We start from the raw sequence: 71,630 nt of genomic DNA, 5'->3' as shown, positions 1-71,630 counted from the left end.
CATGAGAACCGCCAACTTTCGTGGTCTCAAACCGCCACATACCGTGGTTAATCAAGGTGGTTCTTGGGTGGGTTTTGTAGAGGGGAATGAGAGCTTCAAGATGGTGGTGGTGGCGTCGAAAAAATCCATCGAAGTTGGCCGGAATAGGCCTTGGAAAATGGGTGGTCGCGAGGGGAAAAATGCATAGGAAAGCTGGGAGCTCTCTCTTTTTGTTTTTTTTTTTTTTTTCTCTTCCTTTCTAATTGGCTGAAGGCTTTCCCCTCTCTTCTAATTGGTTCTTGTCCCTTTAATTTAATTGGTCCACTATTCCCACAAGGTGGAAATTCAAATAATTTATAACTAAACTTTAAATAACCATTTTCAAACGTCCATAACTATACCGTTATAATTCGGACTCGCAAACGGCTTTCGCCTATGCGTTCACACCAACGAGTACTACGAGAATATGTTAAAAGAATAAGTCATACGTCTCTCTAGACGATGGTCAACATACGTCAAAGTCTTTGCCTCTATGGCATTTTCATTAATTCACGCTTTTAAAATAAAATAAAAAAGTAAAATTTGGAACGGGTTGTCACAGTTTTTAATTAGAAAACGGGTAGATAAAGGTATTTGAAGCTTCAAATTTTTAAAATTTTAAATTCAAACATAAAAAATTTAAATATTTTTTATTTTCAAGGGGCAAAATAGGTGTAATAAAAAATCAAATAAAATTGGACCCAATCTGAAAACTGGTGAATTCTTTGGACCTGGATCAAACTGCCCCTTTTATCAATAGCCTCTCAACTCATTCTCTATCTCTTTCCTAACTGCTAACCCCCATTTTTGTTTTTTTCTTATGTCTGCCAACCTATTAAAAACAAATAACTCCTCTCATAAAAAAAATAAAAAATAAATACTTAAAAATTATATTTCTTAACGCACAGAGTGTGTGACCTTTGTTAGTGATAATAATAATAACTCAAACATAGACAAACGAAAAGAATAATAATAGTAACTCAAACATAGACAAACGAAAAGAACATAAACTTTGTTGTAGCCCTATTGGATTAGAAATATGATTGTGTAAATCCTAGTGTATCTAGGGGTATCTTTGTATATTCCTTTTAGTAGTTTAATTCCTATTAGAGTTGTAATCCTAATACGGTAAGGATTTAATCCTACTAATATAAATAAAGGCACAATGGGATGATACAACACACACCTCAGAATTACATCTCTCTCTTCTCTCTCTGTTGCCGCCGGCCCCTCTCTCTCTCTGTTCTAAATACAGTTCAGTCAAATAGGCCTACAACAAACTTAACATTATTACTTTTAATATTTTAGTTAATCAGATTTTATCGGAGCTTTTGAATTAATCAAAAGGAAGTTCTGGCTTTATATATAGAGATGATAAGTAGGCACATTCAAGTGGCATTAAGTATCACAATACAAATATAGACGGTCCAATGGCCCTGCAGCCGGAAGAAGAGGAAAACTTCTGCTATGCCATGCAGATCGCGTTTTCTTCAGTGCTGTCCATGTCTATGCAATCAGCAATCGAGTTAGGCGTTTTCGACATCATAGCAAAAGCCGGTCCTGGTGCCAAGCTCTCTTCATCAGAGATTGTAGCCCATATCGGCAGCGGCACCAGGAATTCTGAGGCACCGATGATGTTGGACCGTATTCTAAGGCTCCTAGCCAGTCACTCTATTCTCATCTGCTCTTTTGTTGCTAATGAAGAAGATGGGTCTGATTCTCAAAGGCTCTACAGCCTTGGCCCTGTGTCCAAGTACTTTGTGACTAATGAAGATGGTGTTTCTTTAGGTCCCTTGATGGCATTCATTCAAGACAAGATCTTACTAGGCAACTGGTCTGTTTAGTACTGCTCTCTTGACCCTGCTATGTAACCTTTGTCTTAACCCTTTTCTCTTGGCCCTATTAATTGGAGGCTTGGAGCAATGATCCTGAATTTTGACTGGAATCACTTACCACTTATTTATTCACATCAAATTAGAAATTTCCACATCAGTCATTGATGAAATAAATTGGTGTCATGCTTGGTTTTTTTTTTTTTTTTCCCTAATTAGCCTAATTAATAGTAATTTTTTCTTTTTAACTCTAACTTGGGTGGTACACTTTGACATTGATAGGCCCCAGCTAAAAGAAGCAGTTACTGAAGGAGGAATTCCATTTAACAGGGTCCATGGTATCCATTCTTTTGAGTACCTAGATTTAGACCCCAGGTTTAATCACGTTTTCAGCACAGGAATGTTTAACCACACCACTATTGTCATGAAGAAGATTGTTCATCTCTACAAGGGTTTTGAGAAACTTACTCAACTTGTTGACGTTGGCGGTAATGAGGGAGTGAATCTTAGTGTAATCACTTCTAAATATCCTCATATTAAGGGTATCAATTTCGACTTGCCTCATGTTGTAAAAAGTGCCCCTTCATATCCTGGTAGCGATCGTTTTCCTTCTTAGTTTTATTTATCATGCACAAGCATGCAGCTTAAAATAGGAGTCAATTTATTTTTGCAGGAGTCGAACATGTTGGAGGAGACATGTTTGCAAGTGTTCCATCTGGGGATGCCATTTTTATGAAGGTAATTTGTCAATTTCTCGAGCATTATTTTTTTATTCTTTTGTAGTTTGAGGTCATAAAAACAATGGTTACAATGTATCTTTTGATAAATTTGTAGTATATACTTCACGATTGGAATGACCAAGACTGCATAAAGTTGTTGAAAAATTGTTACAACGCTATTCCAGACGATGGAAAAGTGATTATCGTGGAAGCACTTCTTCCGGCGATGCCAGAGACTAGCACCGCCGTGAAGAGCACCTCCCAGATTGATGTGCTTATGCTGACTCTTAACTGGGGAGGAAAGGAGCGGAGCCGAGAAGAGTTCATGGCTTTGGCAACTGGTGCTGGATTTAGTGGCATTAAATATGAATGTTTTGTCTGTAATTGTTGGGTGATGGAGATCTTTAAGTAAACTCCTGCTTAGAAAAAGTTAAACCACTTCATGGAAGTGTACTCATCATGGCCTCCTGCCCCATCAATAACTCTGGCTCATAATTCATGTCTCAGAAACACCTATGTCTGTGAGCATGATCAAGAAAGTATTTTTCTTAAAACCACAGGGAGATATGTCATGGCAACATGTGTACGTATATATCTGATGCACTAATAATTAGGTGCTTATAGATGCATCTTAGTGGAGGAATAAAGTCTGGAAAATGTGGTTGTTTTAACATGTAGTGGTCTTGGTAATTTGTAGTCTCCTTTGTTTTGATCAATGTAATAAGAATTATAGTTTGGAATCTGTTTTTCTTCTTTCCTCGTCCTTAAAAAGAAGTACTCATACAACTCTGAGGGTGCGTTTGTTGCACCGGACTGTCTCGGACTGGACTAGCTGTAGGGACTAAGTTGGACTGGCTTAGACTAGACTAAGCTGGACTAGCTTAGTGAAGTGTTTGGTGCAGTGTCGGACTAAGAACCAGGATAATGAAAACAGTACTGTTCACCAATTTGGTGTTTGCCCAGACTAGGACTACATTATTGTTCTATTTTAATTGCTTTTTTTTTTTATTAAAGATATTATTAAAATTAATAATATTGGATGAGAGTGAGACTCAATAAAAATACAAAAACCAAATTTTCTTGCCAACAAAAGAAACATACATGATTCAAGAGTAGCATTGTTCCAAACATCAATATAATATAGTGTTCTCCCAACAATCGACATGGTTCAGGATGTTTTTCTTAATTATTCATCTTTGGTTTAAAGTTGCAGATTAAGGTTAAAGGTTTGTTTGCTTTCTTTGGTGTTTTTTTGAACTGTGTTATATTAAGTTGTACCGAAAAGAAAAAAACCATTAGTTCATCCCATACTGCAGCAAACATTAAAAAATACAGTGAACAATTTGTTGAATCCAAATCACAGAAATTCTAATGTATCATCTAATCAAATTGAATTCCTCTCCAATCGAGTCACCGCTGATATCAGAGCAAAGCATATGTAAAGCAAGAAAATGTATAAGTAGGATTACTCAATAAATATCTGATTGACTTCACTCACTTCAATAGACATCAGTGTGGACATCGAAATTTCGGTGAAATGAATGTTGACCAATAATTAAAATTTCAACGCTCACGTGTCACATAAATTTTACATGTAGCGTGTGACTCAACGAAAAATCGAAATAAATTGGAAAAGTCATCAAATAGGACACGTGTCATTACCTGGCAGAAATGATTTATTTCATCTGATTATTTAAATCCAAAAATCAAGTTTTGGAATTCTATAAATAGGAAGCCAAGGCATTCATTTTGGGAGGAAGGAAGAAGAAGAAAGAAAGAAAGAAATTTACATTACACCAAAACCTTGAAGCCTTGAAACTCTAAAGCTCTCAAGCAAATCTCGAAGGACCAAGAAAGCTATCTTCGTTCTTCGTCAAATCTGAAGAGAAGTGTTCATCATTCATCATCCGTTCATTCTAAGATCAAGCCCCAACGGCCCTTTGGATCAACAACCTCAACAAATCTACACATCCAATCGTTCTTCAAGATTAAGCCCAAAAGCCCTTGAAGATCCGCTCATCCATCAACCTTCAAGATCAAGCCCAAAAGCCCCTTGAAGAAATCCATACACCCAGTCTTCAAGATCAAGCCCAACGCCCCTTGAAGATCCGTTCATCAACTATTCATCCCTAGACCAAGCCCCGACGGCCCTTTGGATCAACAGCTCATCCACAAACCTACACCCTACGAAGATAGAATCAGAGGATCAAATTACAAAGAGATTGTAACCCCAAAATCATTAATACAAAATATATTTTGTACACGGTATTCTTGTTTCTTGTTGCAGGAATTTTTCGTGTTTACAAATTTGGCACGCCCGGTGGGATTTCTCTACCTCTCATCTCTATCCTCAAATCATCGAAAAACGCAAATGGCATCAAGAAAGGATCAAGCTGTTCCTGCAATCAAAGCAAAGAACAAGAACATCATCGCCGCAAGTGGTGATATTTCGGGCATCAAAACCCGAAGTAAGGCAAGAGCTCTTTTTGCTGCGGCTTCCGCCCCTGCATTAACTCTGTCAAAGGAACAAGAGCACTTGAGGTACGAGCCTGTGATCACCTTAGCCTCGCTAAGGGCATCAAAGGGGGAAAGCCCGAGGAAATACTCAGAGTCCCTACTCTCCGACGCTGATTCGAGCGGCAGTACAACCATGCAAGCTATGACCACTGGAGCAACTTCAATCGAGGAGCAGCTAGCTCAGATGAATGAAGCAATCGCAAAGCTCACACGGACTGTGGAAGAGAAGGACTTGCAGATTGCCGCACTTGTCAACCAACTAGATGCGCTGCCCGACGTGAAAGTCGACCCAAATATTGGCCTATTAAAGAAAGAAGACGACGAAGAAGAGGAGCCACCAGTGGAGAAAGTTGAAGAGAAGCCGAAGCTAGACCAAGCAACGGCATTCATGGGATCTCTCTCTATCCAGCAGCTATAGGAGATGATCGCAAGCACTGTCAAGACACAGTACGAAGGAAGCTCGCATGACTCCGTACTGTACTCAAAGCCTTACTCCAAGAAGATTGATGCTTTGAAGATGCCAAGGGGTTATCAGCCCCCAAAATTCATGCAGTTCGATGGAAAAGGCAACCCGAAGCAACATGTCGCCCATTTCATTGAAACTTGCAACAATGCTGGGACAGAGGGAGACTACCTCGTCAAACAGTTCGTGCGTTCGCTGAAAAGTAACGCTTTTGACTGGTACACTGACCTCGAACTTGAGTCTATCAACAGTTGGGACCAGCTAGAAAGGGAATTCCTCAACCGTTTCTACAGCACTCGTCGTACTGTAAGCATGCTAGAGCTGACCAGTACGAAACAGTGGAGAGATGAACCTGTCGTCGACTACATAAATAAATGGCGCTCCTTAAGTCTGGATTGCAAAGATCGGCTTTCTGAAACCTCTGCCATTGAGATGTGCGTTCAAGGCATGCACTGGGGTTACATTACATCCTCCAAGGCATAAAACCAAGAACATTCGAAGAGCTAGCAACTCGTTCCCACGACATGGAGCTGAGTATCGCTAATCACGGGAAAAAGGAGCCGATTACTAACTTCAATAAGGATAAAGTATTCGCCCCAAATGTAGACAAGACCGGGAAGAAGCCCGCTAAGGAAGCTTTCACCGTCAACACTACCCCCATCAAGACCTCTTCAGCGCCCATCAAGACCTCTTCAGCGCCCATCAAGACCTCCTCAGCGCCCATCAAGATCTCCTCCAAGAAGAAAGCGAAGGAGATAAAGACAAGTGAGCCTTCTCGCACCCAAGACAGATACAAGAGCACCTTGAGAGAGTTGGAACAGAAAACGTACCCTTTTCCTGACTCTGACATGGCTGCCATGTTAGATGACTTGCTGGAAAAAAAGGTGATTGAGCTACCCGAATGCAAGCGTCCTGAAGAAATGAATCGCACAAACGATCCTAGGTACTGCAAGTACCATCGTATTGTGAGCCATCCTGTTGGCAAGTGCTTCGTTCTCAAAGAACTCATCATGAAGCTAGCACAACAAGGGCAAATTGAGCTTGACCTTGAGGACACGGCCGCAACGCATACCACTACAATTGCGTTTGGATCGTTTAATCCTATGCCTCTCCAAACGACACCTGACCGTTCCCGTGAATGCTTAAGTTGCACGGCACCTCCTACACAACCATCACTGGAGAGAAGCGACCAAGATGCACATGCTGATGATGAAGAAGGATGGATATTGGTAACCTACAAAAAGACAAGGAAACCAAGACCACAGGTCATACAGCCAAAGGTGGAACAAAGAAGAAATCGCCACGGCCGCAACAATGCGAAGCCTAAAAGAAACATAAAGCATAATGAAACAACATATGCTAGGGAACCTATGGAGCAGGAGCCACGCATTCCCGTTTCCTTGCGTGAGTACTTCCCGAATGACTTTTTCCAACAGTGCACTACAGTGGCCTGTCACATGGTTGAAGTAGAAATAGAAGAGCCCTCAAAAGGCAAAGCTATCGCCACTGAGGTAGAAAAGACCCTTACACCTGGAGAAGGTCTGCCAACACACTTTAGCATCGAGGAAGCGCTACCATTGCCAAAAAAGATGCGAAGAGCACTAGCAGCAGTCTTGGCAGGTCCCAACGACCACGAAGTGCAAGAAAGTAACGACGAAGGCTCGAAGCTTCAGCCACATGAATGTGCCACATGTTGTGCCACCCATGACGTAATTAACTTCACTGACGAAGACCTACTGTTGGGATCAAAGCCTCACAACCGTCCTCTCTTCGTCTCCGGGTACATAAGGGAATACAAAGTCAACCGCATGCTTGTGGATGGTGGGTCGGCCATAAACATCATGCCAAAATCAACAATGACCATAATCGGCATCAAGGTGAATGAACTATCCCTGAGCCGTTTGCTGATCCAGGGTTTTAACCAAGGAGGACAAAGGGCGATGGGCATGATCCTAGTAGAGATGACCATGGGTGAGCTCAAATCAAGCACGATATTCCACGTGATTGATGCAAGAACTTCCTATAGCTTGCTCTTAGGAAGACCTTGGATCCACGCAAATGGGGTAGTGCCGTCCACCCTTCACCAATGCCTAAAATTTTACCGAGAAGGAGTGAAGGTGATCCAAGGTGATACCAAGCCATTCACCGAAGCCGAATCACACTTTGCAGATGCCAAGTTCTACATGGATGAAGAGACGGTACCCGAAGCCCTTCCAGAAGAGATCAAATCCACGGGCAGAGCAGCACCTAAAAAGCAGGAGTGGCAAGCCATGCCTAAAAAGCAAAAAGAGCAGGCCGTGCCATCTTCAAGCAAAGATGATGACGAGTTTGCTAAACCTGCAACAACCAAAGGGAGTAGGATGCCGTCAGAAGGACCGAACACACCCATATTCCGGTATATCCCGATGTCAAGAAGAAAGAATAGTCAATCTCCATTCGAAACTAGAAAAGCCGACACACAGTGGCACACGGATAACGTGAAGTTGCTCAAGACGAATGCAGTTTTGCCTCTGACACAGCTAGGGGGTGCTAAGGCCGCAAGACTACCACAAGGCTTCATAAAAGCTCTACCAAAGAAGGTGGAATCAAGCTTTCTTCCAACCAAGAGGACCGAGGAAGGTTTCGACCCTAACGCCTACAAACTCATGTCAAAGGCCGGGTACGACTTCGCTTCTTCTGCGGTGGCTGGAAAGAAGGTTTCAAACACTGTCAATGACGAAGAACGTAACCTTACCAAAACTCAAAAGAAGTTGAAGGAGCATGGTTACGGAGTTGACAACAACAAAGCCGGACTTGGTTTCACACCAAATGCACTTGTGATGATTTCAAGCCAAGCGAAAAACACTAGCACTCAATATGTCAGCATGAGCATTGAACAAGACCAAGAAGAGCCTAAACCCTCCCATCGGACGTCGGTCTTCGATAGGATGAGCCAGTCAAGCTCCAGAACTTCAGTGCTTAATCGCATTGGTGGTCAAGACCGAACCTCTATCTTCAAGAGGCTTAACGCGCCGACATCCCCAAAGCTCTGTTTTTGAAAGGTTGTTAAAGCTTAAGAAACAAAGCAACACAGTTATCTCTCCTCTGCGACGATCAGCTTCAGAAAGATTTAAAGATAATGAGAAGCCTTTTGGAAAGAGGAAGACAACACCAAAGGGAGAAAAGCTCGATGGGTTAGGAGAAAAAGACGACGTTCGAAGCTTGATTCCTTCAAGGATGAAGCGCCAAGCAATCCTAGAGGTTGACACAAAAGGACCACTGAAGGTAAGGAGGCGCATCATCGTCCACACTGGCAAATCTTCATGCCAACAAACCCAAGATAACGGCACTGAAGATGAAATCCCTAAGAAAGATGTCACTTCTGGCTCTTTCGACTCAAAGTCTTCACCTCAACCGCTGGGGGCATGCTCCAAAACCATGTCAGTCAAGTCAAGTGAAGATGAAGGATGGATTCATGTCACTCCGAAGAAGCTGCACGAGAAACATATGTCTTGTCCACAAGTTCACCAATCGAAAAGGGGGCAAAGCAGCTACCGTCAACCTTCAAAGCTATATGAAAATGTTGAGGATGATGAAATTACAACACAAAGATCGTTCATGCGGGATCTTTTCTTCCTCGAAGACGTCTTCAATTCCTCGATCAAGGCTCCTTGTTATGAAAATTGTGAGGAATGCATTTCGAAGATCGCTTCGAAGAAATTGGACAAGCAGCAACCATCTTGTCCACAAGTTTATCAGTCGAAAAGGGGGCAAAACAGCTCTTGTCAACCTCCAGAACAATGTGAAAGTGTTGGAGATAATGAAATTTCGACACAAAGATCGTCCATCCCCATCACAATGTGCGACCTCTTCCCAGAAGACTTCTTCAATTACTCGGTCAAGGCTCCTTCCTATGAAGATTGCGAGGAACGCCTCTCCCAGAACACCAGACAATCCTTATGCCAACAAGCTCGAGAAGACAGCACTGAAGAGGAGATCCAAGATGTTTTCCACATCACGATTCAAGAAGGTAAAGAAGACGAAATCCCCGAGGAAGATGTCACTGCTGCACCACCACAGCTCGAAGATGGGGGGCAAGCCACGATCGATGATCTCAAGGAACTCAACTTAGGTACAAGCAAGGAACCAAAGCCTATCTTCGTAAGTGCATTATTAAGTACAGATGAGATAGAGGAGTATTATCAGCTGTTGTTAGAGTACAAAGACGTCTTTGCCTGGACCTACAAAGAAATGCCCGGCCTGGACCCTATCATCGCTGTTCATCATCTTGCGGTCAGGCCTGGAACACGACCGATAAAGCAAACTCAAAGACGCTATCGATCTGAGCTTATCCCACAAATCGAGGTCGAGATCAACAAGCTAATACCCCAAGTGGATCTCCAACATCGTCATTGTCCTTAAGAAATCAGGACAAATACGTGTTTGCGTAGACTTCCGGGACCTCAACGATGCTTGCCCAAAGGATGACTTCCCCTTGCCAATCATTGAAATCATGGTGGATGCAACCACTGACCATGAGGCATTATCATTCATGGATGGCTCTTCTGGGTACAATCAAATTCGCATGGCCCTCGAAGATGAGGAACTAACAGCCTTTCGTACTCCAAAAGCTATCTACTGCTACAAGGTGATGCCCTTTGGTCTAAAGAACGCTGGAGCTACGTATCAACGCGCAATGCAGAAAATCTTCAATGACATGCTACACAAAAACGTAGAATGTTACGTAGATGATGTGGTGGTCAAGACAAAGAAAAGATCAGACCACTTGAAGGATCTGCGAATAGTGTTCGAAAGGCTGCGAAAATACAACCTCAAGATGAACCCGTTAAAGTGTGCGTTTGGCATCACCTCTGGAAAATTCCTCGGCTTCATCGTCAAGCACCGTGGTATTGAAGTAGACCAATCAAAGATCAAGGCCATTCAAAGCATGCCCGAGCCAAGAAACCTGCACGAGCTGAAAAGTCTACAAGGACGGCTAGCCTTCATCAGACGCTTCATCTCCAACCTCGCAGGGCGTTGTCAACCGTTTAGTCGCCTTATGAAGAAAGATGTTCCATTCGTGTGGGACAAAGCATGCCATAATGCTTTTGAAAGCATAAAGAAATATTTGTCAAGTCCACCTGTCCTGGGGGCACCTGTGCCCGGGAAACCACTCATATTGTATATTGCTGCTCAGGAAAGTTCAATCGGAGCACTCTTGGCGCAAGAGAATGAATCCCAAAGAGAAGGAGCACTTTACTACCTCAGTCGAACTCTCACCGGCGCTGAGTTGAACTATTCCCCAATAGAAAAGATGTGCCTCGCTTTGGTGTTTGCCATTCAGAAACTCAGACATTACATGCATGCTTACACCATCCACTTGGTTGCCAAAGCCGACCCTGTCAAATACGTTATGACTAAGCCAGTCTTGATAGGGCGACTCGCTAAATGGGCTTTGCTTTTTAATCAATATGAGATCATCTACGTCCCAGCTAAAGCCGTCAAGGGACAAGCGCTAGCAGACTTCCTTGCCGATCATCCAATCCCGGCTGATTGGAAAATCTCAGACGACTTGCCTGACGAGGAGGTGTTCTACATCGACATCTTCCCGACATGGACGATGTTCTTCGACGGATCCGCACGAGCAGACGGAACGGGGGGCAGGAGTAGTATTTATGTCACCACAAAGGCACATACTACCTTACTCCTTCCAACTGAATGAGCTATGCTCCAACAATGTTGCTGAGTACCAAGCATTGATCATCGGGCTCCAAATGGCGATCAACATGGAAATCACAGCTCTTGAGGTATATGGCGATTCCAAGCTCATAATCAATCAACTCTTAACTGAGTATGAGGTGAGGAAAGATGATCTCGTCCCATACTTCCGGCTAGCAACCCAACTGCTACAAAAGTTCGAAGCTGTGACACTAGAACATGTGCCAAGAAAGGAAAATCAAATGGCAGACGCTCTCGCCAATCTAGCCTCGAGTATGACACTAGGAAAAGATGAAGTTGCAGGCGTGCCAGTTTGCCAAAGATGGGTGATTCCGCTCGTTAATGAAATGTCACTAGATGATACAAATGTCATCTCAGTACTTCCAGTCGATGCTGAAGAGTGGAGATAGCCGCTGATCGACTACTTAGAGCACGGAAAGCTTCCAGATGATCTTAGACACCATTCTGAAATACGTCGACGAGCACCTCGCTTCCTTTACTACAAAGGAACACTCTACCGACGCTCTTTTGAAGGACTGCTCCTGAGATGCCTAGGTGAGGAGGAAGTTAATCAAGCCATGGAAGAAGCACATTCAGGTGTGTGTGGGGCACATCAGTCTGGACCAAAGCTACATTTCCAGCTTAAAAGAATGGGTTACTACTGGCCGAGCATGGTGAAGGACTGCCTGGAACACGCCAAAAGGTGCCAAGCCTGCCAATTCCATGCCAACTTCATACATCAACCGCCCGAACCATTACACCCTACAGTTGCTTCATGGCCGTTCGACGCATGGGGATTGGACGTTGTAGGACCAATTACGCCAAAGTCATCTGCAGGGGAAGCTTATATCCTAGCTGCAACAGATTACTTCTCCAAGTGGGCTGAAGCCATACCTTTAAGGGAAGTAAAAAAGGAAACTGTTGTTCGTTTCATCAAGGAGCATATCATCCACCGATATGGGGTGCCTCGCTACATTATCACTGACAACGGAAAGCAGTTCTCCAACCGACTCGTGGACGAGCTTTGCGACAAATACAAGTTCAAGCAGCACAAGTCTTCCATGTATCATGCTCCGACCAACGGCCTTGCGGAAGCATTCAACAAGACGCTGTGCAACCTCCTGAAAAAGGTAATCGGCCGAACAAAGAGAGACTGGCATGAAAGAATAAGTGAAGCACTTTGGGCATATAGGACTACACATAGGACTCCTACCCAAGCTACACCTTATTCTCTCGTATATGGCGTAGAAGTTGTTCTACCGCTTGAAAGTCAAATCCCCTCACTAAGGATGGCTATACAAGAAGGCTTGAGTGATGAAGAAAATGCAAAGTTGCGCCTTCAGGAGTTGGAAGCGCTGGATGAGAGAAGGCTCGAAGCTCAACAACACTTGGAATGCTACCAAGCACGGTTAGCCAAGGCATTCAACAAGAAAGTCCGCCCAAGGTCTTTCCAAGTCGGAGATCTCGTACTAGCATTGCGTAGGCCTATCATTACAACTCATAAGACAAAAAGCAAGTTCACATCAAAGTGGGATGGACCCTACGTAATACAAGAGATTTACACCAATGGCGCCTACTTAATCACGGCAGAAGACGGGTTGAAGATCGGCCCCATCAACGGCAGATTTTTGAAGCGCTACTACCCCTAAAGCAAACGCACCACGCTCCTGGCCCGCAAGAGCATAAACTGTGTACGGCAAAATCATCATCAAAACCATCACTCATTTGAACTACGTTATGACTTGATCTCTTCTTTGGAAGAGTACGTAGGCAACTTGAAACTTCAAAACTTCAAGTACAGTCACATCAAAAAAAAAAAAAAAAAAAAAAAACACTTTGAAGAATAAAGAGCAAATTCAAGAATGCAAACATTTTATTGCTTTAAAGGAAAAAGTCTGATTACAAAAGAAAAAAGGGCTGAAGACACTACTCGAAAACTATGTCCCTAACACTAAGGAGGCGGTCTTCAAGCAAGCCTTCCAAAGCCTTCAAAGTCTCTACCTCGGTGAGAGACAGGATGGGCAACTCCATAGCCATGTCTTTCTCTTGTTCTAGGCGTGAAATCTCCTCTTGGCATTGAGAAAGTGTAGCTCCCTGCTCCCCGAGAACACTTTCAAGTTTTGATGCCTCGGTGCCCAGCTGTTCTTGTTCTCGCATCAACGTATCTAGACGTATCCGGACGGAAGCTAAAGAAGCCTCTATAGATTGATAATCTCCCGAAGCAGCTTGCTGAGAAGACCGGGCTTGGGTTAATGACAAGTCTATTGCAGCAAGTTGGTGAGCTCTAACATCTGGACTCAACTTCTTCGAGGAAATAACATGCAGGGAAGAATACTCAGTTGAGGCGGCCATAATTTCGGCAATCCTGATCTTCAAGGATGAAGAATCAATGTTAAGATTGTCAATTGCAGAAATAAGCTTCGACAAGTCCTCCTTAAGCAACGCAAGGTCCTCCGACGGGCATTTCGAAATCCTCCCCTCAATATGGCTCTTGATATCCATTGCCGCACGAAGATTGATGCGATGAATAAGCTGCTCAGTACCACTAAGGTTTGGCCCTCTCAGAGAGATCTCAGAGCTAGCTGGCAAAGGTGTAGAATGCATGACGGGATCTTGCATGCCTCCACCTACACACGGCAAAGTTGGGAAACTTGACGAACTTGGGATAAGCTCTGTAACAGGTGGATCCCCAATCTCCTTGCCTGTAGGTAGGTCGCCTCCAAATAGCATCTCCGTATAAGAATAAATACCTGTGGTCGCCAAGTCAAAAGAACAAGAAGGCCCAACCTAAAGAAAACAAAGAAAGCTGTTAGAAGCAAAAGCTAGAACAATGAAAGCAGAAGAAGTCATAAGAGAGAAGAAGATGCATACGTCTTTCTCAAACGACACACTGCCATCAAGTTGAGGGAGCCTAAACACTTCTTTCTTCTTATGACGAAAATTGACATCGCTATCGGCCTGAGCGCCTTCAAGACGTCGCTTGTTTAAAACTTGTTGACCCTACCGCAAAACAAGTCCATCTTCGTGCGAATCAACTTCATCACCAGCCTCTTCAGATACATCCAGATGTTGAGAAGACAAGCGTGGGCATTGAGGGACTAAAACCACTGGTCTATCTTGCAAAGTAGCAGCACTCGCGCAATCAAAAGATATCAGTTGTGTAGGAACCACAGAACACCCCTCCTTCAATACATTAAGGTGTGAATGAGAAGAATTGGTACCACTTGCCATCCCCAAATTCTCATAATATACCTTTGACCACCAACTTACGTAAGCACGGGTTACTGGACTACTCTTGAACTCGTCTTTGGCCGGCAGGGTGACAGAAGCATTTGTACATGCACGGGTACAAGACTCCCAATGCATATACACGGCTTGCAAGGAGTCTAATTGTTTTTTTTCCTTCAGCTTGCCTGGCACATGTTGGACAAAACCAAATTGCCTGCTGAAACGGTGGGGACTATACGGCTGAACAATGCATCGATCTTCTTGCCGCAAAGAAACATACCCTGAGCGAAGACTTATAAGGTAAGATAAGTCTGAGAAGCGAAGATGCGAATCGTCCATGATGCCTCGCCGCACCGAGCCAACTCTCGCCAGATAGTCCATCCTCAAGCCTTCGCAGTTTCTAAACAGTGCTTGCGCCTGGGAATCATCGAGGCTCTTCGAAGAAAGCACGCCAGAATACTTCGTCATCAAAGGCCCTGACTTGTTTAGAGTTGAAGAAAAAAAATGAGTACCGAAGTACTCACCCAACCAACCATACACATAGTGGTAGGGAAGAACCGCAGCACGATCTTCAGTGTTTGCCGAGTTCGAAACAACACTCAAGCCGTTATAAATATTGGCCAAAACCGGGATAGCAAGACTGAAAGATTCACCTGCAGCCATCTTGCTAGCAACTTTGAAAACCCCAGGACGAAAAAAGTTGACGTCGCCGATTGGAAAAACAAACTTACAAAGCCAACAAGCTAAGAAAGCAGCTAGGTAAGATTCTTCCACATGCTCTGATGCTATGCTAAGGTCCTCAAACGCTCTCAACTCGGCAGGGGAACGGCGCCTAGCTGAACCAATGACACCGGACGGATATGAGTCTCCCTTTGGCTTAGTGGTTTTGTTGCAACTTCTTCTCTTCGAGGACTTCTTGTACCTTGTGTCCTCCCAATACCAGAAGCGGATCCATGAAGAAATTTTCACGCCTGATTTGCCTCGAGCATCTTGGGAAAGCTTGTGGTATGCCCAAAATAAACAGCGACAACTCGCAGGCAATCCTCGGTTATTGCAGAGAGAAAGTTCCTCCGCACTAGGAACGACCTCGTCATAAAACTTACCTTGGATTGGTAATCCCCCTATCTTGTGGAGATCCCAAAGTGAAATTGACATCTCTCCTTGAGCTGTATGAAGCATGTTAGTCGCTGTACACCAATGCTCGCAGAACGCATGAAGGACAGAATGATGGAGATCATAACTAAACAAAGATGCGTACACGGCATGATAAAGGCCCATGCTAGTAAGCACATGTTTAGATCGGCCCAAGACATCTTCAAGACACTCCCAATAAGACTCATCAAAAACAGCTTCTCCGGTAGTCGACAAGGCATCATTCCAAGCCATAGCTCCGCTGCGGATGTGATCTCCGAGAAGCTTAAACGAAGCCGGATGATTGTCACGAGCATGGTGCGAAGGGTTCAAGATAAGAATCCTCGGTGTTCACGCCTCCTTCTCCGTATTTGATCGAACAAAGTCTGCCACCTTCCAAGATACTTCAGAAGACCACGACTTAATATGCATGGAGTTGTCTTTTGTAGGAAGAGCAAGCGCCTTAAGGCCAGTCAGTGGGGCGTAAATCTTCAGCGTTGTTCCCCTATCTTGCGAATCATTTTCCTTCGCGAGAATGGTGATGGTGTTGCTCTTAAAACATTTGAAAAATACCATGACCGCAAAAAAAAAAAAAGAAAAAAAAAAAAAAAAAAAAAACAGCCACAAAACTTGAACAGCAGGACAACAGACAGTGCAATGGTGTGCAGCGAACAGTGCAGCGATGACGGTGCAACAAGCAGCAGCAAGAGGCACAACAACGTCACCACCGAGGAAAATTATGATCAAAAGGCACTACACAGCATAAACTCGCTGCAGTCTTTTGCATAACCCCACACGGTAAAAGTGACACACTGCAACAAGCTCCAAGCAGCGGCAAGAGGCACGGCAACGTCACTACCAAGGGAAGACTGTGACCAAAAGGCATTACACAGCAAAATCCCTTTGCAATCTTTGCACAACACCACTCTTTCTACACCACCAATTTACGCGTTCCTGGGTTCTTCGTCGGTTTGGCAGCCTCAGCCTTGCAGATCACCATATAAAAAAAATAAATAAATAAAAAAAAAATTAAAAAAAAAAAAATGCAAGAACAAAATATGAAAGAACAAAATATAAAAGACACAAAGATTTTAACGAGGTTCCTCCACAGTCAGTGTAACTGGAGTACGTCCTCGGAGCAGTAGGAGCTCACCCAATAATCCACTATTAACCAAATGGGAGGTTACAAAGTGTTGGCAATCTCACAGCCCAAATAACCCAATACACCCAAAAGCTCTCACACACCAAAGAAACAAATAGAGGAAGAAATATAATGAATAATTTCTTCTCTATACATATAGCTCAAAGCTATTACAACAACAACTACTTTGGTAGATGATTACTAACCAAATGAAGCAGCAGCTTCTCTTCTCTATTTGTAGCTTCTTTCTTTTTCTCAGCAGAGTATTGAGCTCTCTCTTTTTCTCTATTTTCTCCAAAACCGATGAGCTATCTTCACTTTTCCCTTTGCTTCAAAGGCTATTTAACTTCAACCAACTCACGGGTGTTGAAGAAAAAACAAAAACATTTTCTTGTTTTTCCTCCCCAAAACAAGGAAAGATGTTTCTCCCTTTCTCCCTTTATAATTGTTTATATCCAAAAGCATTTGCAAGTTGTGGTCTAACCTAAAGCATAGCCAAGTTGGCCACTATCCAACATAAAAAAAAATAAAAATAAAAAATAAAAAAAAAACAAAAACATTTTCCTGTTTTTCCTCCCCAAAACAAGGAAATATGTTTCTCCCTTTCTTCCTTTATAATTTTTTATAGCCAAAAGCATTTGCAAGTTGTTGTCTAGCCGAAAGCATAGCCAAGTTGGCCACTATCCAAAAAAAAAAAAAAAAAAAAAAAAATCTTTGGTGGATCAGCGCCACCGAAGGAAGAAGAAAAAAAAAAAAATCTTAGTGATGTATATGTTTTATCTGTATTTAGCATAATACACTGAATAAAATAAAGCATGTCCATTGATCTCCGAGAAATTACAAGTGCGTAAAAAAAAAAAAAAAAAAAAAAAGATGGAGATTTCACAAAGGATGTTCACGTGAAGCCCCATTATTTGACAAAACTCTCGGAGCGGAAGGCATCGAAGCGGGAGGCATCGGAGCTAGATCATTCGAGGCCACAATACTTGGTGGAACGCTAGATGACCCAGGAAAAATGTGCCTCTGGAGGAAAGCCGCAAACCTTTGATGGTCACTTTGGATTCGACCTTCAGATTCTTGCAGCTCATCAAGTTTCCTCTTTATGCCCGTCGAATAGTTGTTTGCAAGCACGTGCAAACTTCTATTCTCATACTTAAGCAGTTTGATCTCCTGCTTAAGATTTTCCACCTCTGCCATCAACGATTTAACCTGACGGGAGCGAGCAAGTAGGCGTTGGCCCATGTTGGACACAGAGCCCGCACACTGAACACTGAGAGCCAGAGACTCTTGAACGGCCAACTCATCGGACCGTCCTGAAAGCAGCCTACTATCTTTAGGAGTGAGGAGGTTCCTAGCTACTATCGTAGCTGTTGTTGCATCCGTCATCATGGAGTCTTCACCTGTAAGAGGACCATTAGAAGATAAGAAAGACGGGCACCATACCTTAGCCTGACGCGGCGTAACCGGATCACTGCTGAGACTCAAATCTAAGCAAAGGTTCGATGGGTTAGTCATTTTTCAAAGGTGTTCAAAGAGAAGGGTGGATGGAGTTAATTCTCAAAGGGCCGGAGACGATTTTCACAAATGAGAAATCTTCAGAGTGTGCATGTTAGAGGTGATCGATACCTCTATAAAAAGCCAAGGCGACACGACCACCGATTAAAAAAAAAAAAAAAAAAAAAAAAAACCGGATTTTCCTGCGTAAAGTTCGGCGACGCTTTCGCGGCTTTTCAGATAACGCGTTCAACTTTGTCAAAAGATCTCTGAAAAAGTTGAAAGCACGTGAAGGTTATCATCCCAACTACGCGCCTTTGCCAACAAGCGTGGTGACAGAGCCGCACCCGTGACTACTGATAGGAGCATATTCACGCGACTTAAATGGCTTGTTCTCGTGCATTTACGTTATGTTTCTCTCGTTATTTTAGTCTTTTATGCTTCTTTTGTGTGTTTTCAGGTTCTAAGGGCCTAGGGAGCAAGAAAGTGCATTTTGAGGCCATTTGGAGCATTTTTGGGCATGGATTGGATGGCTTATCCATGGAGCCAAGAGGATGGACGAATTTGAAGGCCTTGTATTCACTTTGGACATAAAACAAAGGGCCTAGCCCATTCTCTCTTATTCTCTCCCTTATAGCCATGCAAAGAACCATCCATTCCATCAAAAACAATCCATCAATTCACATGCAAAACCACCATTAACACACATGCACCCAAACAAAGCCAACCTAGCTAACCCTACATGCATTCTTTATTCACTCTTCATCATTGCATTCATTCTCCAAACACTTTCATTAATTAAAACACATTTGCACATCCACTCATTCTTTCCCCAAAACCGTGCATTCCCAATCCCTTTCCAACATTTCACATGCATTTCCACCTTGGTCATGCTTTCCCATTTCATTATTCATTCACTTTGCATTCATTCAATCAACCCACATGCACTTTAATCATTCAAACATGTAGCCACATAATCATTCACCCTATCCATTCTTTGTCACAAAACAATGTCACATACACTCATCATCACACAACCTAGCTAACCCTACATGCATTATTTATTAACTCTTCATCATGCATCAACATTTTAAATCATCAAAAACCAACCCATTGCCGTGCATAATCTCTCATCATTTCAGCCACATTTCTAACTCACATGCATCACATTCATTTCCAAACAACAATCACTTCAAATGCCATGCATTCACATGCATTTACACCACCAAAAACCCCTTTGTCGTGGGCTTTCAATGCCTTTCCAGCTTTTCCTTTTATTTTCCAGCTTTCATTCTTCATCATTGCAGCCATTCCACATGAAATTCTCCATCATTCCTCCACACAAACACCTTAAACAAACAGCCATTTACATCTCCACTCCTCCTATAAATACCCTTGCATTCCCATCATTCAAAATCATCTCATTTTCCATTGTACATACCACAACACAAACACACACCATCTTCACATCCTGAAATTCTCTTCCTTGCCGTGGGTTTCTTTCCATTTTCTACCATTCCTCATCCATTTCCATAATTCCCCAATCCATTCAACACACCAACAACATCCCTTAGACCTTGTGCTACAATAAAGAGGAAGAGAAGAGGGCCTAAACGTTCATACAATTCAAGTTTGAGTTGTAGGAATGTTTAGGTGTTTCTTTGATTTCAATGTTTAAATTCAATTCTCTTTGTTTTGTATGTTTGAGGAATGGAAGAAAAGAGTGCTTAAACGTTCATACAATTCAAGTTTGAGTTGTTGGAATGTTTAGGTGTTTCTTTGATTTCAATGTTATGAAGAACTAAACCCCCTTTAGCTAGGGGGTGATTCGAAATATATGTTTATGCTTGCAATATGATTTGAGTACTTCTAATTACGTTTCATAAGTTGTGAATTCAATTTGTTTAACTATTTGATTGATAACCTATTTATGTATGTTTATTGAGAGTTCACGCTTAATTTTCATGCATGAATATGACGCTAGAATATAAGTGAGTTTCACGTAATAGTTATGAACTTATATTCACAAGTAGTGGAGGTTGCTTATAAACAATCGCGTTAAACAAATTCTTGGCATAAGTTTCATGCAATCATAGTAACGAATGCCTCGTCAACACTTATAGTTTTCATGATGCTTAATGATTCTTGCTTGTATCTCTATTATGCAATTCATGTAGGGAACTTGTGAGGAATGCTTTGGGTTGTCGTATGCAATCATCCAATTCATTAACTTAAGGAAAACTTGACGGTTAATTTAAGCGGACCTAATTAACCCGGGGTGATGAGTTTCATGGTTTATTGAAAAGCAATTAGAAATCGTTTTGTATGCAAGTATAACATGTATGGAGATAAACCCCTTAGCTAGCTTCCCATCCATTCATTTCCGTCAAATCCGTATTTACAATTTGTTTTCTTTGCAATCTATCCATTTTAGTTTAATCTCGTCCAAACCTAAATCCACCCTCCATATTTTGTTTAAGTCTTAGTCTTAATCTTTCTTATTTTTAGTTTTGCATTCTTCGCATTAAATAATGTTTTAAACTTGTTTTTACGTTTTTGAAGTCAAATCCAAGTGATTAACAATCCCTCCTAATCCCCGGTCCAGAACGATCCCTACTTATACTTATACTACAATTGACAAAAAGAGGGTTTAATTTGTGTGCGTATAAATCTCGCATCAAATTTTGGCGCCGTTGCCGGGGGTTAGAAAATTTGCTAATCCCTTGGATTGTTTGTTTCTGTATTGTCTTTTAGATTTAGTTTTTTTTTTTATTATTTTTTTTTATTTGTGTTTTGTTTGTTAAGAACAAGATGGCACTTGATAATGTTTCTCTTTTGTCACAACTCATGGAAAGGTCCCAAATGCAAAGAGTTGATATATTTAATCTTCAATCAAGGAATAACGTGTTTTCCAATACTTACAATTCGGATTGGAGTGATCATTCAAACTCTATGCGGTGGGAACCTCAAAATGCTCAACAAGGAGGATATTGGCAGCCACCACAACCTCATATTCAATATGCCCAACCAAACTCAAGTTCGTCAATAGATTATAATCAAAAGCTTAATGAATTAATTTGTTTGGTGCAGGGCTCACAAATTCAAGACAATGAGGCTCAACAAGAAGGATATTGGCAGCCATATGAGGAGTTCTATTCTACGCCTATGCAGCCACCACAAAGGTTGGACCACTTGGATAAGCAAATTGGGCAGATCGCGGAGTTCGTAGGACAGTTTCGAGACCAAGGCGAACTCCCTAGTTCAACCATTGCAAATCCGAAGGGAGAATTTGAAACTGCCAAGGAAATCATGTTGAGAAGTGACAAGGAGGTTGGAACGGACCCTCAACCATCAAAATCAAATCACAAGGAAGAGGAATACACCCAACCCACAGCAAGGGTGGAAACACCTTTACTGGAGGCACCTATTGCTCCTATGCCATCTAATACAGGTATGGTTGTTCCAAATTTCATTATTTTTAACCCTGTTCCAAGATTCATGACTTCCAAGGAAGAAGAAGGTGAAAAAGACATCTTGGAAGCCCTTCCAAAGGTGACAAGTAGGGAATGTCATGAATTCATCAAAGAGGACGTTCTTGAAACCACAAAATCCAAAGAAGTTAAATTTGATGACATTGGACAAGTAATAACCATCACTTGCAATCTGGCCAAGTCCAATATCCCTGAAACTTTCAAAGGAGTGGTATTTGTCATTGAGTTCTTGTCGGACAAAACAAGTAAGTATTTTTTTCCAAATTCCATTAGATTTTATACTAACTTGCTATTTTTTTTGAATCAGGCACCTACACTAGAATTCAAACCAATGCCGGTTCACTTCAAGTATCACCTTCCATTCAAGGACCAATTCCATGCCGTTTGATTTTATTTATGTTAATAATAAAAAAAAAATAAAAAAAAATAAAAAAAAAGAAAGATACTAAACATGGAGAAAGGTGGAGCTTCACAAAGGTTGTTTGCGTGAAGCCCCACTACGAGGCGCAGAAGCGGAAGGCGCAGAAGCGGGAGGCATAGAAGCGGGAGGCATCGGAGCGGAAGCCATCGGAGCGGGAGGCATCGGAGCTAGAGCATTCCAGGCCTCAATACTTGGCCAAGCGCTGGATGACCCAGGAAAAAGGTGCCTCTGGAGATAAGACGCAAGCCTTTGACGGTCATTGTGAATTCGACCCTCAGATTCTTGCAGCTCATCAAGCTTCCTCTTCATGCCCGCCGAATAGTTATTTGCAAGCACATGCAAACTTCTATTCTCGTACTTAAGCTGTTTGATTTCCTGCTTAAGACTTTCCACCTCTGCCATCAATGATTCCACTTGGCGGGACCGAGCAAGCAGGCGTAGGCCCATGTTGGACACAGAGCTCGCACACTGAACACTAAGTGCGAGGGACTCTTGAACGGCCAACTCATCGGACCGTCCTGACAGCAGCCTACTATCTTTTGGAGTGAAGAGGTTCCTAGCTACTATTGTAGCTGTTGTGGCGTCCTGCATCACAGAGTCTTCACCTGAAAGAGGACCGTTAGAAGATAAAAAAGAAGGGCGCCATACATTACCTTGACGGGGCGCAACCGGATCGCTGCTGAGACTCAAATCTAAGCTAAGGTTCGATGAGTTTGCCATTTTCTTTCAAAAGTGTTCAAAGAGAAGGGGTGGATGGAGTTAAATTTCGAAGGGCCGGAGTCGATTTTCAAGAATAGGAAATCTTCAGAGTGTGTGTGTTGGGGTGATTGATAGCTCTATAAAAAGCCAAGGCAACGCGTCCACCGATTCAAAGAGCCGGATTTTCCGGCGTAATTTAGGCGACGTTTTCTCGGCTTTTCAGAAGACGCACGTGGAGGCCATCATCGCAACTACACCTCTTTAGCCGACAAGCGCAAAGTTCGGCGACGCTTTCTCTGCTTTTCAGAAAACGCGTGCAGCTTTGTCAAAAGGAGCCGCATCTGCACTACCACGTGTCATTCAGAAAGCGAAGGGGCGTCGTTCAGAAATCGAAGGGGCGCCTGCTCAGAAATCGAAGAGGCGTATTCAAAGATCGAAGAGGCGCCACGATTTTAAAAAGACGGATTTGCGGGATCAAAACGTTTGTCGACAAGGGTAAAAAGTACCACCACTTGCTATTATCTCTATATATGTCGACCTTCATTTTGTTTTTGGCAAGGTAAAACCTGAAGAAAATGCCCAACTCTTCCTCACCTCTGAGGGAGCACTCCCAGCAAAGCCTTTCGAAATACTCAATTCTTTCTTCTTCCCCAAAGATGATACCAGATGCCTGGAGTACAGATGACCCAGGAGGAAACGGCGGATTGAAATACGCTGATTCATTCACCGCTTCTTCAAAAGCAAAGGTATCTCATATCATCAAGGTCAAAAGCAAAAGTATCTCATATCATGCTTTTTCCCTGTCTTTTTCTTTGTCCTTGTTCTTACTCGCATGGCAAAGTAAAAGAAGCAATCAGCCGGCACTTGGAGTCAGTCTTCCGATCTGGAGCCAACTGCCTGGAACCTATTCCTGATTGCTTACCTAGCGTTGCTCTCGAGTAGTCATCTTCAACGGTTGATACACTTCCAGAGAAGGGATCACTCATGCACAGATTGAACAAAGAAACAGATAAAAGGGATAAGCTCAGACCTTCGGGGGAGACCAAAAGAACCATCCTGCTGCCCAGTTCAAGAAGTAGCACAAAGGAAAATCAACGATGGGCAGAAACCAGTTCAAGAGTAAGCCTGTGGAATCACCAAGATAAAGCCTCAATGCAATTACCAAGGAGAAGATGGAATTTACACTCTATAACCAGATTTGCGTCTCTAAACTCTTCTCTTTGTTAATTACATTCTGCCATGTTTAGTATGTTTAAGTGCTTTTTGTGTATTTACTTATGCTTTGTGTGAATCTATGCTTAAAACATTGAGGACAATGTTTGATTTAAGTGTGGGGGGGTAACTAAGTATGTTGATGCAAATTCGTTGAATTTTATCACCCATAACTTCAAGTATTGTTCCTTGCTGTTTTAAATGTTTTTAAGGTGTTTTTAAACTGTTTTAGCGTGTTTTGTTTTATAACTCCGAAAATCACATAAAAATTTGAAAAACATTTTTTTGAAAAGCCTAAAAAGAGTGTTTTGAGTTGTTTTTGTGTCTTAGGGTACCTTCCAACACAATGATAAGGATTTGGTTTGTAATTGCATGACTATTAAAGAGAGTTATTAACATGGAGAAAAGTTTGATTTACTCTTGGTATATGCTTGGTTATGGTTATAATGTATGACTTCACATGCAATCATAAAAGAAAAATTCGTTTTTGTAACATGCTTGAAGGAAGGAACTCAAACAAACGCTACAACCCTGTGAGACTCGAGCCATTACCTTCTTTGGAGAGTTATTTTCTGTGATTCTTTGTTTTCTAAAGTTGTTGCATGATCTCATTATTCCTTGCTTGGTTGCTACTTAGAATGCAATTGTATCATGATAGAACTAAATGCTAGAACTTATATCCGTTTCATTCAAAGCATGACATTGAATTGCATAACATATATCAAGATGAAGTTGTGTAGTTGCCACCATAGCCAAATAGCCTTACTTCCCATATTTCGTATATATTAGTTTTAACCCCGTTGAGCCTCGTTTAGCCTATTTTCTTTGCTAACCACATCACCCCTTACCTAGCCTAGAGTAGGACTTTCCTATACCCTTGTTCTTAAAGTATAGTGAGCATGACTTAAATGAATTCCTTTTGAGTTACATTATGCAAGGAAATAAGTGTGGGGGAGTAAAAGTTTGTTCTTACGTTTATATGTATGTTTTGAGATTCAAAAAAAAAAAAAAAAAAAAAAAAAAAAAAAAAAAGAAGAAAAGAAAAAGAAAAAAAAAAAAAGGGAGTGAAAATAAGTAAGAATGAACTCACGAGCGTTGATGGTTGAAGAAAGGGTCCAAAAAAAAAAAAGTTGAATATGGCCCTAAGTTTTGTGTAATTCCCCCTTGGGTGATCAAAGTTGAGTTTTCATTCAAAAGTGAATTCTACGTTAATTCAAATGCTTTGCTCGCTATTTCTTTAAGAACCTTTGTTTTCCATATCCCTTCTTTGTTAGCCAAACACCTTTAGCTCCGTTTCAACCCTTATGCTTCTATCTTGAGTGTTATGTGTTTCAATTTGTGGAGTTTTGAATTGATATGAGCTTATGGAATCACTGGTTCTCATTCTAAGTAGTAGCATTCCATTCATGAGATCATATCTAAACATGCTTATTAACTCCAGAAATTGCTTCCTTTGAAATACATATATGTGAGTGTTCGTTTTTATGTTTACATCAATCTTCTCACATATAACTAGTTTAGGGTGTGTAGTCAGAAAATCTGAGTGAAAACTGAGTGCATATCTTGTAAGGAATTGAGCAAATTCTCTAAGGCATGTTACTACATTCAAAACCTGGTTTTAAATACTTAATTGTGAAATAGTATGTGGTGACTGTGATTAAGAATGTAATTAAGTGTGAAGATGACTAAAATCTGTGGGAATGATGATTTTTAACATGTCATGTGCATTGGAAATCCCTAAGACGATTGTTGGAAGGTTTAGGTTTTGTTTTGTTTTTTTTTTGTTTTGCTCGAGGACTAGCAAAAGATAAGTGTGGGGGAGTTTGATAGGAGCATATTCATGCGACTTAAATGGCTTGTTCTCGTGCATTTACGTTATGTTTCTCTCGTTATTTTAGTCCTTTATGCTTCTTTTGTGTGTTTTCAGGTTCTAAGGGCCTAGGGAGCAAGAAAGTGCATTTTGAGGCCATTTGGAGCATTTTTGGGCATGGATTGGATGGCTTATCCATGGAGCCAAGAGGATGGACGAATTTGAAGGCCTTGTATTCACTTTGGACATAAAACAAAGGGCCTAGCCCATTCTCTCTTATTCTCTCCCTTGTAGCCATGCAAAGAACCATCCATTCCATCAAAAACAATCCATCAATTCACATGCAAAACCACCATTAACACACATGCACCCAAACAAAGCCAACCTAGCTAACCCTACATGCATTCTTTATTCACTCTTCATCATTGCATTTATTCTCCAAACACTTTCATTAATTAAAACACATTTGCACATCCACTCATTCTTTCCCCAAAACCGTGCATTCCCAATCCCTTTCCAACATTTCACATGCATTTCCACCTTGGTCATGCTTTCCCATTTCATTATTCATTCACTTTGCATTCATTCAATCAACCCACATGCACTTTAATCATTCAAACATGTAGCCACATAATCATTCACCCTATCCATTCTTTGTCACAAAACAATGTCACATACACTCATCATCACACAACCTAGCTAACCCTACATGCATTATTTATTAACTCTTCATCATGCATCAACATTTTAAATCATCAAAAACCAACCCATTGCCGTGCATAATCTCTCATCATTTCAGCCACATTTCTAACTCACATGCATCACATTCATTTCCAAACAACAATCACTTCAAATGCCATGCATTCACATGCATTTACACCACCAAAAACCCCTTTGCCGTGGGCTTTCAATGCCTTTCCAGCTTTTCCTTTTATTTTCCAGCTTTCATTCTTCATCATTGCAGCCATTCCACATGAAATTCTCCATCATTCCTCCACACAAACACCTTAAACAAACAGTCATTTACATCTCCACTCCTCCTATAAATACCCTTGCATTCCCATCATTCAAAATCATCTCATTTTCCATTGTACATACCACAACACAAACACACACCATCTTCACATCCTGAAATTCCCTTCCTTGCCGTGGGTTTCTTTCCATTTTCTACCATTCCTCATCCATTTCCATAATTCCCCAATCCATTCAACACACCAACAACATCCCTTAGACCTTGTGCTACAATAAAGAGGAAGAGAAGAGGGCCTAAACGTTCATACAATTCAAGTTTGAGTTGTAGGAATGTTTAGGTGTTTCTTTGATTTCAATGTTTAAATTCAATTCTCTTTGTTTTGTATGTTTGAGGAATGGAAGAAAAGAGTGCTTAAACGTTCATACAATTCAAGTTTGAGTTGTTGGAATGTTTAGGTGTTTCTTTGATTTCAATGTTATGAAGAACTAAACCCCCTTTAGCTAGGGGGTGATTCGAAATATATGTTTATGCTTGCAATATGATTTGAGTACTTCTAATTACGTTTCATAAGTTGTGAATTCAATTTGTTTAACTATTTGATTGATAACCTATTTATGTATGTTTATTGAGAGTTCACGCTTAATTTTCATGCATGAATATGACGCTAGAATATAAGTGAGTTTCACGTAATAGTTATGAACTTATATTCACAAGTAGTGGAGGTTGCTTATAAACAATCGCGTTAAACAAATTCTTGGCATAAGTTTCATGCAATCATAGTAACGAATGCCTCGTCAACACTTATAGTTTTCATGATGCTTAATGATTCTTGCTTGTATCTCTATTATGCAATTCATGTAGGGAACTTGTGAGGAATGCTTTGGGTTGTCGTATGCAATCATCCAATTCATTAACTTAAGGAAAACTTGACGGTTAATTTAAGCGGACCTAATTAACCCGGGGTGATGAGTTTCATGGTTTATTGAAAAGCAATTAGAAATCGTTTTGTATGCAAGTATAACATGTATGGAGATAAACCCCTTAGCTAGCTTCCCATCCATTCATTTCCGTCAAATCCGTATTTACAATTTGTTTTCTTTGCAATCTATCCATTTTAGTTTAATCTCGTCCAAACCTAAATCCACCCTCCATATTTTGTTTAAGTCTTAGTCTTAATCTTTCTTATTTTTAGTTTTGCATTCTTCGCATTAAATAATGTTTTAAACTTGTTTTTACGTTTTTGAAGTCAAATCCAAGTGATTAACAATCCCTCCTAATCCCCGGTCCAGAACGATCCCTACTTATACTTATACTACAATTGACAAAAAGAGGGTTTAATTTGTGTGCGTATAAATCTCGCATCAACTACTTTTTCGAAGAGGCGCTCGCTCAGAAATCGAAGTGGCGCTCGTTCAGAAATCGAAGAGGCGTCGTTCAGAAATCGAAGAGGCGTCGTTCAGAAATCAAAGAGGCGTCGTTCAGATATCGAAAAGACGTTTGTCGACAAGGGTAAAAGAACAGTACCACCACTTGCTATTGAGAAATCCTTATATATGTCGACCTTCATCTTTTATGGCAAGGCAGACCTGCAAAAAAAAAAAAAATGCCCAATTCTTCCTCACCTCTGAGGGCGTACTCCCAGCAAAGCTTCTCGAAATACTCAATTTTTTCTTCTTCCCCAAAGAAGATACCAGATACCTGGAGTACAGATGAGCCAGGAGGAAACGGTAGATCGAAGCATGTGGAGACAAGCACAACAAATACATGTGCTGATTCATTCGCCGCTTCTTCCAAAGCAAAGGTATCTCATATCATCAAGGGCGAAAGCAAAGGTATCTCATATCATGCTTTTTCCCTATCTTTTCCTTTGCCCTTGTTCTCACCTGCCAGGACAAGGACAGAGAAAGCAATATGTCGGAACCTCCACTCAAACTTGCGCTGCCACCAAGAAGTGATGGTCCATTCAAATGCAAGGTTTGCATTCAACTCCTGCATCAGAGGACAAATACTACAAGAGAAGATGCCAAACCTGCATAAGGAAATACCACTTCTGCAAAGGGAGCAAGTAAGGCAAGTGAAAATGATACATCGAAGTATGTGGAGACAAGCACAACAAATATATGAGCTGATTCATTCGCTGCTTCTTTGAAAGCAAATGTATCTCATATCATGCTTTTTCCCTGTCTTTTCCTTTGTCCTTGTTCTTACTCGCATGGCAAAGTGAAAGAAGCAATCAGCCGGCACTTGGAGTCAGTCTTCCGATCTGGAACCGACTGCCTGGAATCTATTCCCTGGTTGCTTACCTAGCGTTGCTCTCGAGTAGTCATCTTCAACGGTTGATACACTTCCAGAGAAGGGACCACTTCTGCAAAGGGGAGCAAGTAAGGCAAGTGAAAATGATACATTGAGGCATGTGGAGACAAGCAACAACTGCATATGCTGAGCTATCCTCTAACCCTCTTCAATACGAATTGGAGAGATTGAACAAAGAAACAGATAAAAGGAGTAAGCTCAGACCTTCGGGGGAGACCAAAAGAATCCTGCTGCCCAGTTCAAGAGTAGCACAAAGGAAAATCAACGATTGGAGGAAACCAGAAAATCTTCCAGTCGAACTCAAGATCAAGCCTCGATGGCCCTTGAAGAAATCTCCAGCCCAGTTCAAGGTTAAGCCTGTGGAAAATCAACGATTGGGGAAAACCAGAAAATCTTCCAGTCGAACTCAAGATCAAGCCTCGATGGCCCTTGAAGAAATTTCCAGCCCAATTCAAGATCAAGCCCCGACGGCCCTTGGGTTGACATCTACATTAAGGGACTTCAAAACGCATCTTCTACACGTGACAAGCACATGTCTACGACGCGCCTTGAAGTGGGGGCATTTGTGGACATCGAAATTTCGGTGAAATGAATGTTGACCAATAATTAAAATTTCAACGCTCACGTGTCACATAAATTTTACATGTAGCGTGTGACTCAACGAAAAATCGAAATAAATTGGAAAAGTCATCAAATAGGACACGTGTCATTACCTGGCAGAAATGATTTATTTCATCTGATTATTTAAATCCAAAAATCAAGTTTTGGAATTCTATAAATAGGAAGCCAAGGCATTTATTTTGGGAGGAAGGAAGAAGAAGAAAGAAAGAAAGAAATTTACATTACACCAAAACCTTGAAGCCTTGAAACTCTAAAGCTCTCAAGCAAATCTTGAAGGACCAAGAAAGCTATCTTCGTTCTTCGTCAAATCTGAAGAGAAGTGTTCATCATTCATCATCCGTTCATCCTAAGATCAAGCCCCAACGGCCCTTTGGATCAACAACCTCAACAAATCCACACATCCAATCGTTCTTCAAGATTAAGCCCAAAAGCCCTTGAAGATCCGCTCATCCATCAACCTTCAAGATCAAGCCCAAAAGCCCCTTGAAGAAATCCATACACCCAGTCTTCAAGATCAAGCCCAACGCCCCTTGAAGATCCGTTCATCAACTATTCATCCCTAGACCAAGCCCCGACGGCCCTTTCGATCAAGAGCTCATCCACAAACCTACATCCTACGAAGATAGAATCAGAGGATCAAATTACAAAGAGATTGTAACCCCAAAATCATTAATACAAAATATATTTTGTACACGGTATTCTTGTTTCTTGTTGCAGGAATTTTTCGTGTTTACAATCAAATCAAGTTATGATGAAATAAACAGCAACATGAAATATCAACTATCGAGCCTTGAGTAGGGTAAAAGTGTCTTCGTCAGATGAAAAAGCTGTAACCTTGTTTGCACAAGGATCGACTTTGTTGTCATCTAGATCCCTTTCACTGTAAAAACCAGGTTTTTCAGGTTCAGGCAATCCACACCACTCAAGATCAGAACTGCAGCTGGCATGCTTGGCCTATCTGCCAGATTTCGCTGCACACATAAAAAACCCACATGGATTGACCGCAAAACTTCATGTGGATTACTGGAGTCTCCTACTGATGTATCGAGCATTTCAATGGACTTGCCTTCTGTGTATAAATTCCATGCCTAAAAGATCACAACCACCAATCGTACTGAATAAATAGAAGTACAAAGAATCTAGTAAAATTCGATAGACATGGTGAAAATAACTACATAATTACATTCAATGTGTATAAAAATATCAATCTTTCAATTGAGCATTATAATTTGACACCAAAATCAAAGGAACGAACTGTGTGAAGGGTCAAATTGAACACACTCTGAAAAAACTCAACTTAGATTCTGAAATTCACAGTCAAATCAACACAAATCCCCACCCAAGATTCTTCACCAACCGACATTTCTTTCAAACTTCACAGTCAAATCAACACAAATCAACTTACTAATCGACGTGGGAATGACACCGGTAAGATTATTACTGTAAATGAAAAGCTCTTCAAGTGAAGCTAAATTCCCTATCTCCTCAGACATTTCACCAAACACATAATTCTCACAGAGGTAAAGCTTTCTAAGGTTGGTCATTTTGCAGAAAGTGGTCAACATTTCTCCATGAAACCTATTTGTGCACAAGTCTAGAATCTTGAGATAATGACAATTTGCCAAACCCTTACTTAACTGAATTTTAGGTAACTTCATTACTTGATTTATATAAGTTACCAAGTGCTAGAAACAAGCTTATTAAGCATTACAAATGCTTGAATTTTAGGTAACTTCATTACTTTACAAATCCTTTTTGTGCTCAGTTTTGATTACTTACTTCTATAAGTTTTGATACTAAAAACCCAACAAGCTTGCAAGAGGAACTAAATGGAAACAAGGATTAGAGATCAAACAAGAATACTCGTATGCTCAATTTGAATTAAGGATTATAGTTTTTTTTTTCTTTGGTCTTTTTAATCTGTTGAATCAAGAAGTAGAGGTTGAACAAAGATATTTTAAACATAATCAAACAATAAAGGCATTCAAATATGTAGCTATCACAAGTCGGAAAAGAAACAAGTCACTCATTCTATTTTCTATTTGTACAGGATATCTAACTAATTAACAAAAAAATTAGCCTTTGAGCAATCAATTTACAGCTTTTGAGGTTGCTCTTTTTGTATTCATTTTTGCCATGGAGCTCCAATCAATTTACAGCTTTTGAGGTTGCTCTATTTGTATTCATTTTTTCCATGGAGCTCCTTCTTTTATATATACAAACTCCAATGATCATAGTAGACAAATACTCAAACAAAGAAAGATAAGGATGCATCTCCCAAACGAAAATCTGAACCCAGATCAAAACAGGATATGGAGGCAATGGTAAGATTATTGCTTGCAATTAAGCCCCAGAATTCATTGACTTCACATATATATTGCAATATGATTCATCAATCAAGAAGACAAACAACCCATGAACATGAGCCATTAGATGCAGGAAATTGAAGCAGGACCATTAGTTCCAACTTAGAGTAGATAAACAAGATATTTTTCAGGGCATGATTCATTTTAGTTAAACCCACCTTCTTCGCTCACTACTGAAAGGACCAGAGAAGAAGTTCTTGGACACATTGAATTCAGTTAAGTAAGGAAGATTACAAATGCTCGGAGACAAAGTGCCAGACAAATTAAGTCCACTGAGATTTAGAGAAGTTACCTTGAAATCAGAACAACGAACTCCGGTCCAATTGCAAGGATTTGAATATGCTGAATTCCAAGACACACACACACCCAAAATCAGCATACCCATATAGAATGAGACACCCACACACACAGAGTACGTACATACATACAGACACATACAATCATAGACTATATACATATCAATTATTAGATGAAATTCAACGATGGCAGAACAAATATTAGATGAAATTCATATATATATATATATATATATATCAAATCCACTCCAGTAAAAGCCAAACTTTAATATCAATTTGAACCTAAAAATCAAAACCCTAATTTATTTTCAACTGCTCAGATCAGTTATTGAAAAGTTTTCAAACCAAAACAACTAAGTTGTTCATAACCCAATAATAATTTACCAGACAAAATCGAAGTCGTTCAACGAGGTCGTTCACGATCAGCAAAAGAAAATCGAAGAAGAAAATCGTCAGATTCGAAATTTACCTGACGAGGAGCAGAGGACGGCAAGCAGAACGCAGAGGACGGTGAGGATGACGAGTGCGAAGGAGTAGGACGTCTTCTCTCGCAAACAAGCGACGAATTTCTCTTTCTCTGGGCTTAGTAGTACCGTGAAAATTGGGGGTCCTCGAGAAGAACTCTTAGCGAAGGGCTTTGTCTGAGCGAGTCCGGGTTTATCCCATTCAACTCAGTCCCTCTACCTACCAAACATGGGATTACACTAAATACTTAATCCAGTCTAGTCCAGTCCCACTTAGTGAGGTCAAACAAACACCCCCTGAAGTGTTTAGAGGTTCGCAAGCAGCAAGCATTTGGTCATATATTCATTGACTCTAAAATCCTCTAAAGTCATTCAAGGTTACATAAATTTATGGCTACTAAAAATCAACTGCACAAGTGTTTTTTCCTAAAAACAATTACTTGTACAATTTTGCAGTGTTTGAAGTTCAACAATAACATGCAGTTGGTCATATTTTAATTGACTCTAAAGATCTCTAAAGTCTTTGAAGGCCACGACAATTTATTGCTACTAAAAAAACCAAATATGCGGGTGTTTTTTTTTTTTTTTTAATAAACAATATTATTTACACTAAGGGTGAGGGGGTGAATCAGCCTCATAATGAGCTTGTAATAATGTGATTCAAATTTTCTTGTGACAAGTATCAAACCTAAGCCCTCTTATTTACAAGTGAAGAGGAATACCATTAAACCGTAAGTGGCAACTATGCAGGTGTTTACTTCCTAAAACTAGGTACTTGTACCAGACTGAAGTGTTTTGAGGTTTTCAAACAACACGCAATTGGTTATAAAACTGTGTGGGTTTTGTCTTCCTAATGCAATTCTAAAGTGTTTGGAGGTCCACAAATAGCACAGTTGTTATATATGTGGAGCCAAAAATAATCAAGGAGAATATGGAGGCGACACGTGGATTTTAGGGTAAAAGAACAAAATTACTCTCGAGGAACACCAGAACTCCTACACTCGAGCAATGGACAATCATTCCTCAATCAAAGTCAAAAGTGTCCAAAATAGGTATTTATTCAAAGCTTATTTCATCTATTCTCATCAAATCTTCTCCACAAGGTAACCCCCAAATCATTCATTTTTAATTATATTAATTAGCTAATAAATGGATTTATTATTCAATTAATTTACTAATTAGCTACAAATCATGAATCTCTCCCACAAAACCATCCAAGTGGCCGCCGGTCCATCTCCTTCCAAAGGGGCCATCCACACCCCTATATAAACACCCTCATTCTCTCCAAAACTCAATTCCAATACTCTTGCTAAATTATCTAAATTCTCCAAAAACTTTTCCCTCAAAATTCTAACTTTGGCATCGGAGGTTCTTCGGCCAAAGCCGCCCCCCCCCCCCCCCCCCAAATTCATCGTTTGCATCCACAATGTATATATTGACACTAAAACCCTTTAAAGTCTTTCGAGGTTATGTCAATTTATGGTTACTAAAAAATCAACTGCGTATATTTAGGGCTCAGATTTCAACTTCTTTTTGTTCAAATAGGGTTCAATATTTTCATTTTGCAAAAATAATTTAGTCTTTATTGCTGAAATAGTTTACTTTTACAGAAATATAAAAGTCCTTATTGAGACCTAACCACCTATGTGAAAATATAAAAGTCCTTATTGTTGAAATAGTCCTTTTTGCAGACTGAGTTTGCTTTAAAGTAAATAGTTAACATATTCCACATAGAGACCTAACCACCTATGTGAAAATTTCTCCTTTTGAAAAATTCACTCATTTGACTATAAAAATATTGAATAAAAGAATCAAGCATTGCAAAATGGTCCCAAAAAGAATGAGAAAAAGGCTCTTCCCGGGCTAGGACCAACGCTTGCTGCCCGACTATTGTAACAATTGTTGCAGCTCAATTGTCTTCACTAAAGCAGCACTAAAATGAAGCACTATTGCACCCCCCCCCCTCATACATTTAAACACTTTTTTAGTAGTTGAAGTAGGCCCCTTGCAGTAGCAAAGTTTTAGCCAATAGAGTTCATTTAGTTGAGCCTTTAAGAGCCATGCCAAAGCAATATCATGAACGTACGAGAGGAAGATGAACATGCTCCAAGTAGGCTTTTTTCAACTTATTATATCTTATAGTTATAGTAGCTCTATGGATCCGCCCTTCGGGCAATGGTCCAAGCCCGGTTTAGCATATGAATAGAAGAATAGTTTTTTTAGTAACTGTATTAAAAAACAAATTATAACAACTTAGTTGTTCAAATCCTAGAATGCTTTATTTTATTTTATTTTATTTTTTATTATTCCGGTTCATTAGATAAAGTGATTGAACTATCTTACTTGGGCGGATGGGTAGAAAGAGGCGTCTTACGACACCCCTGTTAAGGGAGAAACTTTCCTACGTAGAATGTTGCACATCAGAAGAATCCGAGCGCTTGCTAGTAGTTTAATTGGCATGTTTTAAATATCAGAACAAGAAATCTTGTGACTAATGGTTGGTTTCTCTCGATAAAAGGCAATGCATAGACTGTGGTACTAGTTAAGCATGAAAAATGCAATCGTTATAAAGTGGCTCTGAACAATTCATATTATGTTGATCGTATAAGGAAAAATAAAGTCAAGAAAGAAGACTAAGCTAGTCCGCTTGTGCATGTTTATGCCAGTCCCTTGATCTATCATGAATTATGAGAGACAATTCGGTATTTGAATCAGTTGAATGAGAGTGAAGAGGCTTCTTCAAGAAAGCTTTACCTATTCACTCAGACAATGCTCTGCATACTTGATGAATACCATGGAACTATTCCACTGTTGAATGACAAAAAGCTTTGATTCCCTACTTTCCTAAAACCAAAGCTTTATTCAAGCCAAGCTGACTAAAGCTAAAAGAATCATTGTCCCTCACAGCCTGAATGCTTTCCTTAGTGCAAGCACTAAGTAAGCAAGCTACCTCTTCATATGGTCGAGCAAGTAAACTACCTTACTCTAACAAGTAGTAAACTATCCCCTTCATGATTCAAAGGGAGTTTTCTTCATTAACCCCGGCCACGACCATCCTTAAATGACTGAAATACATTCTTTCTTAGGGGACCATGCCCTTAGGAGAAACTAGCGATGATTGCCTCTCTATAGAATTAATCTTCGGGGGATATTTCTTTAAGAACAATGCAATTTCAATTTTAGCCAGATTCAGAATCAACATTAGAGAACTAGACCTTATAGATCATCCCCCTTACTCTTTCCGTTTTCTCTAATAATATGGTAAGCTTGTTGAACCCTCCTTATCCTTGGAACTAAAAAAAAGAGCTTGAACTCTCTTCGTCTTCTTCTTTGTCTCCATTTCCCGCTTCCTCTCCTTCACCTTCTTCTTTCCCCCTACTTTTTGAAGGATGGTCAATTTCCATCCCCTTTATTTTACTTTCCTTCTCATCAGAAATTACTTTCATTGGTGTCGTGGAGGGGGGGGGATCAAATTTCTTAAATCAAAAGAGAAAGGGAAAGATAGGAAAGATGCCAAGTCAAGCCATGTACTACTATTGGCCATACAATGATGGCATTGTGGATCTTTTTCGTATTCCAGTTTTGTGGACAACAAAACCTATACTTATGTGTGTTCGACCCTATAACTATAGGCGAGACCAATTGTAGGATGAGTGCCCAGTGGCGTTCTACTTGGTTAGGCGAATGCTAGTGCTATGCATACACACAAGACTACCCCTTTTCCCAAAAGCTTCACGGGACTACTTTATGACGACGGACAACCGCTCGTAGGGGGTTTACTGCACAAGGCCCCCGCAAAGGAAAAGCTTTATCCTAGCAAATAGAATATGCTTAGCTCCACACAACATATGGATTAACACACTTTCGGGAAGAACAGAGAATAGTAAAAGATCTAGCGTGCGGAACAAGTGAAATGTATCTCGAGGTTTCATCGCTTTGAAACGAAAAGTTTCAAAATATCGAAAAAATTCAACGTGTTTCTTTAACAGAAGGTTCCGTAGTGCGGGATTTAATGGTTTCGTCTTTGGAAGGAACTCACCCAAACAAAAATCCTTCAATTCTCAAATCAAAAGAGAATAGAATAACCCATACTTTCATAGTCATAGGCTTTGGCAAGATCTTTCTTCCAAGCCATGAATCCTCTTCGACCTTTGGTTCTTCTGAAAATGCAAAAAACTTCCTGGGCAATGACAATATTGTAAGTGATTTGCCTTCCAGGAATAAAGCTTGCTTGGCAGGGGCTAACTAGTTTACCCATCGGATGCCTCAGTTTGTTGATAATGACTTAGGTCATACATTTGTAGATGATGTTACACAAGGAAATTGGTCTGCATTGGGCCATAGAGAGGGGGTTCTGCACTTTAGGCACCAAGGTAATCAGTGTGCCCATAACCATCAAGAATGTGCCTATGATCAAAACATTTTGCCATTAGTTTGAAAACATCTTCATCACAGAGATTCCTAGCTAGAACATTTATTAACCTCACTGAACTAGTAGGAAGTCGCGCCAGAAATGGTTAAATCTCTACTCATATCATCAGAAAGCCGATATCCTGCAAAAGCACTGTGTTGTTGATAATTACTTTCTAAAGTAATTTATATGTTGTCCAACATTTTGGGATTATGATTTCATTTTGTTTTAAAAGGAGATTCAAATTCCTTTTAATTGAAAGCTGTAAAAAAGAAACAGTTTCTCCCTTATGAATAGAGTCAAGTGGTGTTTTGGTTACCTGTGAACGCTTCCAAAGGCGGCTCTCTCGAGTTTCCAGAAGTTTCCTAGATTGAAGTAGCCTTTCGTCGCCCTACCAAACGAAAGAAGTCACTATCAAACAGACCCCCCCCCCCCCCCCCCAAAAAAAAAAAAATTGGGCATATATGGGGTTCTTCTATGTTGAAAAAGGTTGGGTTTCTCACTTTCTTCACCTTGCAAGTGTTAAATCGAAAAAGATTTTTATGACTTTTGCAATATCTATGTGCCTAAGCCCAATGAATGCAAAAGAGTATTCCTTTGTATTAAAATTCATGAAAGCAAGTCATTTATTTATTTTACAACTGTTTTGGCTTTTGGAGGAGTACGAACTATAAATTTAAAAGATTGGATTCTTTTGTGACCTATATTTAACTGACAAGGAAAGGGGGCAGCGACACAGAGAAAATATAGAGAAAGATATGTGTTTGTAGGGTTGTGTAGAGGATGTGTTATTCCCTCTACGCAGTGCCATTATTTATAGTAATAAGGAAGGGAAGAAATTCTTTTCCTCCTTGGAATACAAGTCCTAATAGGGAAGAATAACTAGTATCAAATCTAATTTAGGATTTACATAATCATACTTAAATAAGAAGTTTATAACACCCCCCCTTGAGTGTGTAAATACTCAAGTAGATTCGGCATCATGTAGAGTTGAGGTAGTCAACTCGTCGGCACTGATTCTGGGAACATGCTAGTCTTAAATAAGGTAGGAACTTGCATAAGGAAGTAAGTCTCACAAAAGACCCTATGACTAAGGTAAAAAATCGAGTAGGGACAAAATCCGTAGTCTAAGGAAAAATGCACGAGAAATGCAAAGTCAAATGAAATGTCTATGAGACGTCATCAGGGATATGATCAACCCAGGGTGGGTGCCTCGTCAAAACCTGGTTAGTGGGAAAAATGCTCCTAATCGTAGGAAAAAAGAGTACATTAAGATCAAGCAAGTATACTTCAGAATATTCCCCCTGAGTTTGACATAATTCCAAAGAGAACTAGCAATGTTACAACTCAGAAAGTTTACACATACTAATTCCTTGAACAAGCTTCTGAAACGTCGCCTTCGGTAATGATTTGGTGAAGAGGTCGGTCAGATTGTCTTGTGAATGGATTTGTGTGACTTCAATCTTCTGATGCTCTTGTTGTTGAAGTGAGAAGAAGAACTTTGATGCAATGTGCTTGATGTTGTCTCATTTGATGTAACCCTTCTTGAGTTGTTCAATGCATGCTGTGTTGTCTTCGTAGATCGTCGTCGGGACGTCAACGATGAGGTAAAGATCGCAAGAGCTTCGAATATGGCCCACAATTGCTCTCAGCCAGAAGCATTCTTGAGTTGCTTCGTGTAGGGCAAGAATTTCAGCATGGTTAGATAAAGTGGCAACTAAGGTCTGTTTAGCTGACCTCCAAGAGAGTGCGGTGCCTCTAACGGTAAAGATAGAACCTATTTGAGAGCACGCCTTGTACGGATCAGATAAGTATCATGTGTCGGCATAACCAACAAGGTGAGAATCGACTCGAGATAAGGGGGTGCGGCATTACTCAAGTATCCGTAGGGATAGAACAAGCCTAAATCCATAGTACCCTTAAGGTAATGGAATATGTCTTTAACACCAGTCCAATGTCTGCGTGTTGGTGCATTATTGTATCTTGCCAAAAGATTAACAGCGAAGGAGATGTCGGGTCTAGTGCATTGAGCTAAGTACAATAAAGCGTCTATCGCATTTAGATAAGGAACTTCAGGCTCTAAAATCTCTTCATCATCCTCCTTTGAATAGAAGGGATCTCATTTTGCATCTAGCGATCAAACGGTCATAGGATTACTCGAAGGCTTCACTTTATCCTCGTTAAAGCAGCACAACAATTTTTGGGTGTAGATAGATTGATGTACTAAGATTCCATCCAAACAGTGCTCTATCTCGAGACTGAGACAGTATCGAGTCTTTCCTAGATCTTTCATCTCAAATTCTGACTTAAGGTGCATGGCAGTTCTCTCGAGCTCTTCAAGAGTTCCGATGAGGTTCATGTCATCGATATAAACTACAACAATCGCAAAACCAAAATGTGACTTCTTAATGAACACAAACATAGTTTGTTGTTCACTTGTCCTTGACTAGTCAAATACTCACTCAGATGATTATACACATTCTTCCAGATTGTTTCAAATCGTAGAGTGAACGCCTTAGCTGAATTGAAAGTGTCTTCCGGGGTTTGGAAATATTTGATCTAGTCAATGTAAGTCCTTCGAGAACTTTCATATAAATTTCTGTATTAAGATCCCTATAAAGATACGCAGTTACTACGTCTATCAGCTGCATACTTAGTATTTCGAAAACTACCAAACTGATAAGGTAGTGAAAAGTAATCACATTCATAATGGGTGAATAAGTTTCGTTATAGTCAATCCCAGGACATTGTGAGAAGCCTTACGCAGTAAGACGAGCTTTGTAACGCACTATTTTGTTCTTCTCATTACGCTTCCAAATGAAAACCCACTTGTAGCCAACTAGCTTCACATGTGAAGGAGTAGGAGCTACAAGTCTAAACACCCTATGTTTCACAAACGAATCAAGTTCAACTTGGATTGCTTGTTTCCAGTTTAACCAATCAGTTTTACATCAACATTCATTAACGGAACAGGGTTCAATGTCATTGCTCAACATGATCTCAGTAGCTACTGCATATGCTAATGCATCGTCGACGATCATCTCATTTCTACACCAAACATCATCCAAGTTAGCATAATGGACCGAAATCTCACAATTCTCGGGAGGTGGATTAGTCTCTTCAAGGACGCTTCCATAATCTAGAATTTCCTCATAAGTTAAATTAAATGAGTAGACTATAGTCGGATTCACGGTTGGCTCCAGATGAGCCTGTGCTGCAGGCTTCCTCTTTCGAGGGTGTGAATCCTTTGAACCTATTGGTCCGCCACGCTTCTATGTAGAGGCATATGATTGACTAGCCACTAATGTACATGGATAAGCCAAAGTGGCTTCTCAGGTCTCCAGGAAGGAAGTCCGTCGTACATTTGGTACATTCATCTTTGCAGGCACATTCGCAGCTGGAATATGTGATCTTGTCATTCGCACTAGATCGGTGAAAGCATCTGGCATACTCTGAGCTATGTTCTAGGTATCTAATATGCGTTGCACTTCAGTTTCAGACTGAGCGATGCGGGGATTTAAATGAGACAAGGTGGGAGCCATCCATGATAATTCACATCGTTCTACATGGACGTTGACATTCTTATCTCCCCCTAATGATGGAAACGCTATCTCATAGAAGTGACAATTCGCAAAACAGGCAGTAAACAGATCGCCTATCAAAGGTTTTACGTAACGAATAATTGAAAAAGAATCATATTCGACATAGATTCCCATTCTTCATTCAGGCCCTATTTTTGTACGTAAGGGCGGCGAAATCAGCACATAGACCGCACAATCAAAAACACGCAAATGAGATATGTCAGGTTCGTATCCAATAACCAACTGAAGGGCGTTATATGGTTGGATCGCAACAGGCCTTAGGCAAACCAACATGGATGTGTGCAATATTGCATGGCCCCAAGCAGGGATCGGGAGCTTGGTACGTATGACCAACAATCAAGCAATCATTTGTAAGCGCTTAATGAATGCCTCTGCCAGGCCATTCTGGGTGTTAAAATGGGGTACTGGATGTTCAACTTCAACCCCAACCGACATGCAATAGTCATCAAAAGTTTTAGATGTGAATTCTTCAACATTATCCAATTGAATAGAATTGATCAGATAATCAGGGTGGTAAGCCCTGAGCTTGATAACCTGAGCCAACAGTTTGGAAAATGCAGTGTTCCTTGCGAACAACAAGCACACATGTAACCAACGTGTGGAGGCATTGATTTAACCCGTCTTTATTGCTTAAATAATAGTTAAGGGTCAAATTTGACTCAGTATGCATTGGAGATGTTATAAGTTATAACTTACACCACTACATTTGAATTTTTGCTTATTCCATAACTTTTAATTTTTGCCTACTGCATAAGAGACAAACTTAGTATAATCTTCAAATTTTAGGATTATTATGCATGTAAGGTTACATTGATGTAAACTTATTTGAGCACAGAAGGTAATTTTGAACGGTAAGCTTTGACGATCATAGCGTAAGTTTACTTTATTTGTAATTTAATAAACGGTACTTTACTTGAATTTTGAGATTGGATGTGTAACATTATGTTGTAACACCCGTTAAAAGTAAAGGTAAAGAATCCAAAATAAATAATGATGATACACAATTTCATAATGTCCGTTAATAATTTTATTACAACAAAGAGCATCATCACCCTTTTCTTAAAGAGTACCATAAAATTTCCCTTTCATAGGTCATATCCTGCAAAAGAAAAAAAATTACACCTGATCATTTACTGTCATGAAGAAACACAAGATCAAATAAGTGTAGAATATTCTTTAATATATAATATTCTTGTGCATGTCTAATTAGCACATTTACATATTAAAAACCAGTACAAACCAATACAAATAATGAAAGGAAAAACTCTATGTTGCCATTATTTTCTCAAGGGTACGTATTGTTACCCTTTTTTTTTATTATTATTTTTTAACAAGAGATACTGTATACACTAAGAGGGAGGGGTGGGCTTAACCACACAATGGGCTCGCATTAATGTGATTCAAATTCGTCTTTGGCGAGAATCGAACCTAAGACCTCTCACTTACAAGTGAAGAGGACGTACTGTTACCCCTTGAGGTTACATAATAACATTATTACCCATTAACCAGAGGGTAGGCGCAATCAAACAATAGGGGGATCTAATCATAATTCTCATTTTATCAAATGTGCATATGACAAAATTTCCAAAGTCTTGCCCTCTCTAGAAAGACACACCCTAATACAAGTAAAATTCAACTAAACACTAACCACAAATTGGAAAGTACACACAAAGCAACCAAACTAAATGACCTTCCATCCTCAAAGTTTCAAGAAAATCAAAGGGTCCCCTCCAAATGGAAAAATTTGCAATCGATCGATAACTTTCCCGAAGAAATTCAAATCCAAAGTCCCACTTCTTCTCTCCGCCTTCTCCTCCATGGCAGCGGACCATAAATATAAGAAGAAATTAGGTTCTCAATCCTATTTTCTCTATTCCATTGATAGGTTATTATCATTATTTTCTCTATTTCATTAATTAAACCTTGTTTCTTAGCAAATTTTGATCAAAGTCCTTGGGTTTTAATAAAGGTCATTTATTTCAATAATAAAATATTTATATATCAACATAATTAAATTTTATATTTAAAATATATTCATTTAGTGTTAGAAACGTTACATTTAGTATCTTTATATTTATGGCTAAACTTTCTATCATATATTTCTATTTTAATTAGTTTGTCTCCAATTTTAATTTGCAACCATTTTTTAAGTTTGTACTTCTTTTTAGTTTTAATTTGTACCTATATATTAATTTTCTTTTGTGCCCATATTTTTTAAAATTTCTATTTGTACTCAGAATTTTTTTTATCTTTTACTTGTACCCATAATTTATTTAAAATGTACCCATTCTTCTTTATAAATGTGCCATTTTTGTTATATGTAAATGTACCAAATTTTTTTTGAAAAAAAAATATATATTAAAAATGTCCCAATTTTTAACACTATGGATACTCTTTTGCCGTTTATTATCATGTATTGTTACATTGTTTTTATCCATTTAATATCCATTTATTAAATCAAAAATTTTGAATTATTATTATTGTAGCCATTTCTAATTGTAATATAGTGAGGGATATTAAATTTGAGATTTATATGCCATATATATACACAACACTTAATCTCATTACGAGAATTAAATCACGTCCCAACTCGGCTTGAGGCCAAGACTCTTTACAACTCGCACCAATAGCAGCACTAAGCAGCTGGAGATTGATCGAAAGGGCAGCCCAGCCCCTTTCCTCTAATTTAATGATTGTGACCAGATTATAGTAAAAAATTTAATGTCAAACATAGAATATAAATTTTGATAGTAATATAACAAGGTGTACAAAATCAAGGGAATATGATAAAAAATTGAATACCATTAAGGTTTTAGTCAAAGAGTCGGTGACTAGGGACCAAATTCAAAGTCTCTCTAAATATATATAATTCTCATTTTGTTAGTTTTGTGACTCGATCTATCAATTTGACTGCAATTTGAATAGGGTTAATAACTCCGGATTTGTTAATTAACCCAAATTTATTCATGAAATGTCATGACAAACGTACTTAATTGACTCAAATTTGCCTCGGCTTTGAACTTTATTGATTACTAACAATTAGATATTAGCATGTACATTGACTTAGAACTTGGTGCCTCTATATATTACTGGACCAAACTATATATGTTGTGCAAAACATAATACACATCATGCATGCATTATTAGAACTGATCTTTGAATTCTTGTGCCTTCTACAACAATTAAGGTCCTCAACAGACCACCGGCTAGTTTCCCTACTAATCCCCTGTCTAATTACCATAATTACGTGTTCATAAACATGCTCATATCCCCAAACGAAAGTCATAAAGTTAATGTCAATGGTGTTGAGTTTTAAGTGTTTTGTTTGTATTATCTTTTCATAGAGAAACAACAACACAAGAATACAAGATATATAGGGCAAGGTGTGATCAACGCACTGATCATCCTTGAATCACTCCTACACAACAGCTCCATAAAATAGGGAGTAGAAAGAAGGTAAGGCAAAAAACTTCTAACCACCTTAGAAGTATGGGAAAGAAGATACAAGATCTAACTATAAGTAAGGTGACAACTGCACCCATATCGTCTACCTAACCAATAGCTCCGGATACCCACTCTTGACTTTTATTAGACGATATGGGGTGACTAATGCTGCATTTGATACTGCATATGAGTAATGCTGCATATGGAATACCCACTCTTGACTTTCAATACTCCCCCTCAAGCTAGGTCCAGAATGTTGATGGAACCGAGTTTGGATAGAAGACGCTTAAACTAATTTGGAGGTAATGGTTTGGTGAAAATGTCATCTAACTGATCAGCACTTCTTGTGTAAAGAGTTTGAATCACTTGAGTTTGCACTTGAGCACGGACACAGTGACATGTTTTGTTCTTTCGTGGAACACTGGATTGGAAGCTATGTGCATTGCAACTTGATTATCACAATACACTGACATAGGTTGCTTTGTTTGAAACCCCAAATCACTCAAAAAACCCTTAAGGTTTGCAATTTCATCAGCATTGTCCCCAGTGATTATTAAGTCATCAACATAGATCTGTTGGGTTTTTTCCAGCCCATGATAAGTTGTCCTAAATCTATAAGGAATTATAGTCTTAAAGGATTAAATTGTTTTCCCAATTGGAGTTGTTTACCCAATTGGAGTTAGTTTCTCAATTGGAGTAGGTTTTATAACTAGTTTCCAATTAGGATTAATAATCCTTATTGAAGAAGACCTTTATTATGTCTATATAAAGGGGCTACTATACTAGTTTTGATTTAGAAGGGCAAAGTGTGTGCGAGAGAAAAGAAAAGAGATAGTATATTTCTTGTTCTTGTTCTTTCAGGTTTTTCGTCAAGTCCTAGTTCTAGAGATTTGGCAAGATTATTGGTTGTACTCATTATTGATATAGTGAAAGATTGTTGTTCCCATGGACGTAGGCACATATTGCCAAACCACGTAAATTCTTGGTGTTATTTATCTTGGTTATTTGTTTTTTGATTTCCAAAGCTTGTTCTTGTTTTTCCCATTCTTAAATGCGATATTCTCAACAAGTAGTATCAGAGCCAGGTTTGGTTGATATACATTTAGAATGGAGGGTGCAATTATGATGAAACTCACCCGCGCCAACTGGGTTATGTGGAAATCAAGAATGGAGGACATGGTTTATTGTAAAAATCTCCATGAGCCAATTGAAGGTATTAATAGCAAGCCAACAAATATGTCTGATGCCAATTGGACCAAGATGAATCGTAAAACTATTGGTACGATTAGACAATGGGTGGATGAGAGCATCTATCACCATGTGTCTAAAGAAATTGATGCGCAAGCTTTTTAGAAGAAGTTAGAATCCCTCTTTGAGAAGAAAACCGATGCCCATAAAGTATTCCTTATCAAAGAGCTTGTCAACGTGAAGTATGCGGATGATGTTAGTGTAACCGAGCACTTGAACAACTTTCAGAATGTGATCAATCAGGTAGCCACTATGGGTTTGAATATTAAAGAAGAACTGCTAGCACTTTTATTGATGGGATCTTTGCCAGATATTTGGGAAACCTTCGTCGTAATTGTAAACAATTCAGCTTCTAATGGTGTACTGTCTATGGATGCTGTTAAGGATATCATGTTTAATGAAGAAACAAGGAGAAAAGCTTCAGGTGCAGTTGCTGGACAACTCTTTGTCACAAAGAAAAGTGGCAAAAATTCTTGTGAGATGAGATTCAATGGCAACTGCCACTATTATGGGGAAAAAGGTCACATGAAGAAGCATTATTGTAAATGGAAAAAGGAACAAAAGGATGGGAACAATACTGCAGGTGTTGTGACCTATGATGAAGAGCTTCTTTAATGCAGATGATTGATGGTTTTCTGGCAAAGAAGTCTATAATTACCTTTGCCAATGACGATGGGTATTGCAATCAGGGGGAGCCTGGTCAAAGAGAAATCTAATTAAGAGGGTCTTGGTTAATGATTAGTTTGATCAAGAGGAGCTTGGTTATGGGTAGTTTGATCAGGGGAGGTTTGGTCATGAAAAGTTCGATCAATGGGAGTTAGGCCAAGAAAATCAATCCTATTTTGGTATACCTTCCTCATGATCTGGATGGGGAGATTGTTGGGTTTTTTCCAGCCCATGATAAGTTGTCCTCAGTCTATAAGGAATTATAGTCTTAGATGATTAAATTGTTTTCCCAATTGGAGTCGTTTTCCCAATTGGAGTTAGCTTCTCAATTGGAGTAGGTCTTATAACTAGTTTCCAATTAGGATTAATAATCCTTATTGAAGAAGAACTTTATTATGTCTACATAAAGGGGCTATTGTACTAGTTTTGATTTAGAAAGGCAAAGTGTGTGCAAGAGAAAAGAAAAGAGATAGTATATTTCTTGTTCTTGTTCTTTCAGGTTTTTTGTCAAGTCCTAGTTCTAGAGATTTGGCAAGATTATTGGTTGTACTCATTATTGATATAGTCAAAGATTGTTGTTGCTGTCCTGTGGACGTAGGCACATATTGCCGAACCACGTAAATTCTTGGTGTTATTTATCTTGGTTATTTGTTTTTCAATTTCTAGAGTTTGTTCTTGTTTTTCCTATTCTTAAATGCGATATTCTCAACAAGATCAACACAATAAGTTTGCCAACCACTCATGTTCGAACAAACATGGATGAGTCTGCATGACTTCTTTGAAAACCAACTTCTTCAAGAACCGAGCTGAGCTTGGCGTACTAGGCTCTTAGGGATTGTTTTAATCCATAAATGGATTTGTGCAACCTACACACCATGCCAGGCTCATTGTATTGAGGATGTCCCGGTGGAAGTTTCATGTAAACCTCCTCTTCAAGGTCACCATGTAAGAATGCATTCTTCACACCCATTTGGTATAAAGCCCATCCTTTATTCACAGCAACAGACAATAACACCCTCACAGTGTTCATATTGGCAATTGGAGCGAATGTTTCCTTGTAGTCCATAACATATGTTTGAGTGAATCCTTTAGCCACCATCCTAGCTTTGTGTCTTTCAATCGATCCATCTGAGTGGAATTTGATCTTGTAGATCCACTTACTACTAACTGCCTTTTTTCATGGTGGAAGTCTAACTACACTCCAAGTGTTGTGATTAGTGAGAGCATGAAGTGAAGGATTATTTTGGAAGATGACATGTTCATTTAAGCAACATCATTAGCATGCAATTAACAAATTAAAGGCGGAATCATGCTAGCATGCACTTAAAAAACAAAACATTACCCATGAATGTTCAAAGCCTAGTAAAATGGTGAACCAATAATCAACTCAAAACAAAGTGAGTTGAAATATATACCTTTGTAGATTCCTCTTTGTATTTAAACAAAGGCTAATCACCCAAAGAGAGGGCCTTCATTCCTTGCATCTTAGATCTATGGATTTGGATGGATGAAAAAAGGTTTCTCCAAAGTTCCCAAAATTGAGAACCTCTAATGATTCATCACCAAGGCATAATGAAGAAGAAATGAGTGACCTTGGAGGAGTTTGATTGCTAGATGATCCCTCCAAGGTGGCCAAAATTTTAGAGAGAAGGGAGAGCTTGTGTTCTCATCCTTTCCCCAAAAACAACCCTTAATGAATTTTAGGCTATAAAGTCCTTTATATAGTCCCTTCAAATAAGTGACCTAATGGACCAAAAGCCCTATTCTTCTAACATGGCCGGCCTATAGGGTTTATTGGGCTTTCAAGCCCTTTGTTTATTCAAGTTGTCATACAACTTGAGTTAATGGGCTTGACATTCAAATCCCATTGGGCCTTGCGGCCCAAAACTAACCCGAGGTCTTTAACGAACTTATTCGTTTGATTAATTAACATATTAATTAATCCTAGCCTTAGATAAATAATTAAACCATTTAATTATTCTTACTCATCTCCGTTGTTTCTTCAAACTCTACCTTACTCGGTGAACGATCCATTAGGTTCCTTTTAGCGAGGCAATGGGCGATTAAAACTCTTTCTAATCGATTGTGAATTGAAACTTACTTTCAATTCTCCCGTTAGTGATAATACACTTTTAGGGCTTCCACAAACCATGGTTGACGTCTAGCAGCATGTCATGGTTACCCAAGCTAATCAGAAGAGGTGGAGAACCTATTCAGTTTTAGGATTACAAATGCAATACGGTCTTTCTCTAATACAATACTCTTGACCACATTGTTTTGTTTGATAGTTTATTGATGTCTACTATCCAATGTGAGTCTTGTGCTTATATGATTACCTTGAATGTGATTTGGAACACATTCCTAAATCTCATTCATACTTTGGCCAAAGATTCTTAATCATATCATAGAGTATTCTCCCTCAAACAGTTTGAAGGTTAGAGATCCCTTGTTGCGCATTCACTTGCCTCCATGGCTAAGTGGCTTAACCCCAACGATGTCGTGGACACCCTCCTGATGGAGTGACTTTGACATAATCAAAGATTAAGGACCTAACCACAAGACAACTGTGATGCCTCAGGTCAAAAGACTAATTTGCATTATCCCAACCATGAGTTCTCATGTGACATAAATATGAGAACTCTTCGTTGATCGTGTTCAGTGAACTCATTCTCTATTGAGCACCTACGTACTTGTCTTGATGTCACACACACCAATGACTCGAGACTAGTCACTCTCCCTGAGAGAAGACATAGCACGTACTGATCTTAACGGACTGTCAATGCCCAATTGACAATCCTATGATCAGGAACGTTTAGGATGTGTCAACGAAAGAATGGTCTCATGAATCTAACTTCTTTAGATCGCATTCTTCCAATCACATATTCCTTGGACTTATCGTTTAAGCATATAACATTTATATGAGACGGCTCAAACAATAATCTTTGCCCTTTACATTTAAACTACGTTAGTTTAACTTTGTGAAATGTCCGTAAAGTATCATCATATGATTGGTTTTAGGGCACATTTCCAACATGAAGCTCTTCCTCCATGGCATTTCTCCACACTTCTTGACAGTTTGCTTCTTGAAATGTTTGAGGCCTGCAGTGACTGGTGATGGTGTTCAAATAGGCAGCATAAGATTTTGAAACTTTCTGGTAGGACATGAAACCACTGATTGGATGTCTTGTTGAATAAGTCGTATAATCTTGAAGTCTTGTAAGAGGATGCCTAACACGCACTGGATTTCTTTTGCCTTGAAACTATTGTGTTTCTTCTGTTGAGCTTTCTGGCTCTTCATGAGGAAATTCTTCATTATGCATATGTTGGTCAGGATTGTGATTACTATCTTGAGTTTCATTAGCTGCAGCAGGAGAATTAAGAGGTTGTATCTGGAAAGATAGTTCCTCAGTCCTTGGTAAGGGAAAAAACTCAAAACATGACTCCCTCTGTGACTGATCTTTAGACAACTTGTTGAAAAAAAGGTTAGTTTCATCAAATCGTACATCCCTTGAAACTACAACTCTCTTTAGCTCGGGATTATAGCACTTGTAACCTTTTTTAGTAGATGAGTAACCAAGAAACATGCATTTGTTAGCCCTAGGGTCCAGTTTATCCATATGTTGTGGTTGAATATGAACATAGCATGTGCATCCAAGGACTTTAGGTGTGATAGACTAACATCCCTTTCTTTTAACACTTATATTGGATATTTGAACTCCAAGACTCGACTTGGTAATCTATTTATGATATATGTAGCTGTCATGACCCCTTGGGACCAAAATCTTTTTGATACATTCATGTGCAACATTAGAGCTCTTGTTTTTTCAAGTAGATCACGATTCTTTCTCTCGGCTAGACCGTTTTGTTGTGGAGTACCAACACAACTGGTTTGATGCAAAATTCCATTACTGCTTAAATATTGTTTCATGATGTGTAACATATATTCCAAGCCATTATCAGATCTCAAAGTTTGGATTTGGGAATTGAAATGATTTTTGACAAGATTATGAAAGTCTATGAATGCTTCAACAACTTCACTCTTAGATTTCAAAAGATATAACCAAGTAACTCTCGAGAAATCATCTAAGAAAGTTACAAAGTACTTATACCCATCAAAAGATTCAAAAAATGGCCCACATATGTCTGAATGTACAAGTTCAAAAACTTGTTTAGTCTTATTTGAGGATAAACCAAAAGGTAACCTAGTGGCTTCACAAAAATGACAAGTATCACATTGGATCACTTCTTTACACAGATTTGGAAACAATCTTTACAAAATGAGCTCGGAAGGATGAGGTAATCTTTGATGCCATAAGGTTTGATCTTGACTTAGGTTAGACTTGACTTGAAATCCCTTGAGAAATGATGTCTCCTTAGATAGGCAATAGAGACTATTTAAGAACAAACCTTCACCAATCTTCTTCTTGGTGATACAGTCTTGAAAAAATACAGTATAAGGGGAGAAAGTAACTGAACAGTTTAATGCATGTGTGATTTTTCCAACTGAGAGAAGTTCCAATTGAGAGAAGTTGAAAAGGAAATGAAAAAATGTACAAGGCTTTAGACTCTATATTGTCAGACACTAGATGTATTTTTCCCATTCCTAACACTTTAGCTCCCTCCCCATTAGCAATTGAAACATGTGAAGGTGTAGAAAGTTTTTTAAAATCACAGAGCTTGTAAACTTGGTTGGTCATGTGATCTGCGGCACCGGAATCTATGACCCACAAATCATGCAATTGATTTATATTTAGAGCAGTTTTGAAAGCTGTCAATATACCTTGCATGTTGTCTTGAGTGAGCTTTTTTGAGTCAGCCAAAAAACCTACAAACTTTCCCAGCATTGTAGTTGAGTTACCATTACCAGAGGTACCAGCTTCATCACTCCCAAAGACTTCCTTCTTTTGTTGAAGGAACGCAGCGAACTCATTTATAAGTGTGGTGGAATTGGAGGTAAAATTTAGAAGATCCTCTGAGCCTTTAGTTGACAGGGATGAGGCATGATTAGCTTTATAACTAGGAAACGGAAGCTTCTTCTGAATAAACCTTTCGTTCTTCATGAAGTATGGTTTGAGCTCAGGGTGGAGAATCCAGCAAGTGTCCCTCACATGTCCGGTGGCATCACAATGTTTGCATTTGAGATAAGGATTTCTTCCTTTGTAATTATTATCACTGGAGAAGTGTTTCTTTTCACTGGAAAAGTAAGCCCTAACTTCTGAGGCAGTTGTTGAGGTACCGGTGTTCATAACCTTTTTTCTCACTTCTTCCCTTTGAATTGTTGCACAAACATTTACAAAGGTGGGGAGTTCTGGATTCATGAGAATATGGCTATGCAGATCTTCATATTTCGACCCCAAACTAGTGACAAGCTGGAAGATTTTGTTTTCTTCAGCCCTTTCAAGAAGCAGGTTTGAGTCCGTTGTATGTGGACGGAATACCTCCAACTCATTCCACATACCTTTTAGACTTCCAAGTAGCTGAACAAAAGGTTTTCCATCTTGTTCCATGCTCGCGATATCTCTTTTAAGTTGAAACACACGGGCTACATTATTCTGATTTCCATACATCTCTTGCACGGACTTCCACAACTGAAAGGATGACTCAGAGTAACTGAATATCTTAGCTATCTTTCTCTCCATGCAATTGAGGAGCTAGGATATGACCAACTGATCCTTGCTAAGCCAAGATTCACGAGTGGTAAGGGAAGCATCAGGAGCTTCAATACTTCCATTTATGAACCCTAGCTTTGATCTTCCTCCTAGGGCAAGTGAAACTACCCTCGACCATGGTAAGTAGTTGAACTCGTTTAGAAGCACAAAACTCAACCTTTGATTTGGATTTACATCAATCTCCGGTTGATATTTATGACTGGCTCCAAGTGAGCTATCAGTGTCGGACTCAAGGATGGGGTTTTGTCAACCATGAAAGAAAGCTTGAAGAATAAAGCAACGAGTATCATAAGGACATGTTATTCCTGCTCTGATACCATGTTGAGTACAAGATATATAGGGCAAGGTGTGATCAACACACTGATCACCCTTGAATCACTCCTACACGGCAGCTCCATAAAAAGCAGAAAGAAGGTAAGGCAAAAAGCTTCTAACCACCCTAGAAGTATGGGAAAGAAGATACAAGATCTAACTAGAAGTAAGGTGACAACTGCACCCATATCGTCTACCTAACCAATAGCTTCGGATACCCACTCTTGACTTTTATTAGACGATATGGGGTGACAGATGCTGCATATGGAATACCCACTCTTGACTTTCAATGAATGGTGGTACAAAGAAAAAGACAGAAAATAAAATAAAATCATGAGATATTTACTACTTACTGTTGAAATTCTATGTTAACGAATGTTGCGGAAGAGTTGGCGATTGCAGCAAATGCAGTAGTAGAGAGAACTATGGTAGCATCACTTCTTGAAGGTCTGGACACCGAAGAGAGTGCACGATCTACAATCTTTACCTGAATCGTGTTCCCTGGAACGCAGGTTCCTCGCACGGGAGCGCTTATGCACCTCACCTGATATTGCCTTCCACAAGCTGCACCATTGTCCCAAATTCCCTCGCCAACGGACGCGAACAGGTTGCTTGGAGGAAACTGTCCCTGGTCACTTCCACCACAGGCGGTAGCTATATGCATGGAAGGTATTAATTAGTATGGATATGTTAACAAAAACAAAATTGTTATTTTAGACACACAAAACTGATAAACTATGTAATAGGTGTGCCTTAGCATTTGTATTTAGGATCACCTGTATAAGATTGTGTATAAGGTTTTGTATGTCTTCATAGCATTACTCTATGCAGCCATAGTCTGGAATTTATGTATATCTTCACAATTTTTTGCTAAAAAATCGTTTTCGGATATTCTTAAGTTCGTTTGCTCATAATTTTGAGATATTCTGTTTAGCATTTCTTTACTTTCAGAATTTAGACCCTCGACATTTCCATAATCCAACAAAGTGTTCAAGAAAATAAAGGGCAAAATCCAAAAACATAAAAAAAGAAAGAAAGAAAGAATTTAAGATGCACGAGAGTAAAATTTATGCAGAATTTACGTAAATAAGGGGGCCTGTACTGAGCAGCAGTGCCAACGTCAGCCTGAGAGGAATGAAAGAGCGCTTCGGATAAGAAGATCAGAAGCAGGCATGGAAGAGAACTCTGAGGCTTAGACATTTGCCTGATCAAATTAAGGAAAATTAATCAGAGGGAACTAGTTAATTATATGAAATATAATTATAAAGGTACAATATAATTAATTGCATATTCTTTTGTAGAAATTTGTAAGGATTCATTCAAAGTCAAAAGTCTGAAAATTAGGTTAATTTTAGCTTAAGGTGTATGACAGTTTTCTGTTAGCTCAGAGTAGGACACCAATAAGGGTTTCAAGATCAGTTTGAAAATGTATAATATGGCTAAGCAAGTAAAAACAGCAGAAAGTGAAAACACAAACACAGGTAAAAACAAAAATGGGCAGAAAGCAAGATATACTGATTAGTTCATTATTAAAATCGAATTAGTTTCAACTAATTTGTTTGCTACAGTGCTTGAGGAGGGCTGAGAAGGGCCAGAGTTTAATGGTTCAGGTGGGCTTAATTATATATTAAGGAGGGTATAGTTAATTTGGATTTTAGATGATTTTAATAGACTTTATTAAGTGATAGATTTCAAAGAATATTAATGGACTTTTCAATCCTATATGGATTTTCATTATAGATTTCAATTGATTTGTGTAGATTTTGATTATGGATTTCATAAGATTTCTAAGCATCATCAAACCAATACAGACATAACTTGAATTTCTTTGAGATATTTCAAAAAGAAGTTAATTATCATCATCTCCAACACAGGCCCCATGGTCTTTCAAGGCCTTCTTCTTCTTCTCACTCCCTCCTCCTCCACCCTTCAGCCTCTTCTGTCCCATTCTCCCACTCCAAAAAACCCAAAAACCCTCTTGTGCTTTTTATCAAATACCTGGAGGACCCAATTCACCACAACTAAACAAACCCCGTTGCTCTTTTCTCAAGTACCCAACGCCCACCAACTAAACACACCTCTTCATCCAATTTTCCAGAACCCAAGTGATAAAAATCAAATCTAAGGATGGCAAGAGTTCCGTGAGATTCTGTTACGACCCGCTAGGGTTTGGGAGAGGAGTGGGAGAGGAAAGAAGGGAGTGAAAAAATGTAAGCAAGCTGGATTGGAAATCCTAGGGGTGGAGGTGGGGTTCTTTTTTTCTCTTGGATATGTATATTTGTGCTCACAAATCTAACAAAATCCACAACTTAATGAAATACTATCAAATCCTTGATTTTTTTAAGACCCCTAGATTTATAATCACTTTAAAAATCCCTATCAAAATATATATTGTCTACCCATAGATTTGGATGTATTTTTAAAATTCTCTCAAATCCTGATTTGACTACATTCTAATTTTAAAGTCTATTAAAATCTTGTGAAATCCTATCAAATCCTAATTTGACTATACCCCTCTAAACAAATAGGACTTTTAACGTTACAATTGTGAACCTTCTGTGTAAGAGTCCAAGAGGTGAGACAAGAACCCAATCTTAGGTTCTCAAGGACATAAAAATCATGCTAGAATATTAGAAATCTCAGCCGTCGATCGCCTACTCGCAACGTACTCAACATCGAGGGAGTCGGAGAGAGAGAGACGACATGGTGACGGTAAATCGGTTTTATTGAAATCTCTCTCAAAGAGGACGCCCAATATGTAAAAGATGGAGGTAGCATTACCTGGTAAGCGTGATCAGCGAAAAGAATAGGGGCCTGAAGGCTGATGGAGTGCAGGAGAAACAAATTAGAAACTGATCGACTAACATATTAAAAGATGGAGGACGGAAATATATATGTAATAGTGATATGATGGAAACCTTTAAGGGAAGTAATCCTTATTTTTTTATAAAAATGAGAATTAGTTGTATAGTCCACATCATATCGAACTTTAATGATCTGAACTGTCTATTTTTTAAGTTTCACCTCATAGATCATCCTTGCAAAATATTAGTCAAATAGGAAATGTTTAAGACATCTAATTAGATTCAAAGAAATTAACGAATATTTTGTTATATAAGAATTAATGAAATTTTATCTTGATAATTAAATAAGGATTGAATTGAATTTTTGCAAGGATGATCTATTAATCGAGACCTACAAAATAAATGGTTCGGATTATTGAAGTTCGATGTAAAATGGACCCCACACCTAATCCTAATTTTTGGAAAAAAAATAGAAATCCCTTTTAATAAGGGGTCTGGAGATATGATCATATATACTTGTGGCCAACAAACAAGGCAATTCATTTGAATATCACATGAAGCGTTTCCCTTGCAAGGGAGTCAAACATATATATGGACGTTAAGTTTCCCCATTTAAAACGTAACTTACTCATTAACTCCTTTCTAATATCTATACGTCTAGCCAAATCCAATTCTACATGTTTTATGTACCTTCCTTATATATATATATATATTATAGCAACCGTCCACATGCCATGGTTGTTGAACAGTTTTGAGGAGAGTTAATTATTTCGTAGTTTAACCTATATATCTTTAATGCTGAAAATTGTAATTTAGTAAAATAGCGAGAAATTGAAAAGGTGGAACATATTTAGAATTTATGAAAAGAAGTTGATAGTAACGTTTGTATAGTTATTGGCACTTCAAAAATCTTATAGGAAATTTTATTTGAACTTATTTAAATTTTTCTACACTCAAGTTACTTTCTTCACCCATATTGTTCTTTTATTAAAGAATTAATATCTCTTTAAACCCAAATTTATTGCCTAAACTACCCTCTCAAACTCAATTCAAAATGTAAAATTATCCTTACACCCATTCCTTCTATAAAATAACATCTCTAATTGAAAGTTTTTGTTTTTTTTTTTTTTTTTTTGTTTCAAAGAGGCATCCTTTGCCCCTTTATAATTGCATATGCCGTATAGGACTAGCATTTCCATGGTTGCTTTTTTTCTTTCTGGTACCACAACCCACCATGGACTTGGGATCCAAGAGATCATTCCATAGACTTGAATTTGCCAAGAGAATGTTATGCAAGCCAGTTTAGTCCTTTTTAAATCAAGCATTTTCATGTACTTTTTAAGAAACTTTAAAGTGACATAGGGCTGGGTGTTTTGCTATACTGTTAATAAACAAATAAACAAATTGGAGCTATTTCAAATAAAAAAGGTGCAAGACATGCCACCCGCTAGTTCATGGTTAAGGTTGAGCAATCTTTATTTGCACCAAGAATCAAGTTTTATGTCTTTGCAGTACTAATCAAAGGTCCTTGCATTGGTGTCTTGGAGCGCATACAGATGGTAGAGAAAAAAAAATACAATATAATATAAAAAGTATGAAATTTAATCCAAAAAAGAAGAAAAAAAAAAACAAAAACAAAATATCCATAAATCGAGTCATACCTTAGTTGGAGGATTACAAACTTCAAAATCACCATCCATCAATAGAAAGACTTGTTTTTCTCTATTAGAGCTATTAAGATTTTAGTCAGAATGAACGTAGGATAAACAAAAGGGTGATGCTAGGGTTTAATTATAATATGTGGGTCTATTAATAAATTTGATTTTTATTATTAATTTCATTTTGTAATTAATAGTAATTATGGAATAGGTAAGATAGACAATTAAAATTTAAAATTTAAGTTGGATGTAGAAAGAGGTTAGATGTGTTTAAATAAAATTTCCCAAATCTCATTTTGCACTTCAAACTTTTCATAATTAGAAATAAAAATACACTTATGAGGAGTGTAGAATGAAAATTTTAAAATGTTAATAACAATTCCCTAATATATATACACTTCATCTTGGTTCAAACTATTTTCTTCTGATGAAACAAATGGAATTAATTTTTTACTCATGTCGTGAGCACGCTGTCGTGATTCTACACAAGCAATTAGTGATGTCGTGAGCACCGCTGTGGATGGTTCGCCGCTGGGATTAATTGCATATGACATCAAGAGTCTATCTACAACTATGACAAACATAAGATTTAGTTAGATGTCACATTTTTGTAATGGTGTCACACATTGTTTAACTAAATTTGTTCGTTCAGTTAGTAACGATTTAGTTTGGTTTGAGAATCCTCCTAACATCTTTATGATGTTCTCATCCAAGACTCATTTATGCATGCGAGTTCATCTTAATGAAGCTATCATTTCTATTCGTTCTTTTTACTCATCGTGTCAATACCTACATATGCATACTCTCTAAGAAAAATCCTAAATATTTTAAGAAATACCCAGAAATAGGACAATTTTCTTAATCTTGGGACAAAAATAGGACATTTCGAACATGCACACGACATGCCCAACAATCAAACATAAATACGATTTTTCCTACACCTTGAAATGGCTTAATTGCCTTTGTATATAAATGGGTTATTTCTCCCATTTTCTGATTTCTCTCTCCCTCCCTCTCTCTTCTCTCACTTTCTCCGGCATGCACTCTCTCTCTCCTTTTTTCACTGTGCACACACGGTGCACTGTCATCCCGACCAACACCGTCCAAATTGAAGCCACCACCAATTTCATCTCATCTTCACGAGTCCAAAATACCTAGCCTTGTCACGAATCTCATCCCCGATCGTTGGGATAGAAACTCAAACAAGCTGCAAGTTTTCTGGCTATCTTCTGGCAGTAAGGCAAACAACTGAGGTTCAAAACCACCAGCACTAGACTCGCATCGAGAATGGGAACAAAGCCCAATCATTAAATGCTGGTGTTTTGTTGGATGAATTTTTCAAGATTTGCTCACTATATGTACACGACATGCACATAATAGGCTCACAAATTTAAGCCAACCCAAAAACCCAGATCTCACAACTCTCTTTTCGAAATCAGAAAAGTGACATCATCACTTGTGATGTTATCACCATATACACTATATACACACCATATGCACATGATATGTACAGTACATGCACATGATATGCATAGAACTGGAGATAAAGCAATGAGTTGCTTTTCGCATGAATGAGAAAATTTAACGGCAACCTATTGGTATAGTGGATACAATTAAAACATAATTGTTACATATATAAGGTTACAGTGGCAGTTTGAGAAGTCTTGTTACGTATATCAATCACCGCTTAACTGCGCACGTGGAAAACATGATACTTGTTGTCTTTATTTCATGGATACGCATGATCCTTAACGTCCTCTAAAAATTTTCTTAATTTTATTTTTCACCGAGGCCAACTAGGTTGTGGTCATACTCGCTAAATTCTGGAGAACAACATACGTGCATCATAACTAGTGAATTTCAAGTTTTGACATGCTACAAAACTGGAATGAAACAATTTCTGCTTCAAGTGTCCAATTGCAGAAATTTGTGATTTTTTTTCTGTAATGTGCATGTGATGTGCATATGGTGTGTATGGCTACATCTTAATATGAGAAGCGGGAATGTTCACTTGTTATGGTGCAAGTATGTTGTGCCCTTGACTTTAGCAAGTATGATCGCAACCTAGTTGGTCTCCAGCGAAAAACAAAATTAAGAAAAAGCTTAGAGGACGTTAAGGATCATGCGTGTCCATGAAATAATGACAACGAGTATCATGTTTTCCATTTGCACGGTTAAACGGTGATTGATATGCATAATAAGCCTTTTCAAATTGCCATTGTAACCTTCTATACGTAACAATTATGTTCTAATTGTATCCACTATACCAATAGGTTGCCGTTAAAGTTTCTTACTAATGAGAAAAGCAGCTTGTTGCTTGATCTCTAATTCTATGCATATCATATGCATATACTGTACATATGATGTGCATGTGGTGTGCACATAGTGTATATGGTGGTGACATCACATGTGATGACATTATTTTTTTGATTTCGAAAAGAGAGCTGTGAGCTCTGGGTTTTTGGGTTAGCTCAGATATGTGAGCATATCATGTGCATGTCATTTACATATGGTGAGCAAATCCTGAAAAACTCTTCGAACAAAACACCAGCGTTTAATGACTGGGCTTTGTTCCCACCCTCTATGCAAGTCTAGTGGCGGTGGTCTCGAACCTCGATAGTTTATTGTGTTGCTAATAAATGGCAGAAAAAAATCGCAACTTGCTTGAGTTTCAATCCCAAAAATTGGGGATGAGATTTGTGACAAGGCTAGGTATTTTGGACTCATGAGGACGAGATGAAATTGGTGGTGGCTTCGATTTTGACAGTGTTGGTAAGGATAACAGTGCACCGTGTGTGCACAGTGAGAAGGGGAGAAGGAGTGCATGAGGGAGAAAGTGAGAGAAGAGAGAGAGGAAGGGAGAGAGAGAGAGAGAGAGAGTAAAGAGAGAAATCAGAGAATGTGAGGAAATAACTCGTTTATATGTGGATATTTTAGTAATTTCGGTTTTGTGCATGTCTTGTGCATGGCCGGTTTGTCCTATTTTTGTTCCGAGATTAAGAAAATGGGCCATTTTGGGATATTTCCCAATATTTTATGCCTCACTTTTGTCATAATATTTTAAGCTGGAGATGAAGAAAAAGAATTTGTATGTCTCCTTACCACCATATCTCATGCGTGATGATCAAGTTACCAACTGCGACTTAAATTTGAGAGTGAGTTATTTTATTATCAATGGAGATTGGAATAAGAATATGTTGAGAGACTTTGTTTATGGGGACATTGTCGAAAAAGTTTGTAGTATTCCTCTCCCTTTATCTGATAGAGATGATGTTGTGTGCTGGGGTCTTAATGCAAACGACAAGTTTAGTGTTAAATCAGCAACCTGGGTGCAAAACGCAATTGTTAATGACAATGCCAAAACGGAGATGTTAAAGAAAATGTGGAAGCTAAACATCCCTAATAAAGTTAAACTGTTCAGTTGGCTTCTTATTCTTAATAAGCTTCAAACTCCAAACAGAATGCATAAATTCATTAATACAATCAATGATATTTGTCCGTTGTGCAATACCAACCCAGAGGGCAAAAAACATTTATTTATTCATTGTGTCTGTGCTAAACAGGTTTGGGATCGATTCTCTTTCAATAGGGAACCCTCATTCTACTAATCAAAACCTTAATTTACTTAATTGGTTGTCATCCATGGATGCTAATGATAGCGAGGATTTATCCAAGCTTAGTGTCGCTCTATTGATTTGTTGGCAAATCTGGAAAATGAGAAACCAGGTTGCTTTCCATAATGCTAAACCTTACCCGTCTAGAGTTGGTCATTTAGCCCTTAGTTTGGGTAAAGACTACGTCAATGCTAATAAAAGCCTTAGTATTGCTAAAAATAATAGTAAAAGAATCATTAGATGGATACCTCCTAGGGAGGGTTTCTGCAAAATAAATTTTGATGGCTCAATCAAAGACTCGATGGCGGCGGCTGGCTTTGTTCTTAGAGATGTTTGTGGTGTGCCTGTGGTTGCTGGCGCTAGAAGGTTGGGGTTGACATCTATCAATGTTGCGGAATGCCTTGCTCTTAGAGATGCCCCTTGGGTTGCTAGAAGTAAGGGGCTAAAGAAGATCTCGGTGGAAGGAGATTCGAAGCTGGTGGTGGAGGCTGTTGTCAGTAAATGCAGCGTTCCCTGGCGCCTCATGTCTATTATTGAAGATATCAGATGTATTGCCAACTTCTTCGATTGTATCTCTTGGTCTCATATTTTTTGTGAAAAAAATTTTGTGGCTGATGCAGTTACGAGTATTGGCTTCCAGTTTGGCAACCTTCACATATGGGATAGGCCCTATCCTGCTGTTGCGTATAGGGCTCTGTTATTTGACTTTCCAGGGTCTGGTTGTTCTAGGGGTGACTCCCTCTGATCTTCTTGCGCCTTTGTGTCTAAAAAAAAAAAAAAAAAAAAAAAAAAAAAAAAAAAAAAAAAAAAAAAACCAAACACCATACTGGCTTTACTTATTTGCAAAAGGAGAAGAGCCAGTTAAAGATTTTGTTAGATTAAATTGTATGCCTCCTTACCAAATCACGAGTCAATCACTTACAATTAGACCTGATAATTTCTTACACGAGTTGTTAATCCGACCCGAGTAAACACGAAAATAACGGATTTCGGGTCAACATGTTAACTAATCAGATTACATATTAAAACCCCGTTAACGAGTTTAGCGGCGGATAACGCATTTCAACCCAGTAAGAAAAAAAATGTCATTTTAGTTCCGGTTCCTAATCAACATAATTGTTAGATTGAAACCTTGTTTGTTTAAATTTTTTGATTGAGGTCCTTAGCCTCATTTAAGAGATTTAATTCATGCATTTATGCATTTAATGTCTCACAAATTATGAAATTTAAACAAATTCAAATAATATTTTTTAAATATAATAAATACTTAAAAATCAATTTTAGAGTAATATTGTTCTTCACAAAAATTATAGCAAAAAAAAATATATATATACATACCCACATAATTATTAACATATTCTAAAAAATAACTATTGATATATTTTAAAACATAAAATAAATACATATAATTAGCATGGGTACATTTAGCAAAGTTAAAATGGGTACAAAAAAAATTAAACAATATGGGTACAAATACAAATAAAAGTTAAAAAAACATGGGCACAAAAAGGAATTAAATATGGGTAAAAAATAAAATTAAAAAGAAAATTGGTACAAATAAAAAAAAGGGTTGCAACTTTAAAATGGGTACAAATTAAATAAAAATATATGATAAAAAATTTAGTCATAAATATAAATATACCAAATGTAACGTTTCTAACACTAAATAAATATATTTAGAAATAAAAAATATTTTATTATTAAAATAATTAATGATGTTTATTAAAATCTAAGGACTTTGATAAAAAATTGAAAATGAATAAGGGTTTGATCGATAAAGTAGGACAAATAGGAATGAGAACCTAATTTTTCCAAGAAAAAAATAGTTTGATATTTTTAAATTACTAAAAAAGCTTACCACAATAGTCATAGAATTTGATCGCACATAAGTGAGATTAAAAAATACAAAAGCACATTAAAAATACCAAAGCATTTAAAAATACTAGAGCACACTAAAATTCATTTAATTCATTTATACTAAAGCACATTAGATTTTCAAAGCCTACAAACTCTCGTGAACAATGTTTTTACGGTAGTTCAAAATAAATAAAAATCCATAATAATTAATGTAAAAGTGTGAAAAATATGAAAAGAACATAAAAACACTTGTGATTGCATCCTCCACGCATAGGCGTTGGTTACATCGTTGTTTATATTTTTTAAACCCTTAAAACCTTCATGAATACTATTTATTGTCTGAGTGCAAAATTGATAAAAAAAAATCATAATAATTAATGTAGAATTGTGAAAAATGTAAAAAAAAAAAAAAAAAAAAAAACCATATAATCACTCGTAGTGACAATCTTCACAACTTCCATAAGGGGGTTAACTTCGAAGTTTAGTCGTCAGTTGTTGTTTACGATGTATTCTTTTTACCGGATTTCATTTTTCAGATTTTCTTTTTAGAAATCATGATCTTTTAGTGGATGTAGAAAAATGAACCGTTCGGATCGTTGATATCACGTTCCAATGTTCACGATTAACTGAAATATGAGTCAATATATATAATTTTTGTAGACTTTTTAAACTCCGAGTAATATTTTCACTAACTGTAAAATTTGAACGTTATATCACTTACGTTTTTCATTTGATTATTTATTGATTAAAAACATATTCTCTTTAACGGGTAAATCGTGTAGTTAGGTCATATTACTAGTTAATATTAATGGGTCGTGTTCGGGTTGTGTCATATTATCCGTTTATTTTGACGGATGTTATATGACACGACCTGTTAAGATATTAAATATGTTAAGAAAATAACATAAACATGGAAAACACAACAAGAATGCCAAATCTATCTACAATCATAACACATTTATCATTTAAATGAAGAAATTTATACGAACTCTAAACTTCTCCTTTATTATTCACAATTTTACATTTTATGAGAGATGCAAAATATTTTGAAATAGACATTTCAGATTACAAGTGTACTAACTAAACGAACTATGTCTGACTCAAACCGTTATTACAAATAAACAAAAACCCAGTTATAAACTAACAAAGAAAGGTTTGTTTCCATTGATATACTCTCTAACAAATTGAACATCAATGATATAATTGTGTACGAATCTCGCAATCTAATTTAACCAAGAGAACACATAAATATTCCCCCCACTCCTAGTTAATCGACAAAACACTCAAAAATTGTGTTTAGATTAACAAAACCAACATGAGCCGCTGTGATACCTTCGGAGTTCTCAACACTAAGAAATTACAAATCAGTTGGCAATGGAAATTATCGTCTGTAATTATAAAATTAAATAATGGGATTAATTATTAATTTAAAGGTTTCTAATTTTTGAGGTCATTATGCTTTGGCCTCACATATATTTTGGACTTATCCAGAATGATACTCTCCCAACTTATGCTTCTTGCGTCTCCTCCGGATCCTCTGTTCACTTCCTGTTGATATTTACTTCCCCTCCGTCAGCTTCGTCTTCTTCTTCTTCTGCTGCCCCCGCCCTGTTTTTCTGCAACTATTCTGGTGTCTCATGTGACGCTTTCGGACAATTTTACCCTTCAAAATCCCATCTCTTTACGTACTCAGCTCTTAGATGCTTTGAACTTGGGTAGTTGGGTGTGTGTTTTTCTGCAAGTGAGCTCTCGGATTCAGCTCTTTTCTTGAAATTCATTGAATTTGGGTTGCTGGGTTTGCGTTTTATCTGATGGGTGTTGCTTCTGCTGGGTACCCTTTTGGAGTCACTTCCCATTGCCATGGAAAGTTGGGGGCTTTTCCTCAGAAAGTGGAGTTCTTTGGCTCTAATTTCCCACTGCATGTGGAATTTCCAGGACATAAATTGTACCCAAGTTCCGTTTTTCCCCCTGCATCCAAGGTAATCTCGGTCACGTCCCTTCTTACCTACTTTACATGCTGCAGAAACTGAGGAGAAAAAAGAAAGAAAAAAAAATTTAGAATTTGGAGACTTCATGATTTAACTGTATTTGTGGTTGCAGAGTAAGCAAAATCTATGATTTGTTTGAATTGTTAAATTTTGTGTAAATTTGTAAGGTGCTTGTTAATTTATTGATTTTGGTAATTAGAGATTTTTCTTGAGTGGAATTTTAAGTTTCGTTTGTAACTATTTTTAACTTTGCACTAATTTTAGAAAATAATTGTTTTTAAAACAGAAAATGCTTAGATACGGCAATGTAGTGATTAATACTGAGTAGTTTGAAATGGTTTGGAGTTAAAATGGCAATTCTAAAGTATTGATTACCCAAAAACCCGAATCATATTATCGCCATTATCTTCAAGTGTTTTGCTTTTAAGTTAATTTTAAGTCTAGATCATGTGTCGTATGATTTCGTATTCTCACACGAAGCACATACACGGGTTGATCTGAATTGATGAATCCATTAAAATAGTTATTCATTGTCTCTGCCGTTACAAAGGCAGTAACGTGTGTTGTTTTCTCGATGCAGGAAATTGCAAGTCGAATATGTTCTCTACCTGACGATGACGAATGGTTCTTGGAAGAAATGTTAACCCCCATTCTTGATTCAGTTGAAAATCCTATCCACCTGAAGAACTTGTCTGTTGAAGTTAGTTCTGAGGCATTTTAATACTTGCTTTGTGTGCTTACACTTCCGTTCACAACTTCTTTACTCATCACAGAATGATCGGTGCAGGAACTGAAACAGTTATCTGATGAAATCCGTTCAGAGTTATCATCTATAATGTTGAGAACGCGAAAGTCTTTCAGAGCCAGTTTGGCAGTGGTTGAGTTGACGGTTGCAATACACCATGTTTTTCATGCTCCCGTGGACAAGATAATTTGGGATGTTGTAGAACAAGTAAGATCATAAATATATACCTTTCTCTTTGTAGAAATGGTTAATTCTAAGAAAGGTGGTTGAGGTTATGGAGAACTTGCGATACTGTTTCCATTAGGCTGTTCATAGTTCATAACAGAAATTACACATCTAAAACAGAACGCAATGAAATCAGTCATGGGCAGTTTCTGCACATTTATACATTGTCATTGGATGATATAAATGTTGAAAGTTTTCTCTTTTTCTGGCAGTCATATGCTCATAAAATACTTACAGGAAGGCGGGGCCTCGTACATACAGCTCGACGAAATAATGGTTTTTCTGGTCCTTCATCTCGACCTGAGAGTGAATATGATCCATTCGGGCCAGGGCATGGGTGCAGTAGCGTTTCTGCTGGACTGGGTAATGTCTACTGCCAGTATGCTTCTTTTTTGTTTATCCTGTGATGAAATCGCTGTCTTCGGAAAAAGTCCATGTTTTTATTCAACATAACGTGCAACACCCTTATCTGGACATTCTGTTAACCGTATATGCTGCTTTAGACCCGATGGCATTTATGCAGCTAGTGATAGTATATGGTCATTCCTTTGAGCGTTATTTATTATGATGTAAGAGCAATTGTTTCAAGTTTGGCCAGCTACATTGGATTTAAAACTATATTATTTTTTAACTCGACTGCTATTATAATCTTTACAGGCATGGCAGTAGCACGGGATATTAAAGGAAAACGGGAATGTATTGTTTCAGTCATCAGCAATGGGACTACGATGGCTGGACAGGTCTATGAGGCGATGGGTAATGCAGGTTATTTGGACTCAAATATGGTAGTTATTTTAAATGACAGCCGGCACTCTTTACACCCAAAGACTGAGGAGTGTCCGAAGACAGCTATTAGTGCTCTGTCTAGTACCCTAAGCAAGCTCCAGTCAAGTAAATCCTTTCGAAGGTTTAGAGAAGTTGCTAAGGTATTTTCGTGTTTTTTATTATCATACCTCTAGGACTGGAAGATTTTCAGACATTAAACGTTATTTAAAGATTTCTTAGAACTTAGATATATTGGAAGTTTTGAAATGAGAGATATCTTTACAGAAAAATATATTTAACTTTTGGCAATGCTTTAGACAATCTGAGTATAGAAAAGTTATTTGGTTTTGTGTGGCACGCATCTGAGAGAAAAATGTATTGGGCTTTGGTGATTTTGAAAATATCAAACATTTTCTGTTGCTATGAGCGAGATTTTGTGCCTTGTGCTTTTTGTTCTATGAAATATTTATTTTTCTTCCCCCTCTTTTTTCAGGGTGTTACTAAAAGAATTGGTGGAGGCATGCATGAATTGGCAGCTAAAGTTGATGAGTATGCACGTGGTATGGTCGGTCCACTAGGATCAACTCTTTTTGAAGAGCTCGGATTGTATTATATTGGCCCTGTTGATGGACACAATGTTGAAGACCTGATTTGCGTTCTACAAGAAGTGGCATCTCTAAATTCAATGGGTCCTGTTTTGGTTCATGTGATAACGGAAGAAAATCGGGAAGTTGAAAACAACCCAAAGAGTGGGGTAGAAGGTATATTACCGCTCATCTCCCTCCTTCTCTGGTGTTCATTTCATATTCTGTACAAAACTCTGCACTAAATTTAAGGATTCATGAGTTGACTTGAACATAGTCTAACTCAGCCCAATATACTTCGGTTTTATATTTTTCATCCGAGGCTTTGCCTTTGTTCAGGCCTTTAGCGAGTATAAGAAGTTGCTGACTACAACGATTGGTTCTCATTTTGTACAGCTTGAAAAGCCACGTTCAGTTTGATCTGACATATATGCTATTTTACACTTCCCAAACCTGCAGGTTTGAATAACTCTGATGATTTACCGTCCAAAATCCACCGTAGAACTTATAGCGACTGCTTTGTGGAGGCTTTGGTGATGGAGGCAGAGAAGGACAAAGATATCGTAACTGTTCATGCAGGAATGCATATGGAAACAGCATTTCAGCTATTTCGTGAAAGATTTCCTGACAAGTTTTTTGATGTGGGAATGGCTGAACAACACGCAGTAACATTTTCGGCTGGTTTGGCATGTGGAGGACTTAAGCCATTTTGCATAATCCCGTCTACATTCCTACAAAGAGCTTATGATCAGGTAGTAACTATATTATAATCAGTTTTGGAATAAATAATTTATGATATAATATAATAATATGATGATAATGTCTCTGATATCTTCTCATGGCCTATTTAGGTAGTTCATGACGTAGATCGGCAAAGAATTCCAGTGCGTTTTGTCATTACAAGTGCAGGGTTGGTAGGATCTGATGGTCCCATGCATTGTGGAGCATTCGATATAGCATTTATGTCATGCTTACCAAATATGATCGTCATGGCACCATCCGATGAAGATGAGCTTGCCAACATGGTGGCCACTGCAGCCTACATTGATGATCGTCCAGTTTGCTTCCGATATCCAAGGGGCGCCCTTGTTGTGATGGACCATTCCGTATGCAGTGGGACCCCCATTGAGGTAATTCCGCTTCATTGCTTAAAAACAAGTATACCGTCATTAATCATTCCCAGTAAGTATATAAACTTGGTATATTTAATACAGAGGATTACTTACGTGTTTTTTTAACTTCTTTGTGCCACTGCGTTTAATGACTTCTTTGCGCTGCTGAGCAGATTGGAAAAGGGAAAATTCTTGCGGAGGGTAAAGATGTGGCATTGCTTGGATATGGATCAATGGTTCAGAACTGCCTCAAGGCTCGGTCTCTTCTTTCAACACTGGGCATTGATGTAACAGTTGCTGATGCAAGGTTCTGCAAGCCGTTAGATGTCAAGCTTCTTAGGCAGCTTTGTCGAAACCATTCATATCTGATCACGGTTGAGGAAGGTTCTATTGGAGGATTTGGATCCCATGTTGCACAGTTCTTTTCTCTCGACGGACAGCTTGATGGAAACATTAAGGTATTTTCAGTTCAATATTGATTGTCAATGGCTCATTATATGTTAACACATCGTTCCTCATATTTTGTTCTCTCTGCCTGAAATCGACTTTCCAGTGGCGACCAATTCTTTTACCGGACAACTACATTGAGCATGCATCGCCAAATGAGCAGCTAGCTATTGCTGGATTAACTGGACACCACATAGCTGCAACGGCGTTGACTCTGCTTGGCCGGAATCGTGAAGCCCTTCATTTGATGTGCTAGGCATCTGCTATTCTCTGCCCTTTCACCGAGACTGTTTCTTGGCGGAAAAATATGAAATACGGATCAAAGCTCAAGTAGCATTAATTCGACCGAAATGTTCCGATTTATACCGTATCAATTTGTATAGAAGTGCTTTTGTCAAGAGTAGTTATTATGCAACCAGTGAAGGTTGGTCAGATTGGAAGGGGCTCTGGTCGCTTAAGCAAGTGGTCTCGATTTCGAGCCCTTGTGGATGCAGAAAACTTTCTTGGGAGAGGTCACCGCATATGCGCCCGACCATACCTCGAAGGATTAGTCCTGGGCTTTGCCTGGGGACACTTTGGGAAACCAAAAAGTAGTTGGTATGCATGTTTATGTTCGTTAATGTACAGCAGCACAAAGGAAATTTCGAAAATTTAAATTTAAATTTAATACCATGTTATATATAGTGCATTGAATTGAAGATTTTTTTTTTTTTTTTAAATTTATTGAAGAAGAAGAAGTAGTACGGTATTCATTTATTTGGAATAAATCGTACAAAGTAGAGGATATGGTGCTAATAATGGGCCTCAATAATAAAAATCTTGTTGGGATTTTTAACCCAATCAAAGGAAAAAAAAAGTGTCTTGCACCATATTAAGTATTAATACTATCATGAAGATAAATATTAAAAATTACATTAGGTGGTTCTTCAAATCAAGAAAGTTGACTACTCAAAGTTAAGCCCAATCATGCCAATCTGTGTGCTGCCGTGTTCGTCTCTCGTCGACCAAACGTAACTTTCCATTGTGAAAACGAAGCCAAGATATGTTTAGCATCCTGAATAACATGCCAAAACTCACCATTCAAATTTGTTGTCTCGGCTTGTAATGCATTAATCACTACTGCTGCATCACCTTGTATCTCAACAGCATGGGACGTCACCATCTGTGCCAAAAAGACAGCAGCTCTCGCTGCCATAATCTCTGCCATCTGTGCAGAAAGAACCCCCGGCAAATTCGAAGCCATGGCTGCCAAAAAATCCCCCAGTCGTCTCGGATTATAACACCAATCGCTCCAATCCCATCCCGCTCATTCCACGCACCATCAAAGTTACATTTAAGCCAACCTACCTCAGGTTTTTTCCATGGCTGTGGAAGGAAATCATGCTGCCCTTCTTTACTTCATGCCATTTTCTATACTCTTGGAGCCATGCTTGGGTTCGACAATGGATATCCACTTGGTTCATCGCCTTACCCGTCCGCAGAAATGAGTTTCGTTCCTTCCGGATGCTCCAAATCAACACCAAAGCAAGATCAAAACTTTGCTTCGGAAGTTCTCCCGCCATTTGAATCTACCAACTTTGGAATCCTCCACTTCCCATGCCCCCGTTCTCAAGCTCAACGAACTCAAAAACCAAATAGAGACCGACCTTGGGCACTCAAGTAAGACATGTTCAACCGTTTCCCTCTCACACTCTCAAAAAATACAAGTCGCAGTGGTGATAACTTCCTCTTTTGAAAGTTTGCTTGAGTCGGTAAAGCATTCATACAACGCCGCCAAACACATTTCTTTACTTTCGTAGGCACACAAGCTTTCCAAAGAGCCTTCCACAGCCATTTAACCCCTGCATGCATCCATTTTAGAACTTGCAGGTCCCGTCCCATAGTCCTCACCGCTTGAATGAGCCACATGATAAGCAGACTTCGTTGTGAAAGTCCCATAGTCTTTTGGGAATAACGGTATTCTTTCCGACTTCAAATCTTCTTTTGCTTTTCCTTTTTCTTTGTAATCTATATGTTTATAACTCTGCTGCTACATTTTCAATGTTGCAGACATTGATGTGTGGGTTGCTTGGACTTCCTCCTTCAAATGGGGTTCTTCCGCAGTCCCTTATGCACACCAAGAGTCTTGCTGTTCTAAGGCGTCTGGTGATCTGAAAGAAAACGGTAGAGTGCCAAGGAATGCATGAAACTGAACGCAACCAATTCTGAGTGAGTAACCTGCTGCAGTCACTCTTTGTGGGAGGCTCAATATTCGCAATCATCGTAATAAAAAAATTCCTACCTCAGTTCTTTGGGGATATTTTGCCTACATGGCGATTGATAATCTCCCAGGTAATCAGTTCTGGAAGAGGCTCTTGCTACTCTCCATCAGCCCTAACCGACGTACAAGTAAGTCAGTTTCAGAAAGTTCATTATACTGCAATTTATGAGTATGTAGTAGCTTATCATAATCTTCTCGTCTTCTAATTCTGTAATTTTCTTGGACAGGGTTTTGGAAAGTTTTCATGCTTCATTCGTCGAGTTAGTACCGTTCAAGTACATAGTTGCATTTACGCTCTTCCAACTCGTGTACTTCCTGATATATTTCAGAGTGACATGGATACCTATAGCTGGAATATTGTTCCCCCTGCCATTCTTCCTTCTCATAAGCATAAGGGAACATTTGCTGCCCGGGTTCTTTCATCCTGCCCATCTTCAAGAACTCGATTCTTGTGAGTGGGAAGAAGTTCCGTGTTAATCCATATGTAAGTCTCTTTTACTTTCTTCTGGCTTGTATGAATGTGTTTAAATGATTCTGATTAATGGCATTGAAATGTGTGAGCAGGAAAAAGTACCACCCGGCCCTGGAAATGACGACGGTACAGATGATTTCTATGATGCTGAGATATTGGATGAGATGACAAGAAGCAGAGGAGAGTTGAAGCTCAGAACCAGCTTCAGTAGTGAAGACTGAAGACACGTTTTCTCATGTAAGAAAAAATCCAACACCTTCCATCCGTCTTTGTTTAATCAATTTTACATCATTTTACACGTTTCCAATCGGTTCAATGACATATTGCAATGTAAAATTGTGCAGGTGCACCGCGAAGATGTTGCCTGAATTTGACGATACAGTGGATTATGATCAGTATAGATTGACTGAGACCTAAGCTTGTGCTTGTGATATGATTAAGCACCTCAACAGTGGACCGTTGATTTTCTGTATCAAGCACACTCATTATAGCAAAGATACTAACAAATTACAGAAAAGAGGACTAAGAATTATGCCTAGCTTGGAAAACAAGTAATACAGCGAGAAAATCACGTGTGGATTCACGATGTTTTCGGGCAAATTGAGGGACACTGAGTATGCAAGAGGGGAAGATAGACATGCCATCTGGGGGATGATTTTCTGGCCTTCTGGATAATTATTTCTCAGAATCACCAACAAGAACAAGATGATCGCCGTCTCTAACAAGCTCTATATCTTCAATTTCAGCTCTGTCTTTGGTTAAAACTTTTGTGGCTGAAAACTGGAATTTCTTGGCACCAAGGTCAAGTAGTTGTTGAAGGGAGTCAGGCAGAAGCACAAGC

The 71,630-nt window shown here is 38.8% G+C and overlaps 5 protein-coding genes and 1 long non-coding RNA gene across 7 annotated transcripts in view; 2 read left to right on the top strand and 4 right to left on the bottom strand.

The window, feature by feature from the left end:
• Positions 1 to 1,342: 1,342 nt before the first annotated feature.
• Positions 1,343 to 3,309, top strand: LOC137717945 (isoflavone 3'-O-methyltransferase 4). The gene is made up of 4 exons (XM_068457455.2): positions 1,343 to 1,852; positions 2,133 to 2,443; positions 2,524 to 2,588; positions 2,685 to 3,309. Exons 1-4 carry the CDS (start codon positions 1,449 to 1,451, stop codon positions 2,979 to 2,981), a joined length of 1,077 nt encoding a protein of 358 aa, XP_068313556.2. The 5' UTR covers positions 1,343 to 1,448; the 3' UTR covers positions 2,982 to 3,309.
• Positions 3,310 to 14,070: 10,761 nt separating this feature from the next.
• LOC148695126 (uncharacterized) lies at positions 14,071 to 16,211 on the bottom strand. Its single transcript, XM_088699314.1, has one exon. The coding sequence runs from the start codon at positions 15,858 to 15,860 to the stop codon at positions 14,247 to 14,249; it is 1,614 nt and encodes a 537-aa protein (XP_088555440.1). The 5' UTR covers positions 15,861 to 16,211; the 3' UTR covers positions 14,071 to 14,246.
• A 14,310-nt stretch (positions 16,212 to 30,521) lies between these two features.
• Positions 30,522 to 33,124, bottom strand: LOC148695125 (uncharacterized). The gene is made up of 3 exons (XR_015965138.1): positions 32,912 to 33,124; positions 32,439 to 32,488; positions 30,522 to 30,868 (listed from the first exon to the last, which is right to left on the bottom strand). It is a non-coding gene; the product is annotated as an uncharacterized LOC148695125 (long non-coding RNA).
• An 8,759-nt stretch (positions 33,125 to 41,883) lies between these two features.
• LOC137716816 (EG45-like domain containing protein) lies at positions 41,884 to 55,153 on the bottom strand. 2 transcript variants are annotated; one of them, XM_068456188.2, is made up of 4 exons: positions 55,040 to 55,153; positions 53,341 to 53,462; positions 52,612 to 52,912; positions 41,884 to 42,018 (listed from the first exon to the last, which is right to left on the bottom strand). In XM_068456188.2, the coding sequence occupies exons 1-4, from the start codon at positions 55,123 to 55,125 to the stop codon at positions 42,012 to 42,014; spliced, it is 516 nt and encodes a 171-aa protein (XP_068312289.2). In that variant the 5' UTR covers positions 55,126 to 55,153; the 3' UTR covers positions 41,884 to 42,011. The 2 variants fall into 2 exon arrangements, with proteins under 2 accessions (XP_068312289.2, XP_088555438.1); XM_088699312.1 differs by lacking the exon at positions 41,884 to 42,018 and adding an exon at positions 52,244 to 52,516.
• An 8,493-nt stretch (positions 55,154 to 63,646) lies between these two features.
• On the top strand, positions 63,647 to 68,740 carry LOC137717651 (putative 1-deoxy-D-xylulose-5-phosphate synthase, chloroplastic). Its single transcript, XM_068457075.2, has 10 exons — positions 63,647 to 64,170; positions 64,760 to 64,879; positions 64,967 to 65,131; positions 65,362 to 65,512; positions 65,807 to 66,075; positions 66,408 to 66,675; positions 66,958 to 67,250; positions 67,350 to 67,628; positions 67,784 to 68,068; positions 68,164 to 68,740. The coding sequence occupies exons 1-10, from the start codon at positions 64,003 to 64,005 to the stop codon at positions 68,311 to 68,313; spliced, it is 2,148 nt and encodes a 715-aa protein (XP_068313176.2). The 5' UTR covers positions 63,647 to 64,002; the 3' UTR covers positions 68,314 to 68,740.
• Positions 68,741 to 71,222: 2,482 nt separating this feature from the next.
• LOC137717040 (potassium channel AKT1-like) overlaps positions 71,223 to 71,630 on the bottom strand; it is a 5,085-nt gene continuing 4,677 nt past the window's right edge. The window contains exon 12 of the mRNA XM_088698105.1: positions 71,223 to 71,630. This exon is cut by the window's right edge and continues 118 nt beyond it. Within this exon, the coding sequence (XP_088554231.1) occupies positions 71,465 to 71,630 (166 nt within the window). The 3' untranslated portion in view covers positions 71,223 to 71,464.

Source organism: Pyrus communis, chromosome 8, assembly GCF_041283825.1.
Source record: "Pyrus communis isolate YQ-2024b chromosome 8, ASM4128382v1, whole genome shotgun sequence".
NCBI classification, from domain to species: domain Eukaryota; kingdom Viridiplantae; phylum Streptophyta; class Magnoliopsida; order Rosales; family Rosaceae; genus Pyrus; species Pyrus communis.
Note: the sequence above shows the minus strand (reverse complement) of the source record. Positions and strands in the feature narration are given on the sequence as shown.

What these genes read in the sequence shown, in the direction of transcription:
- LOC148695126 (XM_088699314.1), bottom strand. Translation starts at nt 15,860, where the DNA reads ATGGCTTGGAATGATGCCTTGTCGACTACCGGAGAAGCTGTTTTTGAT.
- LOC137717945 (XM_068457455.2), top strand. Translation starts at nt 1,449, where the DNA reads ATGGCCCTGCAGCCGGAAGAAGAGGAAAACTTCTGCTATGCCATGCAG. An exon ending in AAGATCTTACTAGGCAACTG is followed by an intron (nt 1,853 to 2,132) that starts GTCTGTTTAGTA and finishes TGACATTGATAG; the next exon opens with GCCCCAGCTAAAAGAAGCAG. An exon ending in GGGATGCCATTTTTATGAAG is followed by an intron (nt 2,589 to 2,684) that starts GTAATTTGTCAA and finishes ATAAATTTGTAG; the next exon opens with TATATACTTCACGATTGGAA.
- LOC137717651 (XM_068457075.2), top strand. Translation starts at nt 64,003, where the DNA reads ATGGGTGTTGCTTCTGCTGGGTACCCTTTTGGAGTCACTTCCCATTGC. An exon ending in TAGCGTTTCTGCTGGACTGG is followed by an intron (nt 65,513 to 65,806) that starts GTAATGTCTACT and finishes TAATCTTTACAG; the next exon opens with GCATGGCAGTAGCACGGGAT. An exon ending in GGTTTAGAGAAGTTGCTAAG is followed by an intron (nt 66,076 to 66,407) that starts GTATTTTCGTGT and finishes CTCTTTTTTCAG; the next exon opens with GGTGTTACTAAAAGAATTGG.
- LOC137716816 (XM_088699312.1), bottom strand. Translation starts at nt 55,125, where the DNA reads ATGTTAGTCGATCAGTTTCTAATTTGTTTCTCCTGCACTCCATCAGCC. An exon ending in GTACAGGCCCCCTTATTTAC is followed by an intron (nt 52,913 to 53,340) that starts GTAAATTCTGCA and finishes CCATGCATATAG; the next exon opens with CTACCGCCTGTGGTGGAAGT. An exon ending in GTTAACATAGAATTTCAACA is followed by an intron (nt 52,517 to 52,611) that starts GTAAGTAGTAAA and finishes TTCCATATGCAG; the next exon opens with CATCTGTCACCCCATATCGT.